At 57.2% G+C, this 64467-nt stretch overlaps 6 protein-coding genes and 2 non-coding genes across 21 annotated transcripts in view; 6 read left to right on the forward strand and 2 right to left on the reverse strand.

The window, feature by feature from the left end:
- Positions 1-6102: 6102 nt before the first annotated feature.
- Positions 6103-18256, forward strand: HOOK2 (hook microtubule tethering protein 2). Of its 6 annotated transcripts, none has more exons than XM_044917879.1 (22): positions 6103-6243; positions 6761-6846; positions 6916-6988; positions 7957-8007; positions 8113-8245; positions 8339-8406; positions 8756-8818; positions 9115-9195; positions 9284-9444; positions 9539-9679; positions 10241-10442; positions 10688-10798; positions 10907-10994; positions 11365-11434; positions 12126-12263; positions 12374-12467; positions 12660-12694; positions 16983-17065; positions 17146-17249; positions 17463-17573; positions 17642-17713; positions 17797-18256. In XM_044917879.1, exons 1-22 carry the CDS (start codon positions 6199-6201, stop codon positions 17944-17946), a joined length of 2160 nt encoding a protein of 719 aa, XP_044773814.1. In that variant the 5' UTR covers positions 6103-6198; the 3' UTR covers positions 17947-18256. The 6 variants fall into 6 exon arrangements, with proteins under 6 accessions (XP_044773814.1, XP_021560668.1, XP_021560669.1 ...); XM_021704993.1 differs by having other exon boundaries at positions 12374-12461; XM_021704994.1 differs by having other exon boundaries at positions 12374-12461; positions 17149-17249.
- On the forward strand, positions 12975-13047 carry TRNAR-CCU. The gene has a single exon. It is a non-coding gene; the product is annotated as a tRNA-Arg (tRNA).
- A 1775-nt stretch (positions 18257-20031) lies between the features above and the next one.
- BEST2 (bestrophin 2) lies at positions 20032-23741 on the reverse strand. Its single transcript, XM_021705386.1, has 9 exons — positions 23590-23741; positions 23384-23478; positions 22462-22695; positions 22216-22370; positions 21728-21805; positions 21398-21550; positions 21231-21311; positions 20920-21074; positions 20032-20455 (listed from the first exon to the last, which is right to left on the reverse strand). Exons 1-9 carry the CDS (start codon positions 23739-23741, stop codon positions 20032-20034), a joined length of 1527 nt encoding a protein of 508 aa, XP_021561061.1.
- Positions 23742-27461: 3720 nt separating this feature from the next.
- Positions 27462-33907, reverse strand: GET3 (guided entry of tail-anchored proteins factor 3, ATPase). 2 transcript variants are annotated; one of them, XM_021705074.1, is made up of 7 exons: positions 33079-33907; positions 32090-32172; positions 29503-29651; positions 29268-29418; positions 28503-28610; positions 28216-28413; positions 27462-27807 (listed from the first exon to the last, which is right to left on the reverse strand). In XM_021705074.1, exons 1-7 carry the CDS (start codon positions 33188-33190, stop codon positions 27676-27678), a joined length of 933 nt encoding a protein of 310 aa, XP_021560749.1. In that variant the 5' UTR covers positions 33191-33907; the 3' UTR covers positions 27462-27675. The 2 variants fall into 2 exon arrangements, with proteins under 2 accessions (XP_021560749.1, XP_021560748.1); XM_021705073.1 differs by having other exon boundaries at positions 32090-32237; positions 33079-33871.
- An 812-nt stretch (positions 33908-34719) lies between these two features.
- TRIR (telomerase RNA component interacting RNase) lies at positions 34720-38373 on the forward strand. Of its 3 annotated transcripts, XM_021705156.1 has the most exons (3): positions 34739-35146; positions 37555-37632; positions 37945-38373. In XM_021705156.1, the coding sequence occupies exons 1-3, from the start codon at positions 34787-34789 to the stop codon at positions 38050-38052; spliced, it is 546 nt and encodes a 181-aa protein (XP_021560831.1). In that variant the 5' UTR covers positions 34739-34786; the 3' UTR covers positions 38053-38373. The 3 variants fall into 3 exon arrangements, with proteins under 3 accessions (XP_021560833.1, XP_044773844.1, XP_021560831.1); XM_021705158.1 differs by lacking the exon at positions 37945-38373 and having other exon boundaries at positions 34720-35123; positions 37555-37631; XM_044917909.1 differs by lacking the exon at positions 37555-37632 and having other exon boundaries at positions 34729-35146.
- Positions 38374-43170: 4797 nt separating this feature from the next.
- TNPO2 (transportin 2) lies at positions 43171-57291 on the forward strand. 3 transcript variants are annotated; one of them, XM_044913269.1, is made up of 25 exons: positions 43171-43261; positions 44741-44852; positions 45515-45590; positions 45673-45822; positions 47825-47931; positions 48016-48149; positions 48226-48307; positions 48382-48504; positions 48611-48729; positions 49562-49622; positions 49723-49888; positions 50103-50255; positions 52595-52820; positions 53016-53187; positions 53653-53739; positions 53819-53926; positions 54027-54185; positions 54836-54923; positions 55110-55208; positions 55785-55880; positions 56171-56246; positions 56529-56628; positions 56709-56783; positions 56893-56994; positions 57102-57291. In XM_044913269.1, exons 2-25 carry the CDS (start codon positions 44754-44756, stop codon positions 57180-57182), a joined length of 2739 nt encoding a protein of 912 aa, XP_044769204.1. In that variant the 5' UTR covers positions 43171-43261; positions 44741-44753; the 3' UTR covers positions 57183-57291. The 3 variants fall into 3 exon arrangements, with proteins under 3 accessions (XP_044769204.1, XP_044769227.1, XP_044769254.1); XM_044913292.1 differs by having other exon boundaries at positions 43212-43261; positions 56893-57020; positions 57102-57189; XM_044913319.1 differs by lacking the exons at positions 56709-56783; positions 56893-56994; positions 57102-57291 and having other exon boundaries at positions 43212-43261; positions 56472-56542.
- LOC123323224 lies at positions 52875-52944 on the forward strand. The gene has a single exon (XR_006539290.1). It is a non-coding gene; the product is annotated as a small nucleolar RNA SNORD41 (small nucleolar RNA).
- Positions 57292-60462: 3171 nt separating the features above from the next.
- Positions 60463-64467, forward strand: part of FBXW9 (F-box and WD repeat domain containing 9) — a 6181-nt gene continuing 2176 nt past the window's right edge. For 3 of the 4 annotated variants that reach the window (XM_021705016.2, XM_044913341.1, XR_002481172.2), the window contains exons 1-5: positions 60463-60953; positions 62056-62195; positions 62269-62397; positions 63358-63470; positions 63556-63647. In XM_021705016.2, the coding sequence (XP_021560691.1) occupies positions 60545-60953; positions 62056-62195; positions 62269-62397; positions 63358-63470; positions 63556-63647 (883 nt within the window). In that variant the 5' untranslated portion in view covers positions 60463-60544. The remainder of the gene's footprint in view (positions 60954-62055; positions 62196-62268; positions 62398-63357; positions 63471-63555; positions 63648-64467) is intronic. The other variant, XM_044913389.1, reaches the window with a different exon arrangement.

The following is a 64467-nucleotide window of genomic DNA, read 5'->3' on the forward strand; positions in this document are numbered from 1 at the left end:
TGTGTGTGTGTGTGCGTGCACGTGCGCTAGCCAACAGGTTCTGTCAGGGTGTCTCTGTGCCAGTGTGTTTACAAATGTCCGACTATGGCTTGTTCATGCCTCTCTGTGCTGGGTGTGACTGTCTGGCCAGACCATGTCTGTAAATATGTCCGTTTGTCTGCTTGCATCTGTCTAGTCTGTAGGTGGGTCTGAGTTGTGTGTGGTACTGCTGAGGTATTGTGTATGTGTAAGGCCGTGTCTCTGGGTCCCTTGGAGCCTTGGGAGTGTGTGTGTGCGCAGTATGTGTGGGAGGCTGGGGTTCTCTGTCATGGTGTATCTGTGTCCTCTTCATCCACCTCTCTATAGGTTTAGGTTTGTCTCTCTTGCCTCTGAGTACCTTGCTGAGCTGGTGATCTTGTTGGTGTGTGTGTGCACGCATGTGTGTTGCTTTCTCTTGTGTCAGGATCTGACAGTGTGTGCGTGTGTGTGTCTGAACATCTCCCGAGAAGTAGTAGATGTCCCTGTCCTGAAAGCAACTGTCCCTTCTGAGTCTATCAACACGTGTGTGTCGCCTGCCTGTGTCTGCACCCAGTTCTCTATGTTTCTCTCCTGCCTGTGTGTCTCTGGCCTATTACATTTGTCTCAGTGCGAGTGAGTGTGGCTGTGTCTGCTGGGCTGTGTGCTTCTCACCCGAATGTCTGTCTGTGCCTGTGTTTGTCAGTGTGTCCATCTTGCCTGTGTGCCCAGTTGATTTATCTGTATCACACACACCCCACCTGCATGCCTCTGACCTGCTGATGTCTTCATGTGTTTGGCAGAGTTTCCATCTTGCTCCTGAGCCTGCCCTGTCTCTGCCCTATATGTGACGGCCGCTGCTGGGTCGGCTTGCCCAGATGTGTGTCTGACCCTGTCTGTGTGTCCCTGCTTGACAGTCTCTCTGTGGCCAAGGTGAGAGGAGTTTGTGTGTCTGGACTGGGTCTCTTTTGGGGTGACTGTATGTGTGTACTCCTTGCCACCCCCTCCCCCAAGTCTGGCCACCCTGGGCCATGTTTACTCTGCCCCCAGCCGATTTCTGCCCTGCCCGGGGAGGGGCTGACCCTCCAGTCTGTCCAGCCGGCAGTCCACAGGATGTTCCCCAGACGCTGTCTCCGCCGACATCCCCTCCCTTTGGCCACCCCTGGGTCAGGACCCAGGCGTCCAGGGCAGCGGGGGTGGGGCTGCAGCGTGGGGGGGGGTGGCCTGTCAGGGCCCCGGAATGAGGGTGGGAGGTGGGGAGGCAACGGGCCCAACAGGTTCCGCCTCATTCCTGCCCCGCCTCTCACTTCCTGGGTGCCTGCCTGGGGCAGGGGGTGGACGGGATGAACCCCATGGCCTCAGAGTGCCTGGGTGGGGCACGGCCCGCCCCGCAAGACCTGGCTTCTGCTGGGCACCTTGACACCCAGGCCTGGGAGACAGAAGGAACCTGGGTCCTTCTGCCTGCTAGGCCTCCTCCTATTGCTGTGCCCAGCTCTCAGGATGCAAAGCGTCCCCTCTATTATTCACCTAATTCCCACAACAACACAATGGGCCAGGTAAAATTATCCACCATTTTCATACGGGGAAACTGAGACAGAGACTGCAATGACGGCGGAGGCAGGATTTGAACCCAGCTCTGAATGCTGCCCAAGACCCCCAGCCAGCTCACCAACTGCCTTCCTTCCCTTCTCTAAAAATGATACATGTAGGGTGGAGTGTAAACCCAGGCCCCCATGAGGCCTGGCTCAAGGGGGCGCCCGGCTTGCTCTGAGTCCAAAGGGGCCCCTGTTTGAAATGAATAAGAAAACGGCTTTAACCGTTTCATCGCCACGATGGGCTCTAACAAAACTTCCTGTGGGCTGGGGGGGAGGGGTGGGAGCTGGGTTCCCGGAGGCCTTGGCTGTGGGGGAAGGCCCTGCCAATTCTGGGGTGGGGGGAAACACCTCCAGCGACTTTGGCGAGGGATGGCTAAGGGAAGACACCGTCAGCCCGCGGAAGGGACGCCCTTCCCCCCTGGACTGGGAGGTCCCTAGAACTTAGTTCTCAGCCCCCACTGCCTGGAGGGGGTCTCAGAGTCCGCAGCCCCCTCCCCAGGGGCCTGACTCACACTCGGGGAAAGCCGCGAAGGGTGAGTCACGGGGGTGGAGAAGGGGGAGCAAGGTCGGCTGCGGCCAAGGGACCCCCGCGCTGGCCTGAGTCACGCATGCTCCAGCCTCGCTGACCCCCAACCTCCTTCCCCAGAGACCCGAAGCGGGAAGCGCACTGCCGGTGGACCACGGAGCCGAAGGAAGAGCGGGGCTGGGGGAGGGGGGAAGCACGCGTCAGGCCGCGCGGGAGGCTCCGGTTCCCATGGTAACTGGGGGGGTCTCTCAGCTCCACGGGGGGGGGCGTTCCTCTCAGCAGGGACGGCCCCCGCGCGCCGGGGAAGCCCCCGCGCGCTCCGTCGAGGGGCCACAAGTTTCGGGTCGGGCAGGAAGGGGTTAACGGCGGCCCCCCTCCCGGGTTTCACCCGCGCCCAAAGCCTGGGGAGGGGGCGGGGCTCTGCCCCGCGCGCCCCACCCCCGCGGCCGCCCACGCACACGCGCACGCAGCCAGCCCATCCCCCCATGCTCGCACGCACGACCGCGTCGGGCTGCACGCATGCAGCGACCCCTGTCGTGTCTCACGTCACGCACGACGCACGCGCCTCCGCAGCGCGGGGAGGGGCCCCTCCCGGCGTAGAGCAGTGGGACGTGGGGCGTTTGGTGCCCACTGCGCACATCTCCGCTTCCGCTGAGCGCGGTGTCCCGTGTGACTTTGACTCCCCCCCCCACAAGGTCACAAACTCTCCAATGACCCCCAGTGTCACACGGACACAGGATACACCTGCCATACACTGGCTCAAACCTTCACTAGTCCAGCCAGCCCCGCAGCGGACACGGTCAGGGTCACACGGACACACAGACACACGTGGAGACCCAGATGGTTACACAGGCACACCTGTTATTCCTTGTGTATGGAGGCAGGGCTATCTCCATTCACAGACCGGTGGTATATATAGGTACTCTGATAAGGCCACACCATCACCATCAAGACAAACTAAGACACAGATACAAAGTCCTGGATGCCAGGACTCCAGTTGCAACACAGCCATACCTCTCACACAGAGATTGTAAAGGCACAGAGACACATGGTGGGGACAGAAACGACAACCATTTAGTCACATGGTCATCATAAATAGGGTGCACAAGTTAGAGTCACAGACAAACCCACAAGGGCACACACAGGGACACTCTGATTGTCATGGGGATGTGGACGAATCAAGGACACACATGTCAGGGTCATGCTATTACAGAAAGCCACATGGCGAGAAAAGACGTCGCACAAAAACAGAACCTAAAGCCACATAGAGGTACTGATTGTCACACACTCACTTCTCATACAAAAAGATGACACAGGGATGTAGACACACAAGGTTGCATATAGAGAAGCATTGTGCCCCAGTCCCCATCAGCACCCCCACCACCAAATCACAGTCTGTTGCATAAATTCCCAGGGCCCCAAAACACAGGTAGATGCAGACACAATGCCCGTGCACACACAATCACAGACCCACCATCTCACACCTACATAAATGAGCACACTTTACACGGACTCAAGACACACACACACACGGAGGAGGACAGGATGGGAGTTCTCGGTGGGATGTCAGTGTCTTTACTGCAAAAGGCCTGCCAGAGTCCCTCCTGGTATGGAGTGTGGTGTCCACCCTGTAGCTGTGGTCAGCCCTGGGGAAAGGGCATCATCCTCCAGTTGTGTGCACCCAGGATCCCCATCCTAGCCCTCATGACTGGGTCTCTGCCCAGATGTGAAGGCCGGAGGGGATGGGCCAGGGTCCAGCTGTGGCCGCAGGGAGGGGCTGAGTCACCAGCTTCCCAGCAGTACAACCCAGGCTGGGCCCAGCTGTTCCTGGAAACAGGCAGGAGGGGGTGGGGTCTCCAAACCAGCTAGGGGCTGCTGGCCCCCACCCACACTCTTTATCCCTACTAATGGAGGCCTCTGGGGCATCCCCCAAACTTTGGGACTCCCTCCACCAAAAATGGAGGTTTGCATCTTTCCCCGAAATATAGGGTTCCTGCCCCCAAATGAGGGCTTGTGACCCCTTTCATTGAATTGAGGGTACCCAGATCGCCCCCAACAGTGGAGCTCCCTGCATCCCATAATAGAGATTGCTGCTCTTCCCTGCCAACATGGAAGCTTCCTTTCCCCACAAACATGAGAATCCATGCCGCCCCAAATGGAGGGTTATGGCTCCTCTCCCAATTTGAGGGCACCCAGACCTTTCCTTAAATCTGGGGACTCAGGTCACTGAACATCTAATCTAAAAAGCCCATAATGTCACATTAGAACAATTTAAGTCCATGCCCCAAATATCTGGATTCCCAGATTCTTCCTACACATCAAGATCCCTGCAGTTTTTGCAAATACTGGGGATCCCACCCCAAATACGTGGCGGTCACAACATGTCCCCCAACATTGGGCTAAGAGGCCCTCCCACAAATATTCCAGGCACCCCCCTGCTTGTAACTACCGTGGTTCCCGGCCCATCTTCCACTTTAACCTGGGCGTAGGGTGGCCCCATTTCCCCCTATTGGCAGCACCCTGTCCTCCGGTGGGTGCGGGAAGGGGGAGCCAGCGGCAGCTGTTCCCACGCCCGCCGGAAGGCAGCCCAGTCAGGAAGCCGGCACTGCCGGCCCTTGTCCCCTTCCCTCCTCCTCCCTCTCACCCTGCTCCCAGGGGTTGGAGGCCGAAAACAACGCGGGAAGGGGGTGTGGGGGTGTAGACGAGCCTTGGGGGCCCCCGCGTGCATGCGGCTGCGCGTCTGAGTGGGCTGTAACTGGGTTTCTGATGGTAGAGTGACTGTGCTCATGCGATGCGGAGTGGGGGCTGCTCTCATCTTGCTCAACCCGCTCCAAGGCAGGGTCGTCGGAACCAGACTCAGGGTTGGAGACAGCAGCGCCCCTCCCCTCAGACCTAGACCCACCCCCAAAGCAGAGCCCGCCCCTCCCTCCAGGTACAGCTAATAACCTCTAATTACTGCTCATTACCTTGCCCGCCCCGTGGGAGAGGAGCTGCTGGGGTATTCTGGCGCCAAAGGGTGCGGGCCGGGGCTTTACCCCTTCCCCTAAAGCCAACTAGAGCCTCTGTTTCCTCTCCTGCGACCGGGAATTAAAACAGCACCTGCCACCTAGACTCATGGGAAGATTTCAACCGCCTATATAATTTAAGTCGCTTAGCGCAGGAACTGCATACTGTAGACACTCAATAAATGGTGACTGCAATTTTATTAACTACTATTGTTACCACTTTCCTTTGAGCCCCCTCCACCGCCCGGGCGGGGTCTCTGAAAGGGCACAGTGCTTCCCCGCAGGCCGCGCTCCTGCAGTCTGCGCGCCCCCTGGTGGGCCTTGGGGACCTGGGCGGCCTGGTCCTGGGATCTGAGGCTGGAGGACCTCAGGGGCTCGGGGCTGGGGGTTGGGTGGGGTGGAGTGGGCATGGTGCAGGAGCAGCTCAGTGGAACTCGATCCATACTGGACAAGTGTGTCTGTCCATCACCCGAGACCTGAGTCTGGCTGATTCATCCTGTCCCCTCCTCCTAGGACCACGCTCGTGTCCCCTTGTTTACCCCTGAGTCAAGACTCTCAAGTCACCTCCACCAGGAAGACCCCTTTAAGATCTCTCCTCGAAGTCCACAGAACGTGTTATGGCCTGCCCTTTCCCCGCGTAGATAAAGGCTCCGATAAGGTGGTTAGGCAGCAGAATTTCTCCCAGCTGAAGGGAAAGGACGTGAATAAGCCTGTATAACAGGGTGGGATAGCTCCGCCTCACATGATGAGGAGTTATCGTGACGTCTCCGCTACCCCCAAAAGAACCAAGGAGGAGGGGTAGCGGGTCCACATTTGGGATGTGCAAGCTTGGTCCAGGCTGACCCCTAGCGGCAGGGCGGGCGCCCGAACGCTGCCCGGATCCAAGATGGGGGAACTGGAAGTCTGATCTGGCGTCGGGAGATCACGTGTCCGGGGCGGGGCCTGCGCCTAGGGGGCGGGGCGGGGCGGCGCTCTAGGCCGAGCGGGAGGTCGGGGCTGCGGGCGCTCGCTGGTGGCGGATCAGGAGGTGGCTGCGGTGGCGGGGCTCCGCGGCCGGGGTCGAATCCGATCGGGAGCCATGAGCGTGGACAAGGCCGAGCTATGCGGGTCTCTGCTCACCTGGGTAGGTCGGGGGCGGGGCCAGGGACAGGTGTGCGCCCGTTCATCTTGCCCGGAAGCCCTGGCCTTGGCTCAGTCTATCTCTCTGTTCTGGGGCTGGGAGGGGTAAAGGGTGGTGGGCTTGCCCGGCGGTTGGACTCTGGCCTGAGCACCCGCCCCGGTCACGTGGCAGGTCTGCGTGGAAAGAACAGGTGAGGCTCCGCCCCTCCGCGGCTGGGTCACGTAGGGCGAGGGCACAGGTGAGCTGGCCTGGTCACGTGGGGCCCGTGGGGACCAGGTGACTCGTGGTTCCGCCCTGGCCTCGTCGCGCGGGGTCTGTGGAACAGAAGTGAAGTGAGGCCACGCCCCCTCCAGGCCCAGGTGTGCAGAGGCCACACCCCCGCGGAGCTGGTATGAGAAAACTATAGGCCAGTCCCCGCCAACCGTATGAGGTTCTTGCTGACCGGGAAAATCTGCAAATGGGGAATGGTTCTGTTCTCCCAGGCCCTGACTGCCCCTTGCCCTTTCCTCTCCCTCCCCAGTTGCAGACGTTCCACGTCCCGTCCCCCTGTACCAGGCCCCAGGACCTGAGTAGTGGCCTCGCCATAGCCTATGTGCTGAACCAGATGTGAGTGGGGCTGAGGGGGAGGGTCCCGAAAAGGTCCTCCAGCAGCTCATCCCACCTTCTCGCCCCCAGAGATCCTTCCTGGTTCAACGAGGCGTGGCTCCAGGGCATCTCAGATGACCCAGGTCCCAACTGGAGGCTGAAGGTGACAGGTGGACTCATGACTGGGGGACAGACTGGCGAAGAGATAATCAGGGAAGGCTAAGCTAGACATATCCTGGGTGATGGGTCAGCTAGCCACATGTCCTGGGTGATGCACAGACTTGGCTAGGAAGAGGGACAGATGTCTGGTGACGAGCCAACTCTGTTCTTTCATTCTCCTATGGAGCAGGCCTGGGTGTGCAGCAAGGAAAAACAAAGACAAAAACTTGCGTGCGCACACACATGTAAACATTAACTTCCAATGGCAGTAAGTTCTACAAAGACAATAAAAGCTGAGCCATGAGAGAGGGCAACTAGGTGGGTGGTTACTCCAGATGGGTTGATCTCCATGTGAAATTTGGAGAAATGGGATTCCAGGCACAGGGAACAGCAAATGTAAAGTGGGGAATAAGCTTGATGTATCGAGGAAAGGCAGGGAGGTCAGAACAGAAAACAAGGGGCCAGGAATGGTGGATGAGGTCATCAGGAGGAGGGCAGGCTGGGGCAGGGAGATGGATTCTATTTTAAGTGTTGTGCAAAGTCAAGGGAGGTTTTAGCAGAGAGGAAAGACACAACCTGGCTTGGACTTTAAAAAGCTCCCCCTGGCTGCTTGGAGAGGAATGGGGGGTAGGCAGCAAGAGTGGAAATTGACACCAAGTTGGTGCAATAATCCAGGTGAGAGATGAAGGTGGCTAGAGCCAAAGGGTGGCAGGGCAGGTGATGAGAAGTGATTGGATTCTGGGGACATGTGAACAAGATGGACAGGTGGACAAGAAGGGCAGGTGACTAGATAGGTCATCCCTAGGAGAGAAGACATTCAGACAGAGAATGGTGCCAAACAGGATGAGATGACCAGTGATTGGGAAATGCGGCAGAGAGAAAAGGTTGGGGTAGGCAGCTTCACAGTGGGGGCTGCCTGGCTCCTTCTGGGGGCCTCTGGGACCCTGGACACAACTCCTTACCTCTCCCTAGGTCAGCAACCTGAAGACCATCTTACAGAGCTTGGTGGAGTATTCCCAGGATGTGCGTAACCATGGCAGGGCTTAGGGGGTGGGGTTGGGTTGGAAGGAGGTGAGTGTCTGTGAGCCCTCATATCCCCTATTCCCACCCCCACCCCCCTATCCTCAGGTCCTGGGGCATCCTGTTTTGGAGCAGCACCTTCCGGACGTGAGCCTCATTGGCGAGTTTTCAGACCCAGAAGAGCTTGGCAAGCTGCTTCAGCTGGTGCTTGGCTGTGCCATCAGTTGCGAGAAGAAGCAGGGTATAGGGGTTTGGGGGCCCCCAGGGGACGACCCAGGGAACTCTTTCTCACCCTCTACCCCCATGTTTCAGTGTTCTCCACCTTGATCCCTAGAGCATATCCAGAGAATCATGACGCTGGAGGAATCAGTTCAACATGTGGTAATGGAAGCCATCCAGGAGGTAGGTGGGGGTGCCCAGTGTGGCAAGGAGCTTCAGGGGAGGGGACATCAGAGCAGAGGCAGCTGGGCACAGGCTCTGCCCTGGTAAGGTCTGGGCTCTTCCTGGAACCCAGCTGGCCAGATTTCCCCGTCTCATGTGTCTGCCAGCACTAAGTCACCATTTAGCACCCTCAGAGGACCCAGCCTCCCTGCTGGACCCATGGCAGGAAGGCAGCCTTTAGACTGGGGTTCTTGGGGAGAACTGGCTTTGGGACAGGAGAATGGAGAGGCCCTTAGGCTGGGTCATGGAAGCTTTAACGGCCACCCTCAGAGGGCCCAGCTCATCTCGATGTCCTCCCGCCCTGCTTCAGCTCATGACCAAAGACACCCCTGACTCTCTGTCACCCGAAACATATGGGAACTTTGATAACCAGGTAAGAGGTGGGGGACCTTGTTAAAGGACCAAGCCCATTGCTGATTCTCAGGGCTGCCTAAGGAGGAGGAACTTGTCCTTAAGTGTGTAAACTTCCTCCATCCCTCAGGGTCCTAGCCTCTTCCCTCATTCCCACATCACCTTTCCCCCAGTCCCTTGGGGTCCCAGCCCTCTGTTAGATCTTGAGGGTTTCTGGGCTCCTCCTCTCTGCCACTAGAGATGCCAGCCTCCCCCCCACTCTCTTCCCGTGGATCCCTGACTTCCTCGCCCCTCCCCACCCTCCACTACCCTCCTCAGTCCCGAAGGTACTACTTCCTGAGCGAGGAGGCTGACGAGGGGGATGAGTTGCGGCAGCGCTGTCTGGACCTGGAGCGGCAGGTGAGGTTGAGGGTGGTGGGAGGGAGCACAGGTGCTCGCCTCCGTTCTCCCCTCCAAGCTCCAGCTCATCTGCACCCCCTGCTGGCAGCTGGTGCTCCTGTCCGAGGAGAAGCAGAGCCTGGCCCAGGAGAATGCGGCGCTGCGGGGGCGGGTGGGCCGGCCGGAGGGTGAGGGCGCCCCTGGCCTCACTGCCAAGAAGCTGTTGCTGCTGCAGTCCCAGCTGGAGCAGCTGCAGGAGGAGAACTTCAGGTGCAGTCAGCTGGGGATGGGGCCAGCAGGCCAGGGGATTGGCCCAGCTGCAGTCCCCTCAAGCGTCCCTTTCTTCCCCACCCCACCCCGCCAGGCTGGAGAACGGCAGGGAAGATGAGCGCCTGCACTGTGCCGAGCTGGAGCGGGAGGTCTCTGAGCTGCAGCAGCGGAACCAGGCGCTGACCAGTCTGGCCCAGGAGGCGCAGGCACTGAAGGATGAGATGGACGAGCTGCGGTGAGTGGTCGGTCCCTGGGTCCCCACTGCACACTCTCGTTGCCACCATGTCCCTCTGATGCCATCGTCCCTCAAGAACCCCCAAATGCCCAGTGGACCCGCACAGTGTCTTCTGGACGCCACCAAGATTCCTGGATTCCTGAGGCACCTTAGAGGACCACATAGTGCTCTGCCCTGAAGCTCCCCCATGACCCCACCATGCCCTTGTTGATCCCACAGCCACCTTATAACCTCAAAGTGTCCTTGAGGCTCTTCAGAGCCTCTGGGCACCATCATTCCCCCTGGAACCCCTCAGTCATTCTATATCCCCACAATTCTCCCCCCCGCCATCCCTGATTATGACCCTGGGCTAACCATTGGTGCTTAGGGCTCCCTCTATGCCCCTTAATGATTTCCCAACAACACCGGGCCCTGGCTGACTCCTGACCCTCACGATCTACCACCTTGAACCCACACATCCCCAGGTGATATGACCTGTTCCCCTGCCCGGAGGGCCTCAGATCCAAGCTGAACCCTGACCCCAGACCCAGGCCTCCTCTCCCGACTTTCCTCCTCCCCCAGGCAGTCCTCTGAGCGTGCTGGGCAGCTGGAAGCCACGCTGAGCAGCTGTCGGCGCCGGCTGGGGGAGCTGCGGGAGCTGAGGCGGCAGGTGCGGCAGCTGGAGGAGCGCAACGCCGGCCATGCCGAGCGCACCCGCCAGCTGGAGGATGAGCTCCGCCGGGCCGGCTCGCTCCGTGCTCAGCTCGAGGCACAGCGACGACAGGTGCGGCAGGGATCAGGGCAGAGCCTGGAGGGCAGCGTGCTCTGGGCCGCTGGGCCCCTGGCCCCTCTCACTTTGGCCCATCCTCAGCATGGCGCTGAGCCCCTGCACCCCGAGCCCTCGCTCCCTCATTTGCATAGCTCCTCCCTAGGCTTGTAAGCCCCGCCCCTCCGAGTTTCCGCGCCTGGCCTCTCTGGCCCCATGCCTTCACGTTCAACCCTGCCTCCTCACCCCTCCTCTCTGTTCAGGTTCAGGAACTGCAGGGCCAGAGGCAGGAAGAGGCCATGAAGGCCGAGAAATGGCTATTCGAGTGTCGAAATCTGGAGGAGAAGTATGAGTTGGTGACAAAGGAGAAGGAGGTGAGGCTGAAGTCTGGCATCCAAGCCCCACCCTGTCCATCCTGGCATAACCCAGTCCCCAGGAGGCCAACCCTCCCTCAAATGGCATCTTGCATCCTGTCCCTCCAGCGGCTGCTGGCAGAGAGGGACTCCTTGCGGGAGGCCAATGAGGAACTGCGCTGCGCCCAGCTGCAGCCTCGGGGGCTGACCCAGGCTGGTGAGTCGAGGCCTAACAGCCCTAGGGCCTGGGGCAGGGGTGGCCTAAGGTTCTGTTAGGGCAGACAGAAAAGCAGTGTCCCAGGGCTTGTAGAGGCTAGGGGCAGAGCTAGGCCACTTTGAAGACAGGCTAGAGCGGGAAGAGGTGACAAGGGCTGACAGAAGGCAGGGGCTGACCTTCCAGGATCAGGGTGGGGCGAAGGCAAACTCAGGCCGTGCATCACTGCTCCCTGTCAAGCTGGGAGTGAGGCTTGTATTAAGCCAGGCTTTGGGCCAAACTTGAGTCCCCAAAGATGATTCTTGGAAAGAGAACCCTAGGGCTGGGGGCAGCAGCTGTGCACTAACCTGAAGACATTTCTCACATTCTCCAGACCCCTCGCTGGACCCCACCTCACCAGCTGTGGAAAACTTAGCAGCAGAGATCCTACCTGCAGAGCTGAGGTACCCTGGGGTCGCTCAGAGCTCTGGCCGCACCCAGAGCCCACCCTCTGCCCTGCTCCCAGTGCAGGCACCTACTGCTAGCCTGACCTGCTATGTTGGGATGCCAAGTCCTAGCCTGGCTCTTGGGCCCACTCACTCCTAATTCGGCCCTTACCTGGTCGGCGCTCTAGCCCTTGTTGGTTGCTTGCCTCTCCAGGATCCATCCTCAGTGCACAAATTAGGCCCAACCCATCTGGCTCCACTTACGCAGCAAGATTCCTACCCCCAGCCCCGCTCACCTAGGACTCTGCCCCCAGGGCGTAGCCCTGTCCTCAGTGCAGCCCTTGCTAGGTTCAGTGACCCGTGTCTTGCCCAGATGAACTCCCCCACCCCAGTTCTTCCTATTTCTGCGTCTGTCTTTCCCGCAGTCTTGCTTTCTCGCAGCCCTAGCGGGGATCGTGAATGTTCTAACCCGTTCCCGTAGCCCCGCCCTTGCCTGCCTCCACCCTTAGGCCCAGCTCAAAACCCCGCCCATTTTTGGTCCCCCAGCGCTGGGTCCCCATTACTCTAATCCGGCCCCGGGGTCTGGTCGGGCTCTTCCCCAGGGCTCTGTCCCTCTGCCAGCCCTGTCCGCCCAGTCTCCCTGCCAGAGCCCCGGCAGGCCTGCGGGGTGACCCGTCTCCAGCCCTGCTCACTCCCTGGCGGTCGGCAGGGAGACGCTCCTGCGGCTTCAGCTGGAGAACAAGCAGCTGTGCCAGCAGGAGGCGGCCTACCGGGAGCGGCAGGAGGAGCTGCAGCGCCACCTGGAGGACGCCAACCGCGCGCGCCACGGGCTGGAGACGCAGCTGCGGTGAGGACCCACCGGGCGGAGGCCCCCCCCCCCCCGCGCGCGCATGGAGGGGGCGTGTGAGGCGGGGCAGAGGGCGGGGGCAGGCACTCAGCAACCCCGCACTCCTGCAGGCTGAACCAGCAGCAGCTGTTGGAGCTGCGGGCCCAGGTGGAGGACCTGCAGAAGGCCTTGCAAGAGCAGGGGGGCAAGACTGAGGATGTGAGTGCCCTCCTCCTCCCTGCCTGGCCCTCCCTCGTGCCCTCCCCGTAACCCTTCTCTCTCTCCTCCCTGCTGCTCGATGTCCCCTGCAGTCCATTGTAAGTACCGTGGGCCCAGGGTGGCACCCCCTACCCTCACCCCGGGAAGGAGTTGGGACCTCTGGACCCACATTCACCCAGTGCCTGTTCTCTCCCCCAGTCCGCCCTGCTGAAGAGGAAGCTGGAGGAACATCTGTGAGTCCCAGAGGGAGGGCATTCCTGGTGGTGGGCGGAAAGGCTGGGGTACAGATGTGGGGGTCATTTGCTGTCTATGGGGACTTATTTATGAGGAGAGCTAATTAGCCAAAACGGAGAAGCCTCAGATCAGGTAGGGTCTTGGGGGCCAAGGGAAGGAGTATGAACTGTTTGGGGGGAACAATGGGGAGCCATGGAGGGAATTGCAGTAAGGTAGTATGACAAAGTGACACTCACCTTTTACTTTTTACATTGTTAAAAAAGAAACTATTTTGGGGGCACCTGGCTGGCTCAGTCGGTAGAGCGTGTGACTCCTGATCTCAGAGTCATGGGTTTGAGCCCCGCGTTAGGTGTGGAAATTCTAAAAAAAAAAATTTTAACCAAAAAAAAGAAACGATTTTATTTTGTTTATTTTTTAAAATTTTATTTATTTATTCATTTGAGAGAGAGAGAGCATGAGCAGGGGGAGGAGCAGGGGGAGAGGGACAAGCAAGACTCTGCTGAGCACGGAGCCTGACCCGGGGCTCAATCCCATGACCCCAACATCATGCCCTGAGCGGAAATCAAGAGTGGGATGCTTAACAGACTGAACCACCCAGGCGCCCCTATTTTATTTTATTTTTTTAAAAAGATTTTATTTATTTATTTGAGAGAGAGAGCAAGAGAGCACGACCCAGGGGAGGGGTAGAGGTAGAGGGAGAAACAGGCTCCCTGCTGAGCAGGGAGCCCGATGTGGGACTCGATCCCGGGACCCTGAGACCATGACCTGAGCTGAAGGCAGACGCTGAACCGACTGAGCCACCCGGGCACCCTTATTTTATTATTTATTTATTTATTTTTAAAAGATTTTATTTATTTATTTGACAGCACAAGTAGGCAGAGTGGCAGTCAGAGGGAGAGGGAGAAGCAGGCTCTCTGCTGAGCAGGGAGCCAGACGTGGGGTTTGATCCCAGGACCCCAGGATCATGACCTGAGCCGAAGGCAGACGCTTAATGACTGAGCCACCCAGGCACCCCCCTAATTTATTTTTTAAAAAGATTTTATTTATTTGAGAGAGAGAGCGAGCACAAGTGGGGGGAAGGGCAGAAGAAGGAGAGGGAGAAGCAGGCTCCCCACTGAGCAAGGAGCCTGATGCGGGACTCGGTCCCAGGACCCTGGGATCATGACCTGAGCCACCCAGGCATCCCCCCTATTTTATTTTTTTAAGAATCTATCTTAAGTAGCTATTATATTTATAGTTTAAAGAACAAAATATATACCGAGCAATACAGAGAGGTGTATACCTCTTAGTCCCCACATTGATTGTTTCTACCCCACCCCCATTCATATTAGTTCATTATAAAAATTCTTGCAGGGCGCCTGGGTGGCTCAGTTGGTTGGGTGACTGCCTTAGGCTTGGGTTATGATCCTGGGGTCCCAGGATCGAGTCCCGCATCGGGCTCCCTGCTCAGCAGGGAGTCTGCTTCTCCCTCTGACCCTAACGCCTTTCATGTGCTCTCTCTCCATCTCTCATTCTCTCTCTCAAATAAATAAATAAATAAATAAAAATCTTTAAAAAATAGGGGCGCTTGGGTGGCTCAGTCGTTAAGCGTCTGCCTTCGGCTCAGGTCATGATCCCAGGGTCCTGGGATCGAGCCCCACATCGGGCTCCCTGCACCGCGGGGAAGCCTGCTTCTCCCTCTCCTACTCCCCCTGCTTGTGTTCCCTCTCTATGTCTCTCTCTGTCAAATAATAAATAAAAAAAAATCTTTAAAAAAAAAAAAAATCTTTAAAAAATAAAAAATAAAAATCCTTGCAGGGGTGCCTGGGTGGCTGAGTCAGTTGGGCAGCTGCCTTCAGCTCAGGTCATGATCTCAGGGTCCTGGGATCGAGCCCCGCATGGGGCTCCCTGCTCAGCGGGGAGTCTGCTTCTCCCTCTCCCTCTGCCCCCCGACGTGCTCTCTCTCTCTTGTGCTCTCTCTCTCACGCTTTCTCAGATAAGTAAATAAAAATTTTATTTATTTATTTATTTATTTATAAAGATTTTATTTATTTGACACAGAGACATAGCGAGAGAGGGAACACAAGCAGGGGGAGTGGGAGAGGGAGAAGCAGGCTTCCCGCGGAGCAGGGAGCCCCATGTGGGGCTCGATCCCAGGACCCTGGGATCATGACTTGAGCCGAAGGCAGACGCTTAACGACTGAGCCACCCAGGCACCCCTAAAATCTTTATTTTTTTTTAAGATTTTTTATTTACTTATTTGAGAGGGAGAGAGCCCGCACAAGCAGGGGGAGGGGCAGAGGGAGATGCAGACTCCCCGCTGAACAAGGAACCTGATGTGGGCCTCGATTCCAGGACCCCGGGATCATGACCTGAGCTGAAGAAAGCCGCCCAACCAACTGAGTGAGCCACCCAGGTGCCCCAAATAAAAAAAAATATTTTTTTTTAAAGATTTTATTTTACTTGACAGAGAGACACAGCCAGAGAGGGAACACAAGCAGGGGGAGTGGGAGAGGGAGAAGTAGGCTTCCCACGGAGCAGGGAGCCCGATGCGGGGCTCGATCCCAGGACCCTGGGATCATGATCTGAGCCGAAGGCAGACGCTTAACGACTGAGCCACCCAGGTGCCCTAAAATCTTTTTTTTTTTTTTTAAGATTTTATTTATTCATTTGAGAGAGAGAGGGAGAGAACGCACAAGCAGGGGGAGAGGCAGAGGGAGAAGGAGAAGCAGACTCCCTGCTGAGCAGGGAGCCCGACCTGGGGCTCGATCCCAGGACCTGGAGATCATGACCTGAGTCGAAGGCAGACGCTTAACCATCTGAGCCACCCAGGTGCCCCAAATAAAATCTTTAAAAAAATAAAAAATAGGGGCGCCTGGGTGGCTCAGATGATCAAGCATCTGCCTTCGGCTCAGGTCATGATCCCAGGGTCCAGGGATCAAGTTCCGCATTGGGCTCCCTACTAAGCAGGGAGCCTGCTTCTCCCTCTGCCTCTGCCTCTCTCTCTCTCTCTGACTCTCGTGAATAAATAAATAAAACATTTAAAAAAAAATAAAAATCCTTATGAAATTTTTTAAGCAAATGCAAATGAATATTATATAAATTTTTATTCTGATTCCTCATTTACATGAAAGGTAGTGTGATATCTGCTAGTTTGCACTTCGCTTCTCCTACTTAAGAAGATGGCTGGGAAATTTTGCCATATGAATAGTTTTTTTTTTTAATAAATACAGTAGCTTTTGTCGACTGGGGTTCCATGGAGAAATTAGGCCTTACAGAAAATGATTTGTTTGACTCTTCTCACTTCTGCCAAGGATGGAGTGTAGCTAGTACCAACCCAGAGTGCAGAAAAAGTTATTTCCTTACAGAGGATGGATATATGGAAACATGAGGGCTTAATTCTCCTGTAAAATTCCAGTCCGGAAGGGCTGGCCTATAACATTTTATTGTGAAAGTCATAATGTATTTAAGTCATTCTTTCTGGTGCCTGGATGGCTCAGTCAGTTAAGCATTTGCCTTCAGCTCCTGGGATCAAGCCCAGGCTCGCTGCTCACTGGGGAGTCTGCTCCTCCCTCTCCCTTTGCCCCTCCCCCGGCTTGTGCTCTCCCTCGCTCACTGTCTCTCTCAAATAAATAAATAAAATCTTTAAAAAAAAAAAGTCATTCTTTCTAGGTATTTGCAATTTCAAGCAGTGCAACAAAGTAAAACCTTGTATGTGCATCATTCTGCTTGTGTGCAGATATGTCGAAAAAGTGGAATTGGTGGCTTAGAGGGCACATGCCTTTGTAACCTTAGTAGACGTAGCGCAAGTTTCGTGATTAGGTGTTAGACCATGTTCCATATCCGGTGCACGAAAATAATCTCACCTACAAGGAGTGTTCTTAGATCTTTGGGGTTTTGCCTCAGGTGGCAGAACTGTAAGGTTTTATACTTTTGTTAGAAGAGATCTGCATGCTAGAAAGATCCCTGGCTGCTGGGTGGAGAAAGGAATGAGATCGAGTGTAGAAGAGACTGGCAAGGGGGTCATGGCTGTACCAGTGTGTGGGCTGTGGCACGGAGCGAAGTGGACACACAGGGGGCTGGTCCAGGGCCCACCCGACGAGGGGTGTGGAAGGTTGTGGCTCCCGTGGCTAAAAAGATGGTGGGACCAAGGCATATGGCTTCCGTCTCGGGGGGCTGGCACACAGGTCTCTGCAGCCGGGCAGGTGCACGTTGGCCAGCTGGGAAGGCTGTGGCCACCAGTGGGAGGAAGGGGGAAGGGAAGGAGTCTCAGTGGTCAGCCCGCTGCTGCCCATCCTCTGTCCACAGGCAGAAGCTGCATGAAGCAGATCTGGAGCTGCAGCGGAAGCGGGAGTACATTGAGGAGCTGGAACCACCCGCTGACAGTGGCAGTGAGTGGGATGCAGCGGCTGGGTGGGGCGGGAGAGCCCCGAGCTTGGCGGGGAGCTGAGGGGTCCCCTTGTTCCCCCAGCAGCTCGGCGTATCGAGGAGCTGCAGCACAGCCTGCAGAAGAAGGATGCGGACTTGCGGGCCATGGAGGAGCGCTACCGTCGCTACGTGGACAAGGCGCGCACGGTGAGGACACTGGGGGCTGCACGGGCCTCCTGCCAAGGCTGCTGCCTCCCACTGACTCATGCCTCCCACCAGCGCGCACCTCTCTGCCCCCACTCCTGCACCTGCCGTACCCCTATCATATCCCAGATGTCTGCACCACACTTCATGCGGCCCAACACGTCCGACGGCCTGCAAGGCCAAGGTCACCCTGCCTGGGTCTTTCCCAAACCCTAGGTCATACAGACCCTGGAACCCAAACAACGGCCATCCGGGGGGGCACCCCCAGAACTTCACACCCTGAGGACGCAGCTCCGGGAGCGGGACGTCCGCATCCGGCACCTGGAGGTGGGTGTCCTCATTACTTCTCACTGTCCCCAGCATGTCCAGGCCCCTGACTGTTCCCTCCTTGGCAGATGGACTTTGAGAAGAGTCGAAGTCAGAGGGAGCAGGAAGAAAAGCTGCTCATCAGTGCCTGGTATAATATGGTGAGTGCATGTCACCGTAGTGAGGGTACCGGGATGTGCCATGGGCTCACTGGACGCCAGCCATGACTCCTTCCTCCGTCCAGGGCATGGCTCTGCAGCAGCGAGTTGGGGAGGAGCGGGCACCTGCCCATGCCCAGTCATTCCTGGCACAGCAGCGGCTGGCCACCAACACTCGCCGCGGGCCTTTGGGACGCCTAGCATCTCTGAACATGCGCCCCACTGACAAGCACTGATGGGCCTCAGGATCCTGCGCCCTGCCCAGCCAGTTGGGGCTCAGTCTGCCCTGGATTCCCCCAACTCACCTGGGGCCCAGCATCAGGAAGGCCTAGGGTCAGCTGCCTGAGAGCCTTAAGGTCATGACTTCTGCCCTTTGTTCTCTCAGATGGGACAAGAGTGCAGGATAGGGCAGGAGGCAGGAGTGGGTCTGTTCTTTTTAGCAATGTGATTCTTATCCTTGATTTTCAGCCTGGGGTTAATGAGATGCCAGGGGAGAGAGTGATTTTTATATTTGAGAAGAAAAATAATAAAGATTTTCAATCTGTCCTGGCTGGACTCTAGGCACTGAGGGGAGGGAGAGAAGATGGGCCAGATCATTGCTTTTAGAAAGGCCTGGCTTGTGTTCTTACTAAAGCGTGAATGACTGACGGCACCCACTGGGAGGTGAGAACCATGTTTGTGTCTTTGTAACAGTATGTGCGTGAGGTCGTTTTTTGAAGAGGCTTCAGACAAAAATTCCTGCCTTATGAAGTTGTCGTTTCTCATGAAGAGAGACAGACAATAAACAAAATAGATAAAGTGAAAGTTTGATGTGAGAAGTGCTACAGAGAAAAAGAAAGCAGGCAGAGTGATGGGGATGTGGTGGTTTTAAATAAAAGGCCAGCAGAAGAGGCCTCGCCAAGGAAGTGACATAATTTAAGCAGAGACCTGAAGGAGGTGAGGGAGGGACCATGTAGGTATCTGGGAAAGAGTGATCCAGGCAGAGGGAACAGCATATGTGTGAGGCCCTGAGATGAGGCTTTGCTTGGTGGTTAGAGGGACAGTGAGGAGGCCAGTGTGGAGTGAGTGAGGGGAGGAGGGGAAAGAGATGAGGGCAGGGAGATTGTGAACTGTAGGGAGTACTTTTATTCTAAGGAACATGGGAGTCATGTAGGGTTCTAAGGAAAGGAGGGACATTACCTGACTCAGGTATTCGTAGGCTCTCCTTGGCTACTGTGGAAGGAACAGACTGGGGGCGGTTAGGGCCAGAGCTGGGAGACAAGGGCAGTGGTCCATGGTCTAGGTGGGTGGGTGGGTGACATCGGTGGCTCTAAGATGTGGGCCCTAGAGGAATGGGAAATGGTTGGATTCTGGATATAATTTGAAGACTGAGCTGATAGGATTTGCTGCTAGGTTGACATGGAGGGGGTAAGAGAAAGAGTTGGAGAGGACTCCCAGATTTGGGCCTATCACCCGGAAGGACAAAGCCAACAGATAGGTTGGGGCAGGTTGGGGAGCCAATAGGGAGCTGGTTTGGGGGGAATGCTCTGTTCAAGGTGCCACATGAAGAGCTCGAGGAGGCAGGTGGCTCTCCCAGTCTAGAATCTGGAGAGGGATCCTGGCTGGACTTCTAAATTCACCATATGATTGAATTATGACTGGGAGCTCCGAGGGAGTATTGGAGAAGGCAGTGAATTGGGGCAGAGAAGTCGCTGGCAGAATCATAAAACAAGACTGACAGGAGGAGGCTGTGGTCTGGGGACTGGCTGGTACACTAATGAATGAGTAAAGCCATGGACACATGGGGTCATTTCAGAGGGCAGAGTTTGGGAAGAAGGAGGCAAGGTGCGATCAAAGAATCTGGAGGAATTCTCAAATCTTATTTAGCGTAATTCCTGGCAGGAAGAGTCGGGCTAATAATGTTTGAGTAAAAACCACTAACATTTTATTGAGCACCTATTATGTAATCAACATTCTAAAACCGTTATTTCATCCCCATAACTCAATGAGGTAGGCACTCACGTCTCCACTTTAAGGAAAGAATGAAGGCAGGGCACACTAATGGGGGCCTTTCAGACAGTGGAGGGAGGGAAGTAGAGCTGGTGGGAAGGACCGCCTGTTCAAAGAAGCTGGAAGAATCCTTCACCCTTAGCCCAGTGCCTGGCCCACAGGAGGCGCTCCAAGCCCCAGTGCCAGACGTGAAGGCCGGCGCGCAGGAGGCGGGAACGGGTCAAAATCGGACAGGTGGAGTCCACACGCGGCTTATGCAGACCCGGACTGCTGCCTGCGTGCCCTGTCGGGGTTTGTGTCCCTGTCCTTGGGGGATCCTGGGCCTGAGGGCCTCAGGCTAGACTCTCCTCCTCCTCGCCAATGGGGCTGGGCAGCCAGGGTGGAGCCGGGCCCCGGGGCGCGGGCATAGGCACAGTGGTGAAGGGCTCAGCGGCGGGCCCCGGGACGGGCAGCTCGGGGCCGGCGGGGAGCTCCGGCTCTGGCTCCCGCAGGCCGGAGTCGAGCAGCGGGTCCCCGCAACCGCACTCCGGGGCCGCGCCGTCGGGGGCGCCTGCGCACGTGCAGCTGGCGGCTGTGGACGTCTCAGACACGCAGCTGTTCTTGCGGCGCATTAAGGACAGGCGCCGGCCCAGCAGGCCTCCCGCGCCCATGCCTGCGCCTACCGGCAGGAGGCGCTGCAAAAAGTCGCCGTGCGCCTCGCCCAGCGGCCCGTCCACGCCGTCCAGCCGCTGGAACTGCATGTCCTCTTTGGCCAGCCTGTCGGACGCACAGTGGGTCAGCGTTGCGACCTCGCTCCTCTCCTTGACTGACAGAGCGGGGACCGAGACACGCTGCTTCTCCTGGTTCCATCCATCCCTTTGTCTCACTTATCCCCAAAGACCTCGGTCCTTCTCCTGAGAGCCTGCTTTTATCCTCTGGCTTCGGCTAAGCTCAAATTTAGCTCTTCAAGCCTCAGTCGGGACTGCAGCATCTCTGGCGCTGCCTCTGGCCGCGCGTCCAATCCTCATCGGCCTTAGCCCTTGGGTCGGCCCCCAGTTAGTGGCCGGGTCCCAGACCTTGACCCGGATCCCTGCCCCCTACCCCCATTCTAGTCCTCACAGACTTTAGGTCTTAGCCCTGAGTCTCCAAATTGGCCCTGTCCTGGTAGCCCAGAGCCCCTCCAATCGGATCATCCCCCGCAGGGCCAGAAGCGGGAGGCCCCACCCATCCCGCTGGCTCACGTGATATCGAAGGTGGAGCCCTGGAAGGAGGGCTGCTGCCGCAGGAACGCGGTGGCTGCGGTGTAGGGGGCGCGAGCCTCGGTTGCGTCCCAGTACAGATCCTTCTCCAGCATGGCCAGGTCGTCATACATCTCGTCCACGGCCAGCATTGACACCTGCGGGCGTGCACGGGGTGGACCCCTCAGGATGGGCTAGGCGTATGGTGACCAAAGAAAGAAGGATGATGGTTCAGGGTCCAGGCCCAGGCAAGTCTTCGAGGGGTGGGGCCAAGGCTGGTTTGGGAGCCCGGGATGGTCTCACCCGAGTCTCACCTGGAAGTTGCGGTCGATCAGAAAGTTGGTTTCAAAGTCATCGTCGTCCTCTCCGAAGGGATTAATGAGCTGCTCGGCTACCTGAAGGGGGAGGGGATAGTTAGGTAGAGCCCTGAGAACCCGTGCCTATCCGACCCCGAGAGTCCCTACCGCTGAGCCCCACCCACCTTGAGCCAGCCCGCATAGAAGAAGAACTGCAGCAGGGTGAAGATGGGCACGCACAGGTCCAGGTTGTGGCCTTCGTAGCCCTGAGCTGGGTCCAGGAACTGGCGACCGATGAGGCAGGCCAGGAAGTAGCTGTACACAGCGATGGTGACCACCTGGGGGCAGGGTGGGTCACCAGGTCAGGGTTCTCCCGGCCTCAGGAGGTCTTGGAGAGACCACGACTAGGATGGGGCATCACGGATATGGGGTCTCAGCTGGCCCTCAGTCTTCCCTTGAGACCAGTGCGTCAGAGCGTCCGATGCCGGATTTAAACAGAGGCACGGCAGGGTTACCTGGGTATAGACAAGGGGTACGCTGATCCAGTCGTAGTGAAAGAGCATTCCGCACTTGCCCCGAAACACGGTCAGCTCCTGGGTGCAGATACACGTCATGAGAAGGCCTGAATTGCCATTTGCAAATATCTTCTCCCATTCTGTCGGTTGTCTTTTGGTTTTGTTAAGAGAAGGCCTGAATTGCGAGTGCACACATGGGGATTAGGTGTGGGTACTTGGGATGGAGGTGAGTGGTTACCTGGTGGGATGTGGGCGTGTGCTTCTGGGTCTCCAGGGAGAGTATTTAGTGGTGAGTGTACATCTGGGGTAGGGGGCACTATGCGCCGGGGAGTCGGCCCCCTAGAGATAAGTGTGCACCTGGGGGCTGCTTGGTAAGGGTGTTGGGAATCTGCCTCGGGGGAGGCGCGTGGCAGGCCGCCATCTGACACAATTCCGGGGAGGTGTCATTTCTCTGGAATTTTGTATGAATGACCTCCTGGCCGGCCCACCTCGAGCAGCAGTTTAAGGGCGCTGTTGTCGCGGATGCGGCCCTCACGCCGGGCCTGCGCAGCCAGGTTGGAGAACCAGACGCAGGGCACCCAGTACTTGTTGTAGGACGAGTTCAGGTTCTCAAACTTCTTACGCTCCTCGCGGGTCATAAATCCTGGAGGGGCGAGGTGTGGGGGAGGGGGTTACTCGCCCCGCCCCCCCGTTCTCAGCCCCGCCCCCCGCCCCGCTTCAGGCAGGAGCCTCACCCGCCTCCACTACGTGGTCTATGGTGGGGAAGCGCTTGAAGACCGCGGTGCTGACTGAGCGCAGGATAAGCACAGCCGAGAGCCCGGCGTAGCGCATGAGCGTACGCCGGTAGAGGCGGCCCCGCTCGTCGCGTCCGTGCACCGTGCCTGCCACCACGCACATGAGCGCGTCCGGCAGCGGCATGCATAGGTACTGGTTCCACCAGCGGTGCACCACCAGCGTCACATAGAAACCTGCGGGACAGCCGGGAATAGGGGGGCTAAGTGGGGATACTAGGGCCAGGTCGTGGCAAGAGGGATGATACAGGCTCTGCATCAGAGACACCAGGGGAGGCTTATCACCCACCCACCTCGCGGGGCCACCTGGGCTGAGAATTTGGGGGTCACCCTGGCTATCTGATTGTCACCTGGGATGTGGGATTGGGATGTCAGTATGGAGGTGGAGACACAGGGCCTATGTTCGGGGCACATAGGCAGGTTGTCACCCTGGCCACAAGGAATCACTCGGTTGGGAGCGTGGGGACCTGAAACAGGAGGCTGGGGTCACATGAAGTCACTGACTTGTCAGAGAAATGTCCTCCGGGCGGGACTTGAGAGGATGGAGTCTTAGGGGGTCACTGGAGGGGTCCCTGGGACCCAGGACATGTGGGGAGCCACTAGTAGTCTCATGCAGACACAGGTGGGAGACCCTGAGATGACCAGGGATTAAGCCTATGGGTGACATGGAGCTCTCATGGCTTACTGTAACCAGGTGACATCCAAGGTCTCTGGAAATTGGGGCCACACCTGGCATGAAGGATGTAGAAATAAGGGTCTCTTGGGGTTGGATTTGAGGGGGGTCTTCTGAGGAATGGGGTCTCCAAAAGGCCTGGAAATGGGTTTCTTAGTATTAGGGGAATGGAGAACTAAGGAGCGAACGCACCCAGCACGAAAGAGACCGGGATGAGACTGGCATACTGGTCACAGTAAATGACGAGCTTCTCGAAGTAGCGCTTCTGCCCTTCGGTCAGCACGAAGCTGCGAGGGAGGGGGCAGGGGGTCACAGGAGAGCCTCCCTCCTGGACACACCCAAGGTCCCTTCCCTAGTCCCCCCCCCCCCCCGCGTCCCCCACCCCAGGGCCGCCTCACCGATAGGCGGCACTCAGAGCCATGTAGAGCCCCAGGAAACAGACCAACTCGCGCCACAGAAGTTTGTAGATGCTCCCGCGCCACAGCAACAGCAGCTGCGAGAAGCCGCCGAAGCGCGCATTGGCCACGCGGGCTGTGTAGGTGACGGTCATCGCAGCGCCGGGCTGGCTGAGCCGAAGGAGAAGGGGCTGAACCGGACCCCAGCCTGTGGGCGGAGGAAAGGGTCCCCCGGGCTGCGGGCAGGGGCGGAGAGGTGCGGGCCGACTCAGCTTGGCGTCCCCAGCCCAGGTTCCGGTCTCCTCCCAGGCCCGCTCAGTCCCGCCCTAGCCCCCAGTCCTTCCCAAGCCCCCTCTCGCAGGCCTCCCTCTTCCCAGGACTCCTGGTCCCAGCTCCATAAGTCTACCTTCCCTGGCCCTCTCCCTCCATCCTCCATCCCCAAGACCCTTGGGTCCACCAATCAGCCCCAGTAGCCCTCCTTACCTGGGCTCCCATCTACAGCCTTCCCCACTCCCTGAGTCCCCAGCGCCTCAGTTTCTAGTCTTAGGACTCCAGCTCTTCCCCAGCCTCGATCCCCTTCTTCAGGTCCCATCTCTGCCCGTCCTCCACCCCACTCCTACAGCTCCCATTCTCAGCCCATCCTCCACCCCTGCACTCCCTTCTTTGAAGCCCTTGGAAGCCCAATCCCCAAGCTTCCAGTTCCCCCAGGCCCTCTCCCCTGGCTGGTCTCTCCCCTACACAGTTCCCCAAGCCTACCCACCTCCCCACTTAATGGCCCTAGCTCTGCCCCTTCCCCCTTCTCCTGGACCCACCTTGACCTTTCATCTGTCCAATCCCCTCCAGCCTTCAGAGCCCTCAGCTACCCACCCTGAGGAGTTTGATGGATTCCTGCCTGAGGACCCATCTGTCCTCAGGATCCTCTGTTCCCCCAGGCCTGGGCCCTTCTCACCTGGTGGAGGGTGCAGAGACAAACGGGGCCAGGGACAGAATGGGCGGGTGAATTCAGCTTTAGGTGGGGCTGAGGCCAGACCCCGGGGGGAGGGGGCTGGGGAGTGGGCGTGGGCAGCCCCTCCCTGGCCCGCCCCCACCTTGGCTGCAGCCTCAGAAGTTTGTTTGGAGAAGTCTTGCCAGTTTGTTACCTGGGGCAGGGGGAGCAATCCACCCTGTCCTCCCTTGCTCCTCCCTGTCTCTCTCCCAGTTAGTCACTGGCAGGTCCAAGGGATCTTGGACCTAAGCTGGGGGAGGGGGCAGTGACTGTCTCCGTCCCAGTTCCAGAGACACACACACACTGTTCAGTGAGGCTGTGTCACTCCACACCGTCACAAGGATGCACAAAGAAACACACACCATAGACCCAGACACAAATTTAACTTCTTTTAACACAGCCTCCCACAACCACGGTAACCCAGAGCGCAGTATACACTGTCACAGACTTAAAAAGTCACAGAAGACACGTGTAGCTCTACCCACCCCCAACATTCAATATAGGCAGATGGACCCTAACCCACCAGGCTCTCAGCTCTCAGGTATCCATCCATATGGTACTCCAGCCACTCAGGAGCACATGGGCAGGGACCTGGGACCCTGCCTTCCCTCAAGATGGCACCATGTAACAAAGACACATGCAACATCACACAACCGCTAAGCACAGACCCCAGAATGCCTTCACACAGACAACCGCACACTGTCACACACGAGGGACCATGCATTTATTCCTGATTTCTCCTGCACAAAGGCTGACCTGTGGTCACACACCAGATGCATGCACACCTGCCCTCAAAACAGTGGCACATGGTCCTGGGGTCAGAGCAGGGCCCTAAACACACTCATACAAAAGAGACCCCTCCCCTACAGTCCCATAGAGCCTTCTAACTAGATGGGCTCATGTCCATACCCCCCCATAAAATTCACCCGCATTTACACATCAATACATAAGACACTCTCTCCCCAGTGCTCCCTCAACCATACACACATCTCAGGTCTCACTCTCAGTATTGCCATGAACACACAAGCTTGGGGACACACCTTGTCCCCAAATTTGGCATGGATGTAGACAGATGCTCCCCCTTCACAGACACACCTACAAAGGGGGCACCCCCAGCCTGACACAAATAGCCCCCTCATCCCCAACATCAGACTCATAACCCAGTGTGGAAGGTGCAGAGGCTCAGAGTTCCAACCCTAAGAGGGGCACCCTTGTGTTCACCGTTCGCACTAGGAGGCCCATTGCAGCCCCGCCTTGCAGCCCTGCCAGCCAGGACACTGTGTTCCCGGCCTGGCAGATGTCTGCCCTGCCCCGGGTAATTAGGAACTGGCCTGGGCTGGCCACCCTCAGACCCAAATCTCCGCTGTCCAGCTGCCGGACAGCCCATAAAAGGGGGAGAGGGAGTGGCGCGGCTAGCTTCAGGGCCTGGGGGAGGGCACGGGCTTCAAGGGGATGCTCTCGGTTCCTGAGCAGAGGCCCCCACTTCCTAGGACACGTCCGTACATGCACTACAGCTCGCCCCTACCCTGTGCTCAGCCACCCGCCCCCAACTCACATGTGTCCCCACACACCTCTGAGTGCTGGCCCCCCGCCGGCCCCGGGGCAGGTTGCCCGAGCTAGTTCACATGCTTAATAATTGTTACAGTGAAGAGTAACAAACCCTCCTTGGCGGCTACGTGACTGGGGCTGTTGTAAAGGCTCTGCTTATTTCATCTCATTGAGTCCTTACAAGCAGACCTAAGAAATGGGTGCTTCTGTTATTCCTGCTATCCAGGTAGGGAAACTGAGGCTCGGATGACACACGGCTTGTGGCACAGCTGGTTTGTGAACCCAGGCAGTTTGGCTCGGAACCTGGGGTCTGTCACAGGTTGCACCACTGTGTTTGTTTACAAGGGCCACCCCAACCTGTCCACATCCAGTGGAATAGTGGGGGGTGGCACGTCTAGGCTTGGGGCTGGGTTCCCCTTACACGCACACCCTGTCACACCCGTGTGCAGCCTGAACACCACTTCTTGACTCATGCATGTCCTCAGGCATCCTCATTCTGTCCCCTCGAGCCAGCACTGGCTTGGAAATCGCAAATGCTCAACGTCACTGCCCCGGTCTTGGGTCTCTCAAGTGGGGATGACACTGGCTGTCCAGGCAGTGGCAGAGGGAGGAGTGAAGGGATATGGGAGGCCACTAAGTGCCTTCCAAGCTGGTGTGCTAAACCCGTCCAGGGTCCGGTGAATTTTCCCATGATTCTGAACGACCACACTTTATGTTTCCATTTTAGGGATAAAGGGAGTGGAGCTCAAACTGCAGGAAGCATGCTGCCTATCACTCAGTGAGGCCGCTCTGGAGGCAGACAGGACTTCAGGGGCCCACCTGACCTGAGTCCTCTGCCATCCTGCCTCCTAATTAGCCCCCCTGTTGCAGCCCTATGCTGGGAAGGGCTGATGCCATCCCATGGGAACAGGAATTGGGGGGTGGAGACTGTTAATCCTCAGTCTGGCAGGCCCAACCTCTGCCCAGGGCGCCCACTAATTCCCAAACCAAACAGCAGGCAGCGCTGGGCCCGCTGCCGGCCTAATCCGTTCCCCACCAGCCTAGGGATGGCCAAGGGGCCTCCCAGTTCCCACGCTCTGAACCTCAAAGGAAGTGGGCAGATGCTCCCCTTCTACTACAGGTTTTATAGCCCCAGCAGGGACACCGCTACCAGAGTTAGAAAAGCACACCCCCTTACTGAAGATACCCTCCTTCCAAAATTACCATAATAAACATACATCTCTATTAGATCTCTGGTGTGACTTGGTCCCTCTAGATGTGCCATCTTTGTGCAGTGTACAACCTGTGCAACTGTACATAAAGGTGCTGACCCCTAACTCCTCTACATCAACATCCATGGTGGTTTAAGATCATTTTATTGAGGGGCGAGAGGCAGGGAGAGGTGGGGGGCAGCTACAGCCCCCTCAGCCCCACCAGGGGGAACAGACCTCCTCCCCGCCCCCTGCCCCCCAAGTGGCTCCCCCTATACTATGGGGGGGGGACTTTGTGCAAACTCTGCCCCCCCGGGGGGGTGGAGGGGGGGTGTGAAATGGTAGCAACTGGGGCTGGCAGCAGTGCTACTGGGCACTGGGGGGCTTGTAGGGCTCCAAGAGGAGGGCAGAGAAGGTGTTGACCTTGTCCGCCCCCCGCACCTCGTGGGGCAGCAGCGGCAGCTTCACAATGTGGAAGTCTTCGTACAGGTCCTCCATCTGTGGCCAGGGCACAGGGCAGATGGTGGCAGTCAGGGGGTTGCAGGGCAGGGACAGAATGTGGGTCAATGGGAAGGGTCAGGTTGGGGATCTCCCAGGATCAGGGGAGAATGTGGGGCAGGGGCTTCATATGCTGATAGGTGGGAGTGAGACCAGTGAGGTCAGAGATCACTGGGCTGGACCTCCCCCTCCCTGGGGTCAGAGGTACCCAGGCCAGGCCAGCTACTGTCTTCAAGACCCAGAATTAGGGTTAGGAGCAGGAGGTTGGGGCAGAGGATTAGAAGATAGGATGGAGTAAAAGGTCAGAGAATACAGTAACTGATCCGTGGGGCCTTGGTTGGGCTGGGCCAGGCCCCAACTTCCAGGATCAAAGGTGTGAGGGCTGGGCAGGCAGTTGGGCATGCACACCTGGTCCAGGTACTTGGCCTGAATCTTGTGGCGGGCCTCACACATCTTGCAGGGCTTCTCAGGGTCAGGGAAGACGAGCTGGTTGACGATGATGTTGTGGGTATCAATCTTGCATTTGGCTAGCTCTTGAATCAGCCGCTCCGTCTCATACAGGGACAGGAACTCAGCAATGCACACGCAGATGAACGTTGTCTGCTCCTGCAAGGCGTGAGAGAGGACAGCGAGGGGCAAGTTCTGGCCCTGTCCCCATCCCAAGCCTCTCACCACCCACCCGTACCATGACTCACAGGGTCCTTGAACTGTTCGCTGACGGAGCGGATGACAGGCAGCGTCTCCTCCAACTTGGACGCCAGTTGGTCTGCGTTCATGTCCCCTAGGCCCAGCATGTTGCACATCTGTGGGGAGGACGTGGGAGGCTCACAGCTTACCTGGGGTGCCTTACAGCACCCGGGCTGGGGACTGACACCTCCTGGGGTTAAAGGTCCTCAAGCAGACCACAGGGGTCAAGCCAGCTCGGCCATTTCTGGGGGATTGTGGCCAGGGGGCTTGACTTCCTGGAGCCTCAGTTTCCCCACATGTAGACCTTACCTCCAACAGCTGTTGTACTGACCACACACCACCAGGGAGAGGGTGGCGGTGGTGGTGTGCCTAAATGTGGGGGCAGTGGGCTTGTCATGTTGTCATGCTAAGAACCACCCATGGGACACCCGTATGGCCTCCATCTGACAGACAAGGAAGGTGAGACCCCGAGAAGTGAAGTGACTTGCTTGAGGTCCCAGAGTCGTGTCACACCAGACTGTAAAGCATTTGAGCCCAGGCCGCCTGGCTCCGGAATACGTGTTTTCAAGCTCTGTCTGGAGCACTCCGTGGGTGGGGGCAAGACACGAGTCCTATGGAGTAGGCGGACAGCACCCCCCACCCCCATGGTGGAGATCCATCCCATCCGGTGGGGAACCACGGACTGAGAGGGCGTGTGTGAGGAAGGCCTTTGTCAGTGCGTGTCTGCACACTCTGACACAGGGGGTGCCCGGACGCCCTGGGGCCCTGCCTGCCTGGGAGATGAAGGGGCTGATCTGGTTCTTGATCTGCATGAGGCGGCCTAGGCCCCGCTCCACGATGGTGGGGAAGTTGAGCAGCCTCAGTGTGTGGCCTGTGGGCGCCGTGTCAAACACCACCACCGAGAAGTTCATGCCCTTCACCAGCCTGCGGGGGAGAGGAGGATCAGGCCTGTTTGCCCCCTTCCACCCCAGCCTTACAAAGCACCCTCCCCTGCTGGCAGGGCCTGACCTCATGACCTCTGCATAGCTCATGGCCTCGTCAATGCCGGGGAAGGCACTCATGGCCTCCTGCATCATCTTCTTGCCCATGCTGAGCATGTTGTCCTCCTCGAAGAACTCGTCAGGCAATTCGGCCACGCCAAGGCTGGGGTCAATTTCCTGAGGGCCAAGGGGTCAAGACTCAGGTGCTGCTGCCGCCGGACCTTCCCACCCAGGCACCAGGCGAAAGAGCGCATGAAGGGCCCCGAATACCAACTTCATCAGTTCATGGCTGGGGATACCCCTGAGGCACTTCAGGTCTCATGTGGTCACACAAGTGGTCAAACCATTTCACAAGCAGATGGAAAATTGTAAACTGTGATCAGTGCCCCAGAGGGAAGTCAGAGCCCATGGCTGGGCCCTTGCATTGGCCGTTTCCCAAATGGGGCCCCAACCTCGTCCAGATCATTTCTCTAACAGGAGCCCTCCCTGACCATCCCATCTAACAATGTCGCCCCAGCTCCCCCTGCCCTGCCTTCATTTCTCCTTAACCCCGAGCCCCAGCTCACATGGTTTACTCAGCACGTTCATCACCTTTATCAGCTGTCAGCACTGCGAAGCCCACAGTGGGTCCTCAACATGTATGTAGAATCCACGAAGGGATGATTGTCCCCGGGCTGTCTGGTCTGCTCTGGACTCAGTGCCTCTCTCTCCATCCTCCTCCCATGTCACCTCTTGGTGACTTCACAGGTCCCATGGTGAAGCCCCCAACTCGCTGGCCTCAGAGGTCATTTCCCTGCAGGGAGCATGCCCACCCATCACCCCTGACAGTCACACCCTTGATGGGTTATTGCCAGTAACTGGGCCACCTCTAAGCTCCCACACCTCACTCTCTGACCTGGGCCTCCTTGCCTCCTACCTCTTTGGGCCATCTTGTCCCCATACCCCTGCCCCATTGTTCACTGTCAGTGTCCCTCGTGGCTGGCACCCTTATCCAGCCTGGGCTCCATAGGGTGCCTCTGCAGACACTCCCTTTTCCCAGTGGCTGGCAACATCCCCACTCTGGTTATTCCCAGCTCTCTGGTATGGCTGCACCGAGGTGAACAGTTGGGGAACGCACTTGATGAATAATTCCCACGTTGCTCCCCATTCCTGAACACAACTCTCCAACAGGCACTCAAGCCAGACACACCCTCGGGAGTTTCTTCTTTCTCCTCAAACCCCATCCATCCCATTCACCCCTTGTTCTCTGCTGAGACCAGTGCTGTGCCCGATTAGAAAAAGAAGCCACTGGCTGCCAACACCCTCATCTCCTCCCAGGAAATGTCCCCATGCCCACCCCACCCCCCTGCCCCTCCCTGCCCTGCTTCCATGTCCTGGGTCTGTGAGCTGAATGGAACTCGCACCCACCTACCTGCCTGAGGACCGTCCTCTGCCAGCATCCTTGCTCCCTCCCACAGCATCACTTGTCCCTCCCTGTTGGAGCGTTTACATCAGCAAACAAACATACTCTGGCATCTCCTTTCTCCCCCCGCCCCCCCCCCAAAAAGCCTCCTTAACACCACCCACCCTCAGCTCCCTCCAGCAATGGCCCTATTTCTCAGCCACCATGATGGCGATCACTGTCCCCACTCCTCAGCTCACCCACTCTGTGCAGGCTTTTGCCCCCATCCCCCATTCCCAGAGTGGTCTCTCTAGATCTGATGTGCCTGCTGAAGCCCACTATTTCTTCCCACTGAGTCCCTCTGTCCTGGGGCTCAGGAGCGCACGATGCCTGGCTTCCTCCCACTTCACCCGTGGCTCCTTCTTGGCCTCCTTCACTGGTCCCCGTACCCCTCCCCCAGCTGGACCCTAAATGTTGATGTGACCTCAGTTTGTTTCTGGGCTTCTCCGTTCTCTCATTCTCCTCCACTTGCGCAGCTTTAAATACCATCCTTGAGACAATGACTCCCAAACCAACCCCAACCTCTTCCAAGCTCACATATCTCACATAACTAAGCCACTGTCCTGGCATCTCCACTTGGATGCCCAGTGGGCACCCTGGATTCACCGGGACCAAAATGGAATTCCTTGTTTGTCCCTTCGAAACCTGCTTCTCTCCTAGTCGCCCCCATCCCGGCTGTCGAGGGAGCCAACTAAGAGACGTACTTAGTTCACTTCTTCCCCTTGCCCATTACAACCAAACATTTGTGTTGCTTTAATTCCAAAACACATTCCAAATGTGACCACTTCTCCCAACATTCTGCCCCCACCCGAGTTTCTCCGCATGGCAGTCATAGGGAACTTTTTGAAAAATGAATTTGGCCATGACACTGCCCTGCTTAAAATGAACAGCTTCCTATTAAACTTGGAATCAAACATAACTGCTCCCAGGGGCCTGTAAGATCCTATACCACGTAGCTGTGATTGACCTATGACATCTCCTTCCTCCCCTTGTTTGCTAAACTCTGGTCACTCTGGCCTCCTTTCTGCTCCACAAACATTCCTCATTCGTTCTCCTGTGGGTACGCTGAGGGATGATGCAGAATAGGCAGGGCATGGTAGCTGATGGTGGGTGTTCACAGAGAGGGCCTGAACGGCCTTTGCCAGAGTGGGGAGCTGAGCCCACCTCCACTCACCATGGCGAAGAGGTTGTCATAGCCTTTGACCTTGGTGGGCACCTTGGAGAACTTCTGGTCAAATGCATCGGAGATGTTGTGGGCTGGGTCGGTGGAGATGATCAGAACACTCTCCCGCCCCTTGGACAGCTGGACCGCTAGGCTGCAGCTGGGCAAGGGAAAGGTCAAAAGGCAGGGAGTGAGGGGTCAGGCTCTGCTACCTAGGTCTGCAAGGGGTTATATAGGGCCCAGGAGCAGGGGACCTGGATTAACAGGGGCCTTGAGACAGAATATGGGTAACTGTGGAATCAAGACTTAATCCCTGTATAGGGACCTTCTCAGACTTCACCTACTGACCCCTCTGGGTGACTACAGTGGTAAGGTTCAGCTGTCCGGGCCGGTCTGGCCTGATGCCTGCTGCTTCTTTGTTGGCACAGAGTGGCACGGTCCAGCTGTCCAGCCAGCCTAGCTTGACCCTGTGCCCCCTCCCTAAACGCTAAGCTAAGGGGTCCCTTGCATCGCCCGCTAAATTCAGGATGGTTCAGTCCACTTGTTCAGGGTAATTTGCCCCAGGGACCCCTCCCCCTCCTCCCAGCCGACTGGTATGGTCTAATCACGTGCCTCCCCTCCCGCCTACCACCTCTACCCCCATGTGGCCAGAGAATGGCAAGGTTCACCAGACTAGGATAGCTTGCCCCTCCCACTACTCCGAGCTCACTCTGGTACCGTCCAGTAGATTGGGACACCTAAGTGCTCTCCTGCGTCCCGTGCGCTGGGTTCAATGTGGTTCTACCCTTGAACCCCAACGGGGGCGGTCCAAAACAGAGGGTTCCAGGCCTGCATTCAGGCAATATCTTCCATTTGCCCCAGGTCACTTCTGGGAGTACGATCCGGAAGACCCCGGCCCAGCCCCCTTTCTCGGCTTGGGGTGGAAGAGCCAGTCCCGAACCTCCCCTTCGCTGAGTGGTACATCCCACCCGTCTTCCCGGCCCCCGCCGCAGCTTCCTTACCTGCAGGTGGTCTTGCCAACGCCACCCTTGCCCCCGACGAAGATCCACTTAAGGCTGCGCTGCTCGATGATGTTGCTAAGCGTGGGCTCCAGCGGCTCCACATCAGGCGCATCCTCGAACTCCTCTGCCTCAACCCCCCACCCGGCCACCCCTGCCGCCATCTTGGAACCGGCTCACGTGATCAAGCGGAGCGCACCACGAAAAGAACCTACAGGGGAAATTGCCTAGCACATACCCATCAAGTCTAGGAGCCTGAATTAATTTCCTCATGGCCTGATTTTTAGGAGATAATAGAAACTATATTTCCAATGTCTTTCGCTTCCAGGGTTCACTTAGTCGCCCTCTTGTCCAAGTTTTTTCAAAGACTCCCCCTGCCGAATTAACATATTGGTACTTTTGACTACTCCCCTTCTCTGATTGGTTCCCAAGTCTCTCAGCTCTCCTTTCATTGGCTACATTTTTTCTCACTTTCACCAATCATTCTCACCTCCCCGTAGCCGCCAACCTCTCCTTAGCAACCAGCCAAACACCAAGTCCATGCCCTTTCCATGAAGTTAGATCCGAGGTCCGCCCTGGCCTGACTCCATAGGTTCAACTTCTTGTCGATCATTTGTCCTTATTCTCCAAAATGGGTCCCAACATCGCCTCAGGTCCGTCTCCTCTGCTATCCAATTGGCTGTGAGCCACCTGGCTCTTGACGCAAACCAATCAGAGACGAACCGATTAGTTGGCTGAAGACAGGTCCCTGGACTGCAAGTGGATTAGAGGGAGAACAAGTCCGGTAGTGGGCAAGGTCCGCCGATCTTCGTCCAGTGCGCCCTGAGCCCCATGCTGGGCAGGCCAGGGCAGGGACCACACCTACAACTGTGCTCCTCGTCATAGAAGGGACTCTATTCCCGGAAACCTTCTTGCAATTTGCTCCCTGTTCGAGGGGAGACTCTAGCGAATTCCCTGTTTGAATCTCTGTCCTGGGCAGGAATACAAGATGAGTGCCAGGCCTTTGGCGAACACTCTTAACCTTAGATAGACTATAGCCTAAAAATACCCGCGACTTCATTTGAGTACTCCAGCCCATAACACCCTTATTCTCAGTGGGGACCCCAACTCCACGGAGCGAGCTGTATTCCCATTCCCAAATGAGAGCTCCATCCCAGAGACAGTACCCAACCAAACCAGAGATATCCCCATTTCTAGTCGGGAGGGTGTGTGTGTGTGTGTGTGTGTGTTTAGGCTAGATATCTGCCCTCTGGACCGAGTTCGGGACCTCGGTTTCTTTTTTGGGGGGGGACCTCGGTTTCGAGGTGTCAGTTGAACACACACAGTCTCAGACGGGGTCCTTTCCCTCAGAGATTATCCCTGGTGCCAGAAGGGGATCCTAGCCCCGGAAAGGTAATATGCCCCCAGTTTCAAGTGGGAACCTCACTCCGGAGAGCCAGCTACAGCCGCAGTCCCAGACAATGGTTCCAGTCCCGGGGAAACCGCCCAAATCTAGAGGGATTATAAAAATCCGCGTGGCTGGCTGGGCGGGCCCGTGGCGTCAGGTCTTACCCCTTATTCGCCCCGCCCCTTATACTCCGCCCCTACTGCGGACGCTTGAGGGCCAGACCGCTCTTCCCGGCATGCATTGCCCGGGACGGGGCAAGTCGGGCGCCAAGCGCCGGGCCGGAGCCGCCTTCCCGGAGTCCTTTGCGCGGCACCTGGCGACAAAATGGCTGCCCGAGGGAGACGGGCGGAGCCTCCGGGCCGGGAGGCGCCGGGCCCCGCGGGCGGCGGCAGTGTCGGGAGCCGATGGGCTGAGTCGGGGCCCGGGACGTCGCCCGAGAGCGGGGACGAGGAAGCGTCGGGCGCGGGTTCTAGCCCGGTGTCGGGCGGTGTGAACTTGTTCGCCAACGACGGCAGCTTCCTGGAGCTGTTCAAGCGGAAGATGGAGGAGGAGCAGCGGCAGCGGCAGGAGGAGCCGCCCCCGGGCCCGCCGCGACCCGACCAGCCTGCCGCCGCCGCCGCCGCCGCCGCCGCGGGCCCTGGGGATCTGAAGAGGAAGGGCGGCCCGGGCCCCACGCTCAGCTTCGTAAGGAGCCGCGGGGGTGGGGGCGGGCGCCGGGGCCTGCCTTGGCAGAGGGAATCGGGGCCCGAGAAAGGGAATCGGGATCCAGGGCCACCCTCCGGCCCCGATGAGGGGGCCGTCCGGTCGCCCGCTGAGGATCCGGAACCTGGATTCTCGACGAGAGGTTTGGGGGCGGGGGTGGGGACCCCCGGAGACCGCCCGCGGGGACCGGTAGCCAGGCAATTGCATTCGAAACAGCGCTCCGGGGATGGGGACATCAGGATACCGGGATTCCTATTTGAGTGGTACTTAAACTTGGATACTGGGACCATCTCCCACTATGGGGAAGAGGGGCAAATTCAAATCTAGAATCTGAGCTGTGTGGATTAGAGACTCAGTGCTTAACTGTGTGACCTTAGGAAATTTGTTCTGTTTTCCCTGAGTCTCGTTTGTCCGGTGTCCATTTATTGAGCACCATACCTTATGCTGAGCATTGTGCTGGGTGCTGGATGTGCCGTGTTGAACATGACAAGATCGTTTTCCTGGAGTGTCTGGGCTGGCCTACCCTCAATTTTCCCATTTGCAAAAATGGTTACCATCGCATCGTGTGATGTGATGAGGGTTCTGTGAGGCCATCCCGGAGGTTAGTACAGGGTTTGTCTTAAACGAAGGGCTAAACCACCAGTGGTTTTTAGTTGGGAATGAACAATCTCCCCACCCCCTCCCCGCAAGCCCCCTCAGTTTGGCAGTCTGAAGAAATTTTTGTTTGTCAGAATTGGGGGAGGGGTGCTGCTGACATCTCTTGAGTAAAGACCAGAGATGCTGCTCAACGTCCTACAATGCACAGGATAGCTCCCCCCACCCCGCAAAAATGATCCAGCTCAAAATGTCACTAGTGGGGCGCCTGGGTGGCTCAGTTGGTTGGGCGGCTGCCTTCGGCTCAGGTCATGATCCTGGAGTCCCGGGATCGAGTCCCGCATCGGGCTCCTTGCTCGGCGGGGAGTCTGCTTCTCCCTCTGACCCTCCCCCCTCTCATGTGCTGTTTCTCTCTCATTCTCTCTGTCTCAAATAAATAAATAAAATCTTTAAAAAAAAAAAAAAAAAAAGTCACTAGTGTGAGGTCAAGAAACTCTAGGCTAAATAAATGGCAACTATATTGATGGTCAACTCTGAGCTTGCTTTGTTTCTGGTATTGAGATCAAGTCCCTGGAGGCCCCTGGCTGGCTCAGTCGGTAGAACACGCAACTCTTGATCTCAGGGTCTAGAGTTCAAGACCCACGTTGGGTGTACAGCCTATTTAAAAAAAAAAAAAAAAAAAAAGACATACTTAAAAGTTTCTTTAATAACCAAGAAAGAAAGAAAGAAGAAAAAAAAGAAAAAGAAAAAGAAGTAGCTAATTCACAGTCCAGGTATTAATTTGTTCAGAGATCAAGTCCCTGTGCTGTGGAGGAAAGTGTTGACTTGAGAGTAACAGACTGGAGGTCAAGTCTTAACTCCAACAGTGTGATTTCGGGCAAGTGATTTAACCTCTCCAAGCCTCATTTTCTTCATTTGTTAAAAGTGAGTGGGGGTAGTCCCAGCAGCACGGGTTACTTAATGCTGGCTGAGGGATAGAGATGGGAGGATGTCTGTAAAGCCTGTTGCTGCCCGTGGACACAGAAAGTCCTCAGTGGGAGAAGGTGGAGGACCAGGATGAGGTCTAGAGTGAGACTTCTTTTGGAGGAAGGGAGAGTGTCAGGATTCTAGGTTCCTGGCTTGGTGTAAGAACCAGAGGTGGAGGCCGAGTGACCCTTTGTGAGCAGGAGTAGCAGTAGTTGTCACTGCCTTTTTCATTTCTTCATCGAGGGGCACCTTAAAGAGGCCAGGTTAGGTGCAGGGGACACAGTGTCCTTTGTCGGGTGAGGATGCTGCTCTGTGACGTGGACCCATCTGACCCTGAATCCAGTTCCATTGCTTGCTGCCAACCAAGGGTAGGCCCTCTTCTTTCTCAAAGGTGTACCCTCATCTATAAAATGGGGATGGTTGTAACCTTCCTCTTGGAGCAGCCGTGAAAGTGAAGGATGATACATCCAAAGTACTTGGCACAGAGCTTAGCATACAGTGAGTGCTCAGTAAAGGGAGCTGTTGCTGCCGGTGTGGTCCCTGCTAGGGGAGGGTGAGGACAGCCGGTCCCCACTGATGTGGGGGTTCTTCTTGCTTTTGGGGAGGGCAGCCCAGGGGCCCACGACTGCCAGGGCATCATGGGCCCAGGGCAGACGCTAAGAGTCGCGTGTGCTCCTCTCTGATTGCTGCGCAGGTCGGCCGGCTGGTGGAGCTGGGCGCGGCGTCGGGACGGGCCACCGGGCCGGGCTAGGAAGGTGTAGTGGGCCTCAGCGCCACCAAGGCCGGGCCCGGCTCCTGTAACCGTTGCAGTCTTCTGTCCCTTCACCCAGGTGGGCAAGCGCAGAGGCGGAAACAAACTAGCCCTCAAGACGGGAATAGTAGCCAAGAAGCAGAAGACGGAGGATGAGGTGAGCAGGCTGGGTGAGGGGGCCCACCCGCGGTGCCTTTCCTTTCCAGCCTCAGTGCCTGGCTGCTGAGCCCTTTCCCTTCTGTCCAGCCCCTGGGGCCTTGGATGCGGGGGCTGGGTGGGGGAGGAGGGCTTTCAACAGTTTCCCCAGATAAATTGAGTCTGCACATCTTTACTTCAAACCCACGACCCTAAGGGTGACACGGGGTGGGTGTGTGTGGGGGGGAGGTGTCAGCTGTCTCAGGACAGTCCTGACCCCAGTTCCTGGCCTCCTTGGTATCCCCTTGCAACCCCTGTGTGCCCCCCCCAACAGGTATTAACAAGTAAAGGTGACGCATGGGCCAAGTACATGGCAGAGGTGAAAAAGTACAAAGCCCATCAGTGTGGTGATGATGATAAAACTCGGCCCCTGGTGAAATGACCCCCTTCCCCCGCCTGCCTACGGCCTGGGACTCTCTGCGATGTACATAACTATTTAATGCAGCGGCAGCGGCGGCAGCCTTTACCCCCCCAAGGACTTCTACACAGAAGGAAATCGAGATGCTTCCCGCAGCCGCGGACGATTCTCCAGGACTCTTTTTTACCTTGAGCACTTGCCTTCTGAGACTTATAGAACAGTGGTTTACTGTCCCCTCTCCTCCCACCTCCTTGCTCTCTCTGGCTCCTTCTGTCTTCCTCCCCCCACCCCCACCCCCTCTTAGCCATCACTTCTGGGAAGTAAAGAACTTGACTTAGTGCCGGAGCGGTGTGCTTGGTTTGCCTTCTTTGTTCTCCACCCTGAGCACTCCCCTCCCCCCATTGCCTGGTCCTACACCTGGTCCTGGGTCTGGCATGGTGAGGGAGTTATTTGGGGGTGTGGGGAGGACAGGGGTGCATCCCCTCCTGTTGGCCTGGACTCTCCTCAGGACCCACTTCCCCCTGCCCCTGACAGAGCCCCAGTGTTGCTGCTCATGTTCAGTGTCCCATCACAGCCCCATTAGGCTGGGCCGGAGCTGTCAGTTTGTTCATTCAGCTGACACTTGATGAGAGCCTGCTGTGTGCCTCTGCTGTCCTGGGCCTCGGGGCCCTAACAGTGAGCAGAACAGACCATGGACACTCCCTGCCCTTCTGGAAAGAAACAGACAAAAAGGGGAAGCCATTTTGGGAGGTGATTGGGAAAAAGTACAGGGGGAAGGTGTCTATTTCTCTTGACATCTGGTCTGTGTCCTTAGGGAGGTGAGGAAGCAGGTGGAGGGAACAGCCAGTGTAAAAACAGGTGGGAGAACATGGGGCCTTTGTGGGGAGCTTCGAGGTGGCCCACATGACTGGACCTGAAGAGTGGGGACGGTGTGTGGATTAAATACACAGCTTTGTATGCTAGGGTCAGGATTTGGGACCTCATTCTTGGTGAGAGGAAGCCTTGGTCCTGGGGTGGGGGGGGCAGTATGAGTTAAGGAGCAATAGGTTATGTGTTAACTATCTTAACAGGTCCCCTCTGGCTCCTGGGGCAGAACCTGGAGATGAGGCTGGGCCATGATTGGGGGAGGGGGGGTGGTGGAGTGTTGGCAGTCGAGGTGAGGAGGGCCGGGATCTGGATTCCTGTGGGGCTGCTTTGTCCTGCCAGCTACTTGCAGCCCCTCCAGTGAGGCTGGGTTGACCCCACCCTTATGTATATATGATCAGAAGGAGCACAATTAGCACAAACACCACCTTGCAGAACATGATTATTGACATGTTGGGACAGGGTGTCCTAAAGGAAGCCTGACTTCCCTAGTGCCCCTTTAGTGCTCCTTGTACTTCTGGGCCTTCTGGAAACTGCCTGGCTGCCTGTTCCGCACTGAGCCCACAAATGTCTTAAGAGGCCCTTGCCTCCCAAACCTCCCTTCTCAAACCTGCTAGACCTGGAGCAGCATCTGGGTCCCCCAGGCATGGGCCCACCTCCCAGGCCTTCCCATGCAGGAATGCCAAGCAGCTCGGCACCCCTGCCTGTCCCAGATTCAGACTCCCATCCCCCTCCATCGGGAGGATCATGGTGGTCACCTGGTGCCTGGGACCTGTGTAGGAAGAGGGAGGAGGGCTGAGGTAGTATAGTATCCAACTGGCCTCAGACTGCCAGATCCAGCCTGTGGGGAATTGGGTGGGCATTCCAAATACTGAGCACCAAAACAGGCAAAACTTGTTCTGGTGGGACTAACATTCTAGTTGAGGAAACAAACAGGAAACGAAATAGAATACAGAACACATCAGACGGTTATACATTCTATGGGGGGAAAAATATGAAAGGGGAACCAAGATCAGTGGGAGAGATGGCAATTTTAAGTTTGTCAGAGATGGCCTCCCTGAGAAGGTAACGTTTGTCCAAAGTTCTGAAAGCAGTAAAGATGATCCTTGGAGGTGTTTAAGGCCAAAGAAACGGGAAGTACAAAGACCCTGAGCTGAAAGCTGGCTTGGCTTTTCAAAAGAGAAAAGCACAAGCAGGCTTTGGAACCCAACTGCCCCTCTCATTTCTGGCTAACACACTGAGGCTTGTCTGACTTATTTTCCACATTGGCTCAAAGGTCTCTCCCTCCCACTTTGGGGATGGTGAGCTGGCCCAGGTGTAACTTTAGCCTTGGGGATGTAGTGTTGGGGGAGGGGACATAAGCAGCCAATGATGCCACCCTTACCTCCTTCCTCAAAGGCACCAGGAGCCGCTGGATCTTTAAAAAGAAACACAAGTGGGAGAAGTAGGTCGCCCCTGCAGCAGCTCAGCCTCTTTTCTGGAGTGTCAGGAGGCAGGAGGAGTTGATGGAGTCCCAGCATCCCCCTTCACTGCATTCGCCAGTCTTGACCTGGGGAAAGTCTGAAAGGGGAGGAGAATCAAATTCAGGGTTTGGTGAGTCACACAGCCATGGCTTCGAACCATTCTGGTGCCTGTTAGTTGTGTGATCTTGGGTAAGTCACTTAGCCTTTCTGTGTTTCAAGTTCTTCGTGTCTAAAACGGGTAAGGACGGCTGGGTGGCTCATTTGGTTGTGTCTGTCTTCAGCTCAGGTCATGATCCCAGGGTCCTGGGATGGAGCCCCGCATTGGGCTCTCTGCTCAGTAGAGAGTCTGCTTCTGCTTCTCCCTCTCCCTCGTCCTCTGTGTGCGCGTGCGCGCGCTCTCTCTCCCTCCTTCTCAAATAAATAATAGGGGTAGAATACGGAGGCATCTCCACAGTCAAGTTCTAAAGTAAGGGCAATATTTAAGTCAGTGTTAACCCTGACATTATTTAAAACAGCTGTCATTGTTTCTCTGGGTGAAGCAATTGGCTTGGGTTGGGGGACGTGTTTGAGAAATGGTGACCTTTAATTAAACACAGGTGCCCTGTGAAGAGATGCTCAGATAGGGAGACTGTTGTAAACGGAGAGGACTTTGTCTTCCATCTCAGATTCACGGTTGGGCACCAGCTCCTTGAATTTCTTTTTTGCACTGAGTGCTTCTAGTTGGGAGTAAGTTTGCTGTGTACAGGGCTGTTGTGAAAACTACATTTGGAAAATGCCTGACAGGGAGTAAAGTAGGTGCTTAAGAAATAGGGATATGAAGTGCCTGGCTGTCTCAGTCGGTTGATCTTAGGACCCTGAGTTCAAGCCTCACACTGGGCATGGAGCCTACTTTAAAAAAAAAAGAAAAAGTGAAAGAAATGGGGGAAAAGCCTGGATTCAGAACTCAAATCCACTAGCTGGGGGTAGGAAGAAAGACTTCCGTGATCGATCACACGAGGGCCAATACCGTGGACCACAAAAACAGCAGGGGTCACTTTATTCTGCCTGACTCTCCTCTCCCCTGAGGCTTGCTTGGGATCACTGGAAACTTGACATATTAATAGGAGAGAGTGAGCATTAAATTCTCTCGCGCATCTCCAGCTCTCTTCCCATCTGATCCTTATCTGGGGCAACTCCCAACCCTGAGCAGAAAACTCCTACTGTTAGCACACCTCCCGAAACTTCCAGTCCCAGTCCCTCAATATCACTCTTCCTTCCGCTCAACGCCCACCTCCGGGGTGGGGGTGGGGGTCTCCTGACCACCGGGTTTTGAGTCACAGCCAGAATCCTTAAGCGCGGCTACGCGGGCGCGCGGTGAGACGGGATTTGTAGTTCTCGCGCCTCAGTGTATGCGAGGGAAGGCCATTGCGCATGCGCAGACGGCAGCTTTCTGCACGTGTCACTGCAGCCGGGTTTCGGTCCCGCAAAGGAGGAAAACCCGATTGCTCCTTTAGGGAGTCTCGGAGTGGCGTTAAGCACTAGCCGACCCTTTTCAAGTCTGGAAGGCCCCAGTGCTGGCTGTCAGGAGAGGTCTTAGGTACCTGTTTTTCATGAATGAACGGTGGGGGACTGACTTTGCTAACGGGAAGTCGGCTGAGAAACCTGTCCCCTTCCTCCAGGCTGGAGCAAAAATTAACCTACCACTCCTGGAGCCAAAAAGTCCCTCAAGACAGGGCTGGGTTGTCCTTGGGGATTAGAGGCCTAGTTGATTAAATTCAGTAAATATTGGCTTAGGGCGTGGCTGAATACAGTGGCAGGACGGCCTTGAGCCTCTCCCGGTAAAAAACAAGTTTTTTAAAGAACGATTTGCCGTCGGCCTGGTAATGCTTAACTTGATGATCTCTAACCCAGCAAACTATTTTTATACGCATTTGACTAGTGAGGAAACTTAAGACTCCTAAGTGGCAGGAGGTTGCCCATCTGTTTATCAGCCTGGCCAAGAGGGGGGAAACCGAGGCCCCAGGGTCTCCAGCTTCTCCCTCGTCTGCTGCTCCACTCTTAAAAGAGGTGCCCTACTTTATCCAAAGATGGCGCAAGGATTATGAAGATGTCTTTCATCATGACCCTGCCCTTGCCTAAATTTCCTGGGTTGTTTCACCTCATTCAGCTCCAGGTAGGGAAAGAGATTAGGCCATTCGCTTCAGCGTTTATTCATTTCGTTTAGAATTTTATATCCTTGTGGGTTTTTCTCATATCCTTGTAAAAAGTATCAAACAGTACTGGAAAATAACACAAAATGTGGCAGAGGCTTCTGCAGGAACGCAGCCTATCTTAGGCACCCCCTTTGTCTGGCTTAGTCCTTCCTTTGTCTCTGGGGTCTAAAATTCACGCCAGGCTCAGTTCCCTCCGATCTTTCCTTGAGGACACCTATTGTGCTCTTCTCAGGCACCTTCTGGATGCGTGTGGCGGGGGGAGGCCCAGTTTTATTCATAGAGAAGGGGGTGAAAGGCACAACTGGCTGGGGCCGAGAGGTTCACGGGTCCACCACATACCAAAAGTCCCCACGCGCCACCAAACTCAGCTCCCAGCAAAGAGCTGCTGTCAGGCCTGCGTGACAGACGCTGAGAAAACGAGACGCTGGGAAGACCGAACGGCCAGAGAGGCCAGGCGAGCCACCTACACTTCGGTCACGTGACCCGGCCTCGGCGGGGCCTCGGTCTCCCCGGTGCCGTTCCACGTGTTACAGCTGTGCCTTCCGATTGGCTCGGCTGGGCCAATTTGAACGGCGTACGGAAGCCGCCGCGGTTCATCCACGGCCGCGTTTTTTTTTTTTTTTTTTTTTCATTCCCTCTCTTTGGCTCCCTCCTTCCGCGCGAGTCTCAGGAGAAGCCGCAGCGCAAGGCGCCGCTGCTGCCACCCGGGGCCGGGTAAGTGGGCCTTACCCGAAGCCCGACCGGCTGGGCCCGGGCTTGCGTTGACCCCCGCGGGGCTCCGGGTCTGCGCCGCGCGCGGCCCGACCGTCGGGGCCGCGCCTGACCGGGAAAGGCCGAGAACCCGGTTTGGGCCCCATTCGCGAGGCAGCGAGAGCGGGCCGGGGCGGGGGAGGGGGAAACCGAGCCGGGGTTAGGGGGTGGGGCCTCGGAGCCGGGCGAGACCCCGGTGCCTCGAGAATCGGGCCAGTGGGGCGGCTGGTGTCGGGCTGGAGGGGATCTGGGGGAAGCGTCTGGGGACTGCTCAGGGCCTGATTGGGGAATGTCGTGAGGATCGGGTGTGTATGTGGGGGGATATTTAGGCGGGGCTTTGGTTGGATCTGGTTGGGGAAGGCCTCATTGAAAAGTTGGGGGTCTTCTTGGACCCTGACAGGGAGGGTCGTCAGACTTCGTTCTAGAGGGCTTTGCTGGGTCTGACTTCGAGGCGTCGCTAGGATCCGTTGGGGGGAATGCTCCGGGAGGTGTTCAGCCAGGCCTAACTGGGGGAAGCTGCAGAGATCGGACCAAGTGGGTTTCCACCTCGAGGTGGTGGGGGGCTTGGTCGAACTTGATTACGGGAAACAACAGAGATCCGCCAGCAGGAGTTAATGCTGACTGGGGCAGGAGGTGGGGGGGTGGGGGGGTGGGGGGGGAAAGACTTGGCCAGACCTGATTGGGGAAAGCGACAGGGACCTGTCCAGGGGTCATCTTTCACGGGGTGGGCGGGATTGGCTGGCTCTCATTCCGAGAGGCAACTCGGACCTGTCCGGGTATTGCTCCGGACCGGATTAAGGGGAATCTCTGGATGGAGACAGGCTAGGCCAAAAAGAGGAGCGTCTGGCAAACGGTTCAGTTTGGAGGGACGGATTAGGGGAGGTGGCAGGGATCGGGACGATTGGAGCACCTTGGGACCGTGCATCTGGGAGGCTCAGTGACCAGACCGAGGCGGAGGAGGCGGCTGGGATCTGGCGGAGCTTGAGGGCTAGGTTTCGGAAAAAGAGGGTTCTTTGGGGGCCTTGTTTGGACCGGGGAGACCACGGGGACCGGGGCGCTATCGCGGTCTGGAGCAGGGCCCCTGGATGGACAGGTGGCTGGGGCCTTGCCTGGCGGCTGTGAGGCTGGCGGAAGCCGTAACGCCCGCAGCCGGGGGAGGCGGCATGGGCCGCCCTGGAACGAAAGCTTTGTGCTGGGCTCGCTGAGGGCCGCGGCCCGCTTCCATAGCCCCTCACCTGCGCTCCCGAGCCCCAGACTGCGCGGACGTGGATGGCGCAGCTGGCGGGGACCCCGCACTTGGGCTGGTGTGGATCGGCGGCCTCCGCCTGTCCGCCGAGGGCGCTCCCGTCGCGCTGCCGCTACAGTCACTTCCACGGGGGCTCAGCCCGGGTCTCACACGGGGCCCCCGGGACCCAGCTCTGACCCCAGCCCCTACCCCCGCAGCTCACCTTGCGCCATGGACTGGCAGCCAGATGAGCAGGGCCTGCAGCAGGTCCTGCAGCTGCTCAAAGACTCGCAGTCGCCCAACACAGCCACGCAGCGCATCGTGCAGGACGTATCCTTCCTTCCTTCCTTCCTTCCTTCCAGGCCTAGGGGGAACAGGGCAGACATCTGCAGCCCCTGAAGGCCAGAGGAAGGGGCTGACTCCCTAATTCCCAGACTCTCTTATGGCAGGAGCTAGCTTTGGCAGAATTGGGGATTAGAATTCTTGGGTCCCATTTCCAGAGGAAATGTGGCCCTGTGGGGGAGGGAAGGAACACGTTTGGCTGGCACGTAGTTTTTGTTTAGGTTTATGGTTAACATTTTCTTTTCCCGGTTGATGCTTAAAATAAGTTAAAGTTTAAGGTATTTAAACTATCAGCAAGTTTTACTTGAAAATCTGGATTCCCTTCTTTTTTAAAAAAGCAGGCAACATGGGACTGTTCATGAGCAGGACCGAGGAGCAGCTGCCTTGGTCCAACAGCGCGGCTCTGCCAACCCTCTCCTGCTCCGGCCAGGTCTCCGAGAGTGGATGGGAAGCTCAGGTGTGCTCTTCCACCCGCTGGATGACTTTGGTGTGCCTGCAATGCTGTGTTGTTCTGGCACGGGGGTTGACAGGTGGGGTCTCAGGAGCTGTCCGCCTGGTCCCAGTGGTCAGAAGGGCTTTTAGCTACGTGACAGTAAGGGGACCCACCTGGGGAAGGCCCTTGTCTCCCAAGTCCCTTAACAACCTGGCAGAAACTCAAACAACTGAACCAGTTTCCCGACTTCAACAACTACCTGATCTTTGTCCTGACCAGACTCAAGTCGGAAGGTATGCTCCCAGTGCCCCTCCACTCAGGCGGGACCCCGCTTTCTCCTCTGTGCTCCCCTGACCCTCCACCCTCCACCCCCAGATGAGCCAACTCGTTCCCTCAGTGGTCTCATCCTCAAGAACAACGTGAAGGCACATTACCAGAGCTTTCCGCCACCTGTGGCCGACTTCATCAAACAGGAGTGTCTCAACAACATTGGCGATGCCTCCTCACTCATCCGAGCTACCATAGGTGAGAGTGAGTGGCTCCCCAAGGCCTTACTCTCAGCGAAGGAGCTTTTCAGCGTGTTAAGGGTATCGATTCACTGACTACTCCAGTATCGTGGATGGTAGTACTGTTACTATTGCCATTTTACAGATGAGGACACTGAGGCACAGAGATGTTAAGGGACTTACCTGGTAAGTAGCAGAGCTCAAAAGCGACCAGTGCAGGCCTAGTGCTTTGAACCACTCCCTCCTGAAGCAGCCATTCCCACTTTGAAGGCAGTCACTCCATGTCCAGAATTCTGTTTAGGTCCTGAGGGTGTAGCACATTAGAAGATGAGGGCCCCCCCAATCTTGTGGAGCTTGGTGTCTTCAGCTAATTCTCACCAATAATGATGAGGTGAAATGGGAGTTTGGTTTGCGTTTGGACCCTTCCTGACTCCCAGAGGGCTGCCTGAGCGAGTTAACAGAAGGATAACTGAGAATTCTCCAGCTATTTCACCTCATGCGTCTTCGCTACTGAGAAACACCAACCCAGTTCTTTGTCATTGACTTGCTTTTTTTTCCCACCTTTACTGAGATGTGGTTGATATCAAACCGACTTATGTTTTTATTCTTTAACGTCAACTTTTAAAAGTTGCTTTTCGGAGAAAGTTGTATGTGACTTTTAAATGAAAAGATATTTGCATGGGGTAAAGGGAAGATAACCTTAAAAATGTGCACTAAAGACAGAAAAATAGTATTAAATTTGAGCCAGATATGGGCTTGCTAGAAGTCCTGATCTTGGGGCCCTGACAACACCCCCTGTGAGGCCAGCAGAAGGATCGGATTTACCAAGTTCACTAGATAGCCGGGTTCTGCTCTGAGTGTTTGAATTAAGGTATTGAAACTTCCAATAGTCCTAGGGGCCCGTGCTTTTATCCCCCATTGGGCCACAGAGAGGTCAGGCCATGTGGCCAAGGTCGCACAGACAGGGATGGGACTGGGACTGGGACTGGGACTGGGACTGCACTCCCAGTCCTCACGGTCTCCCTACCGCAGGTAACGCCTTCCCCAGCAGAAGCAGGAGGCAGGGTCATGTGGAGAGATGGCAGGGCCAGTGTTACCCCTGCTGGGGAAACACTGCCACCTCCTGGCTTCCAGTACACTCTCTGCACCGCCCTCACCTGAATTCAGCTCAGCTACCAGACCGCCTCTCGGCCCTCGCGCTGCCCATGCCTATTGCAGGCCGCTCTTGGGCTTCTACTCAGCAGTACAAGTCTCCCCAGGGCTTTATGGGCTGTCACAACCTGCGCCTGTCACCTCTCAGCCCTCACCGCCTCCCACTTGCCACCCCCCCTCCCCCCCCCGCAGCCCGCTCTGCTCAGCCCCTCTGGCTCCTCACCCATCTTGGAGCACACTGGGCCTGCCCTTGCCCCAGGCCTTTGCACCTGCCATTCCCTCTGCCTGGGATGCTCTTGCCCCCGGGAGTTGGATAGCTTGTCCCTCATCTCCTTCAGGTCTTTGCTCACATAGCAAGGTATCACCTGGGTGAGGCCTCCTCTGGCCACCCATCTTAAAATGGGGTGACTGGCTGACTTGGTCAGAAGAGCATGAGACTCTTGATCTCAGGGTCGTGAGTTCAAGCCCCACGTTGGGTGTAGAGATTGCTAAAAAAAAATTAATAAACTTAAATAAAATTGCTGCCCTCAACCTCCGCCCTTGCCAGCCGTCTTTTCTGCTTTAACGCCCCCCCCCCCCCTAGCTTTCAGCACCCTGCCTCCCAGGTCTTTTGCTCATTTATTTTTACCTGGAAGCCTCTCTCATTAGACAAGCAGCCCCCAAGGGCAGGGATTTTGTGTTTAGTTCTGTGCTGCATCCCAGGGCCTGCAACGGAGCTGGATTACAGTAAGGCTCAGAGGATCTCGAAAGGAGTGTGTAGGGCTTCTGGGGGACTGCACCCGGACGGCCTGCGAGCCAGCGGAGCGCGTGCGCGGCAGGCCCGCACCTAGCACGCAGCCTGAGGCAGCGTCCTTTCCCGGCTGCCCCAGGCATTCTCATCACCACCATCGCTTCCAAGGGCGAGCTGCAGATGTGGCCCGAGCTGCTGCCCCAGCTGTGCAGCCTGCTCAACTCGGAGGATTACAACACCTGTGAGGTAGGTGACCAGCTGTGGCCCACCTGGGTGGGAGCTGGGGTGGGACTGGGGTTCACGGCTGCCTGCCCACTCCTCTCCACTCAGGGAGCCTTCGGAGCCCTGCAGAAGATCTGCGAAGACTCGTCTGAGCTCCTGGACAGTGATGCCCTCAACAGGCCGCTCAACATCATGATCCCCAAGTTCTTACAGTTCTTCAAGCACTGCAGCCCAAAGATCCGGTGGGTGTGGCTCCCCGGGGAGGGGAGCCTGGAGGGGGCGGGGTCAGGGTTGACCCAGGTGCCCACTCGCTGCCAGGTCCCATGCCATCGCCTGCGTGAACCAGTTCATCATGGACCGGGCCCAGGCGCTGATGGACAACATTGACACCTTCATCGAGGTGGGCTGCCGGGCCGGGGTTGAGCAGGGCAAGGGCTGAGGGCCGTGCTGCAGCTGATCCCACCTTCCCTGCAGCACCTGTTCGCCCTGGCCGTGGACGATGACCCTGAGGTGCGGAAGAACGTGTGCCGTGCCCTGGTGATGCTGCTGGAAGTGCGGATCGACAGGCTCATCCCCCACATGCACAGCATTATCCAGGTGTGCACCACCAAGGCAGGCCCAGGTGTTCTCTGGGGCGGGCGACAGGTGGGGAGGGCACCCCTAGCCAGGCCGGGCCTTAGCCTTTTCTCCCACCCTGCCCTAGTACATGCTGCAGAGGACCCAGGACCACGATGAGAACGTGGCCCTGGAGGCCTGTGAGTTCTGGCTGACGCTGGCCGAGCAGCCCATCTGCAAGGAAGTCCTGGCCTCCCACCTGGTCCAGTGAGTGCCACCCCTGCCCTCTGCCCCGCCTCGGCCTCCATCCCTCTCTGTGCTCTGCCTTCCCTCTGATTATCTCCTGTGTTACCCTCAGTCTGTGTTCTCTATCTCCGTTTACTTTCTATCCCTGTGTATGTTGATGTGGCAAGTGATAAGATAGTTTTTAATGACTTGAAAATTAGGTAAGTTGTAGATGAAAAAAATGAAAAGTTGACAAGGGCTTTGGGCACAGCTGGATCCAGGTGCTCAAAAGGATGTAAAAGACGTCTGTGTGATCTCAGATCTACGCCCTCGGTGTTGCCTTTGTCGTCAGGCACGACCTTCCCCCTTGGTAGTGCTGGGGCCTTCTGCTACCTTCAAGCTTAGGAACCTCAGAGGAAAGAAATTCTCTCTCAACCAGTATCTCCAGCACAAGTCCTAGGGCTGACCCTCCTTGACCCACTTGGATCACTTGCCCATCCCTGAGTCATGAATCAGTTTCTACCTCCCAAGTGCATGGGCTCCAGCTGGGGAGATGAGCTGCCCTGCCTATTTGCTCGTCTGACCTGGCCCATCCCAGGGAAGGGCCGTAAGTCCTCCTTGCCTTACAGTATGCTAGGGATCAGACACTGTTCTAAGCTTCTTGGTGTATTCAGAGTTCTGGAATTCCCTGAGTGGCCAGGTCTGGGTCAAGAACCCTCTTGTGGAGCCAGGAGTGGTGTCTGCTTTGTCCCAGTCCCAGTGGCTAAAACTAGATCAGGATAATACTCCTAAGTTCCATACATTGCTCCTTGGCTCCTTGATGCTTCCCGCTCGGGGGCCCCTGCATCCCGGTGAGCAGCCTCTCTCCCAACAGGTTAATCCCCATCCTGGTAAATGGAATGAAGTACTCAGAAATCGACATCATTCTGCTCAAGGTCAGTCAGGGTCCACTGCCGGGCATAAACGGGCAGTTGAGGGCTGGGGCATTGAGGCTGGGTTTCCCAGTGGTGCTTAGTGATCTGCCCGGCCCCATAGGGGGACGTGGAGGAGGACGAGGCAGTCCCCGACAGTGAGCAGGACATCAAACCACGTTTCCATAAGTCCCGCACAGTGACGCTGCCCCATGAGGCTGAGCGGCCTGATGGCTCAGAGGACGCAGAGGATGATGATGATGACGATGCTTTGTCCGACTGGAATCTGAGTGCGTGGCCTGGCCTGTGGGGGCTGGGTGGTGGTGGGGGAAGGCAGCAAGCCCAGGGGCTGCCTCTCGGGAGGTGATGAGAGACCTACTCAGAGCAGATCGTGAAGATTCTAATCATGATCTCTGATCCTGGGGAGGTGCAGTCTAGGAGGCTGGCAGCCTGTGCAAAGGGCCTCCCTGAGCCTGCTCCCACATTTCCCCTCCCCCGTCCCAGGGAAGTGCTCGGCAGCTGCGCTGGACGTCCTGGCCAACGTCTTCCGGGAGGAACTGCTGCCCCACCTACTCCCCCTGCTCAAGGGCCTCCTCTTCCACCCTGAGTGGGTGGTCAAAGAGTCGGGCATCCTGGTGCTGGGCGCCATCGCTGAGGGTGAGTGCCCCACTGGCGTGGTCGGGCCTGACCTCGGAGCCCCGTGCTGGCGGGAGACCGCGGAGCTGCTCTGGGCCGGGCTGTGTCGTGTAGCCGTGTGGCCCGGCGGACCCCAGCCGCAGCTTCTCTCTCAGAGGCCTGCTCAGCCCCCACCAAACAGCTCATGGATTTGAATCTCCTCCTCAGCCTCTGGGCCTGAATGGAACCCCCAGGCCCCACGATGCAGGCCCTCCCTTTAATTCTCACAGACAGCAGTTCTGTGGGTTGTCGGCACAGTTACGGCTTCGGCGATAACCACGGGCAGCCCGCCTGATGAGGTGGGGGTGCATAGATGGGGAGACTGGGGGGCCGAGAGATTTATACCACTTCCCCGGCCACCCATGGTGCAGCTGGGTGAACGGGAATATGAACGTGTTGCCCGCGTCACTCGTGACCACCTCAGCATCCAGGCCTGTCATAGAAGGTTCAGACCCGGCAGCAGGAGTCTCCACCCTGGAGAGCTTTTAAAATTTATTCAAGGTTGGGCGCCTGGGTGGCTCAGTTGGTTAAGCAACTGCCTTCGGCTCAGGTCATGATCCTGGAGTCCCGGGATCGAGTCCCGCATCGGGCTCCCTGCTCGGCGGGGAGTCTGCTTCTCCCTGACCCTCCTCCCTCTCATGCTCTCTGTCTCCCATTCTCTCTCAGATAAATAAGTAAAATCTTAAAAAAAATAATAATAAAATAAATAAATAAATAAAAATAAAATTTATTCAAGGAAAGGTTTCCTTATATAATAAGCACAGTGTGTGTTACGGTAACATGTGTGCGTATGTTAATGGGCTTCACGAGGTGTTCTGGGAAAAGATTTTTTTTTGTAAAGACTTTATTTATTTATTTGACAGAGAGAGACATAGCGAGAGAGGGAACACAAGCAGGGGGAGTGGGAGAGGGAGAAGCAGGCTTCCCGCAGAGCAGGGAGTCCGATGTGGGGCACGATCCCAGGACCCTGGGCTGATGACCTGAGCTGAAGGCAGATGCTTAACGACTGAGCCACCCAGGCGCCCCTAAAGATTTTATTTATTTGAGGGAGATCAAGATCGAGAGATCAGAGGGAGAGGGAGAAGCAGACCCACCGTGGAGCAGAGAGCCCGATGCAGGCTCGATCCCAGGACCCTGAGACCACAACCTGAGCTGAAGGCAGACACTCAACCAACTGAGCCACCCAGGCGCCCCTGTTCACAGTTGTTTTTTTTTTTTTAAAGATTTTATTTATTTATTTGACAGAAAGAGAGAGACAGTGAGAGAGAGAACATAAGCAGGGGGAGTGGGAGAGGGAGAAGCAGGCTTCCCACGGAGCAGGGAACCCGATGCGGGGCTCGATCCCAGGACTCTGGGATCATGACCTGAGCCAAAGGCAGACGCTTAACGACTGAGCCACCCAGGCGCCCCTGTTCAGTTTTTTTTTTTTTTAAAAGATGAAAAATAGAAAACTCTCAAACATCCAAGAAATGTTTCAAAAGAAAAGTATTTGGAGTGCCTGGCTGGTTCAGTCAGTGGAACGTGCAACTCTTGGTCTAGGGGTTGTGAGTTCGAGCCCCACATTGGGTGTAGAGCTTAAGTTTGTTTATTTATCTATTTTTTAAAGATCTTATTTATTTACTTTTCAGAGAGAGAGAGAGTAGGCGCGAGAGAGTGAGAGAGAGTACAGGCAGGGGGAGCTGCAGGCAGAGGGAGAAGCAGGCTCCCTGCCGAGCAAGGAGCCCGATGCGGGACTCGATCCCAGGATCGCGGCCTGAGCCGAAGGCAGCCGCCTAACCGACTGAGCCATCCAGGCGTCCCTAGAGCTTAAGTTTAAAAAAAAAAAAAGGAAAGAGGGGTGCCTGCGTGGCTCAGTTGGTCGAGTGTCCAACTCTTGATCTCAGCTCAGGCCTTCATCTCAGGGTCCTGAGTTCAAGCCCCGTGCTGGGCTCCATGCTGGGCATGCAGCCTACTTAAGAAAATAAAGGAATACAATAAAGAAATAAAAAATAAATAAAATTTTAAAAATTAAAAGAAAAGTACTTTCTGTCCATTTTGGTCACTGTGCTGCCTGGCCCTATGAATTCATGAGTGACCGTGGCAGGTGGCGCCGATGGAGGGGAAAGGCTGGTTCTGATGCTGCCTCCCATCCTGGCCCTGATGCTGCCTCCCATCCTGGCCCTGCCTTCTGCCATTTCTGTGACTGAGCCATTGTTTCTGTGGTTTTACCTCCCAGCCTTAGTGTCCCCGTCCCGTCCCCCCCCGCCCTTAGATGCCGCTGAGCTCTTCCAGGAGGGTGGCTGTGGCCGGGCTCAGGCTTGCCCTTGTGCTGGTCCTTGCAGGCTGCATGCAGGGCATGGTGCCCTACCTGCCGGAGCTGATCCCACACCTCATCCAGTGCCTGTCGGACAAGAAGGCCCTGGTCCGCTCCATCGCCTGCTGGACGCTGAGCCGCTATGCCCACTGGGTGGTCAGCCAGCCGCCCGACATGCACCTCAAGCCTCTGATGACAGAGCTGCTCAAGCGCATCCTAGATGGCAACAAGAGGGTGCAGGAGGCGGCCTGCAGGTGACCTTCGACACCTGGCCCCACAGCCCCCACCCCTGCCCCACGGCTGCCTTCTGGGAAGTGATGACACTCATGTCCCTTGACATCACGCTGATTTCTCACGTATTCGTACTGGCTGATCCCAAGGGCGTGCCTCCCCCACCCCCAGGCCCAGCTCCCCCTGTGGCCACCCACTGAACCCCTTCCCCACTCCAGTGCCTTCGCCACCCTGGAGGAGGAGGCCTGTACAGAGCTGGTGCCCTACCTCAGCTATATCCTGGACACCCTCGTCTTCGCCTTCGGCAAGTACCAGCACAAGAACCTGCTCATCCTCTATGACGCCATCGGCACCCTGGCCGACTCTGTGGGCCACCACCTCAACCAGCCGGTGAGACCCCACAGCGTCTCCCTCTCTTGAGCCTTATGCCTCTCTGCATCCAGTGACCTGGCGGCCACCCCGTGTTGCACGCCAGGGACCTGGGCATGACCTCAACGGGCAGGGAGACAGACCCAGCCTCTGCCCTTGCCCTGCTCCCAGTCTAGTGGGGGAGACAGACAGTTTTGAGACAGCGTGGTAAGTGCTGTGCTGGGGAAGCTCAGGGGTCTGCAGGAGTGGGGAGCTGCTGACCCTGGCCGAGCGGGGTGGGCGGGGCTCGGGACGGAGAGAAGGGAATGGACAAGATGGGCCTGGAGGTCTGGCTGGATGCCAAGGCCTCGGAGGGCCCCATGAGCCCCAGCAAGGAGCTCAGACTTCATCACTGAGGCAGTAGGTGCCTCTGAGTCACAGGGAGCCCCACTGGTGCCAGGCTGCTCCCCCACCCCTGGGAGCCCCAACTTCACGCTCCCTCTCCAGGAATACATCCAGAAGCTGATGCCTCCGCTGATCCAGAAGTGGAACGAGCTCAAGGATGAAGACAAGGACCTCTTCCCTCTGCTGGAGGTGGGTGGGCTCCCGGACCTCTCCCAAAGCCTTGCTCCACCCTTCCCGAATTCACCTCTCCTGCCCTCCTCCCGACCAGTGCCTGTCATCGGTGGCCACTGCCCTGCAGAGTGGCTTCCTGCCCTACTGCGAGCCTGTCTACCAGCGCTGTGTCACCCTGGTGCAGAAGACTCTGGCCCAGGCCATGGTGAGCATCTCACCACCCGTGCCCCACCGCCCACTCCTCTGCAGCTGACCTCGCCCCGGCCCACTGCCCTTACCTGCCCGCCCACCCCATATGTGCCCAGATGTACACCCAGCACCCTGAGCAGTACGAGGCCCCTGACAAGGACTTCATGATTGTGGCGCTGGACCTGCTCAGTGGCCTGGCCGAGGGCCTGGGTGGCCACGTGGAACAGCTGGTGGCCCGCAGCAACATCATGACGCTGCTCTTCCAGTGTATGCAGGTGGGTGGGCCCCTTGCAAACCCTCTGACTGCAGGGAAGCCCTCCGGCAGCCCGTGCGGGCCACCCTGGGGTGACTCGGGGCCCTGGTGGTGCCCAGAGGACATCTGGAGAAAGGGACCCACCGGGGGCGAGGGTGGGGGAAGCTTGTACTTCTTTTAAAAAGTGATTTAAGTAAGACGTGAGTCAAATCTCATTGAATAAGCTAACAATGTAGAAAATTTAAAAGAGGAACGAGGGGCCCCTGGCCGGCTCAGTCGGTGAAGATTGTGACTCTTGATCTGGGGTGCTGAGTTGTAGCCCCATGTTGGGCATGGGAATTACTTAAAAAAAAAATTAGAAGAAGGATATATGAAAGCAGAAGCCCTTCCAGCTTTACACACATGCAAGCCCAGTGTGTTAGGATGGTTAGGCCTGCTCCCTGCCGTAGCAGTACCCTGAGCAGGGCAGGGGTACACTATGGCTCAGTGTGCCCCGAGTCCCAGATTTACAGATGGGGCCTGTGATGGGAAGTGACAGGGTCAGGCCGTGCCCCAGGGACTGCTCCCCCAGCTACCCAGCCCTGAGGGATTAGTTGGGACCCCAGCTGGTTGGGGGGCAGGGAGCCTTGCCACACTGACCCTGCTCTGACACCCCCCCCCACACACACCCAGGACTCAATGCCTGAGGTCCGGCAGAGCTCCTTCGCACTCCTGGGAGATCTCACCAAAGCCTGCTTCATCCATGTCAAGCCCTGTATCGGTAGGACGCCCATCTTGTCGTGACCCCATAACCCTAGCTCTGGCCTCAAATGATGGAGAAATGACTTTGGGAGGACAGTGACCAAACTGGGTTGTATTCGTACTGTCTGATGGGGTCTGCCCAGCCAGGTCCAGGAGCTCACCCTGGCTGGCCCTCCTGCTCAGCACTCCTCCTTCTCCCCACCAGCTGAGTTCATGCCCATCCTGGGCACCAACCTGAACCCTGAGTTCATCTCTGTCTGCAACAATGCCACCTGGGCCATTGGCGAGATCTGCATGCAGATGGGTGAGTGCCCTGCATCTCCCCCCTCGCTGGCCTGTTCCCCGCTGGGGGCAGGACCTGGGCTCTGCCTGACAGGTCCCCCGTAAGAGAGCCCTGGGCCTTCTTGAGGATTGCTGCAGTTGGGTGTGCAAGAAGACATCTCTGAGTCGTTTTCTCAGGGATCCTGCCAAATGGCTGAAAGGGCACCTGTGGTTGGTTTTTCTAAAGAGGCCGAACAGGAGGCCTATTCTGATTGGATTGTTTGTGACCTCCCACCCCGTGCAGTTGGTTGAAAGGCCCACTGGGATTGGTGGGGAGATTTTGGCCGCTTCCTCCCTTCTCTCCACGCCCCCCCCCGCCCCGCCCCGGGGAATCTGGGTAATGTGGTCTAACCCTGGTGTTGAGCAATGGCTTCAGGGAAGCTTCTGGTATTTGGAAGGTGTGGGTCTGACCCTGGTTGGCCACGGGTCCTGAGCCGGGCACCAGCTGGAGAATGTTCTTTGTTCCCTCACTGGTTGCAGTTGGCCAGTATCTGGATGCAGCTGGGGGTCAGCATGGGTGGTATGGGCTATGCGGGGCTCTGACTAACTGGTTCCCCAGGGGCGGAGATGCAGCCCTACGTGCAGATGGTCCTCAACAACCTGGTGGAGATCATCAACCGGCCCAACACACCCAAGACGCTGCTGGAAAACACAGGTGGGCACCAGGCCTGAGCAGTTGCTGTCCCCTTACCTGGGATTGGGCTTCCCAGCTGGGAGGGTACTGGTGAAGAGACCTCAGGAAAGAACCAAAGAAGGTGTCTGGAAAGACCCGGAAGGGGTTCTGGGAAGAGCCCCAGGGAAGATGCCTCTGAGAGACCCTGGTTGGGCCTATTCCCTTGGGGCCCACGGGGCGGGGCTGGTGCCTCGTGCCAGAGGCCCCGCCACGTACCGTCCCGGGGCCACTCGGGGTTGCAGGTCGCCTGACGAGTCCCTCTGCCATTCCAGCCATCACCATCGGCCGCCTGGGCTACGTGTGCCCACAGGAGGTGGCACCCATGCTGCAGCAGTTCATCCGGCCCTGGTGTGTGCCCCCCCCCCCCCCCCCCCCACCGTGTGGGGCCTGCGTCTGGTGGGCTGGACAGCAGGCCGGGGGTGGGGGAGGGCGGGCCGGACCTGCTCCCTTGCCTGTGTCCACCCCCAGATGCCCGTCCTAGCCCATCACCTGCTGAAACCCCCCCCCACCCCACGTAGATAACGTGTCCCACCCCAGCCCCTCTGACCTGCTGCTCCCCACTGCCCCCCACAGATGCCCATCCTGCCCCAGCCCCACCAGCTGACTGCCTGCCGCTCACCTCCCCCACAGGTGCACGTCCCTCAGGAATATCAGGGACAACGAGGAGAAGGATTCAGCCTTCCGAGGCATCTGCATGATGATAGGCGTCAACCCCGGGGGCGTCGTGCAGGTTGGGGCAGCTGGGGCTCGGAGGGAAGGTGCTGGGGCAGGGCTCAGGCGGCCCCTCACACAGGACCTGTCACGTTTCAGGACTTTATTTTCTTCTGCGACGCTGTAGCCTCCTGGGTGAGCCCGAAGGATGACCTTCGGGACATGTTTTATAAGGTGAGCTCCTGCGAGGCAGTGGCGGGGGGCGAGGGGGCGCCTCTGGGGAGAGAAGCTGCCTTCAGACGGCTCCGCGCTGGGGCGCGCCTCACCCCCCGCCTCCCCGCAGATTCTCCACGGCTTCAAAGACCAAGTTGGGGAGGAGAACTGGCAGCAGTTCTCAGAGCAGTTCCCGCCTCTGCTCAAGGAGAGGTTGGCTGCCTTCTACGGGGTCTAGACGAGCGTCACGACTGCCAGGTGAGGAGGCTGCGCGCCGGCGGGCCGTTGCTATTGGGGGGAGTGGGGGGTGCAGGCCCTGACCCCCGCCTCTCTCCACAGGTTTCTGTCTGCGTCGTTGGAGGGGTTGCTGGGGAGCGCGCTGCGTCCAGAAGTCGCCGTGCCCTGGTCGAGGGGGGTTAGGGAGGAGTGAGCGGGACCCAAATCCAGACGCCTTCCCCGTCCACCTACCTGCCATGAGTGTGTGTGGCCTGGCGGCCAGTGGGCAGGTGGGTGGGGTCTCCACACTCATCCTACAAACAGGGGAGGGGGGGTGGGACTTCTTGACAGCAAGGGCCCTTTGCTCTCAGTCGGGGTCACCTCTGGCAGCCCACTTGGGCCAGCCTCGCGGGAGGGAAGATTCAACACGGCCGAGCGATTCCGGCTTAGGCTGAGGCAAGGGGAAAGCAGGCGGGGAGGGGGGGTCCTTGTAGAGACACGTACGCTCACACGTACACCCGCGGACACACGCATGTACGGCGCTGCAGCCAGCCAGGCTGGGCCGGTCGCCCCACCATTTCCCCGACTGCATGGAGACAGTAGAATTAGTGAACCCCTGAGTTAACCCGTGAGGCCTTCCGTGTAACCTGCATCTAGAGTTTAAGAAGCTTCTGCTGTTTTGCCGGCATTGGTGACTGGGGAGGGCTGGGTGGGATGGGGGCCTCCGCCGGGCCCCTGGGGCGGGGGAAGAGGACGGCCGTCTCCGGGCCGCCAAGTCAGCACGCACACGCTTCGGGATCTGCTCCGCACACTTCCTGCCAGCTCGGTGGCAGCCACAGCCTGCGTGGCCCCGTTCCTTGCTCGGTCCCAGCCAGAAGAGCGGGGACGGCCAGAGGGGCTGGGTCTGGCCAGAGGTTGCCCTTTCTTCTCCCCGCCCCCCCCCCCCCCCCCCAGCAGCTGTGCTCCAGTGACTTTTGAAGACGCTGGGCCAGGGCCTTTTTCCTGAAGAGAGCTGGGGGCAGCCAGAGCTGCTGACCCCTACTCCCTGTGTCTCTCCATAAGCAAGTCTGTTTCAAGGGCGGCCTGTTTCTCTGTGCTTCTGAGAGCCCTCCTCTCAGGTTCCAGCCTGAGTTTTAACTTGAGGGCTGCGGCCAGGGCCTTTAATCGATGGGGGACAGAGGATGAAAGCTTATGCTCTGCCAGCAAGAAGGAAATGAAGCGCTTTGGAGGAGGAGAACGTGGTACACCCCCTGACCCCACTCTCTGTCCCTGGGGCTTCCTGTTCATCACAACTCCCAGTGGGCTACAAGACCCCACCAGACGGGGCAGTGATTCTAGGGGACCTTCTGGGATTGGTTGGGGATGCAGTCACGGTGTGGGAGGCACCCCTAGAGGGGGTGTGTGGTTACTTCCCAGTTGGCCTCAAAACTGAACCGGGCCCTGCAGCCCCCTTAGTGTTTTCCTTTTTCTCCTCCCCTACTTTTACTTTTCTGGGGGCCCCTTTGGGAGTTCTGTGGGGCTTTGACTGGATTCCTACAGCCTGGGGCTTGTTCTGTTCATCCCTGCAGGGCCCTAGACCCAATCCCATCATAGCCCTGTGTCTTCCCCAGACAGGGTCAGGCCCTGCCTCTATTCCGAGGGTCACTTGGTGCACATTCCATAAGCTCCACTGGCTTCCCTACCCTGTGAAACTCCAGCAGGTCTCTGGAAGCCATTTGTTTAAAAAAAAAAAAAAAAGGAAAAAAAAAAAGAAAAAAAAATTAGGTACCATTTAATTTTCTGGTAATCCAGTTCTTTGGAGCATCCTCTGCTGGGTCTTGGGGTTTGTGGATGGATTGGGTGTCTGATGGGATTGGTAACCCCTTCTCCACCCAGGATGGGGGTGCTCCAGCCACCTTCAGGGAAGGGGAGCCTGGTTCTAGTTTTCTTTCTTTTCTTCTTTTTTTTTTTTTTGAAGAAAACTATTTAATTTTTTAATTTATTTTTGGTTGATTTTTGCACAACGAAGTTTCAGCTTCTCAACCCTCTCCCCTGCCCAGGGCTGCGGACCCTGACTGGCCTCGATCTGCAGTCCCTCTTTGTCCCACATCCCTCCTTCCCCCTCACCCTCTTCCTCCTACGGGCTCCAGGGTCTGTCCATTTGTTACTGTGCTGTGCTGGGGACTGGCGCCGAGGTGGCGTGAGATTCCACTTGTGTAGAACTTTGTTGAGTAAAGATCAGTTTCTTGTGAAACCGTTGGTCTCCATCTGGCCTCCTGTATCCTTGGCTTTGGCACAGAGAAGAGATCTGGAGGGGGGGCTTGGGACGCCTTAGAAATGGGGATGCCCAGGACTCTATGAAATAATTCAGGAGTAGGGAAATAAGTAAGCAATTAACCAGGCACATTTCTTGGGACCCCAAGCCTCTCACTTTTCTTCCCAGTAAAATGGGAAGCTGCATGTGAACGACAAAGATTAAATGTAACATACACGTATCGTGTGTCCCATGGAATGTAATTACAGCTCACTGAACGTCTTGAGCTCAATTTAAAAGGGAGCCATTAGTGTTACAGCCCAGGTTCAAGATTCCCATCTGCCTTAGACTAAACTAAGGGGCAGAGTCTTGCACCACTCTCATCTTTGGCTAACCTCACAACTCTGGGTCACTGGGCAGGTTAGACATTTTTGTAGGAAGCTTAGCACTTGGCCTGTGGGAGGTGTAGTAAGTATGAGACAGTTACTGAGGCAAATGAGAAATTGCGAAGTTCTTGGGACACACAGCCTCAGAATAAAATCTTGTTGCAACCTCAACAGGGCCAAACGTCCCCTGCATCGACTTGGGAAAACAAACAAAAAGCTGACATTGCCATATATCCAGCATTCATTCGACAAATGTGTACGTTTTAGTGAGGGGATAGGAAATAAACAGCGGAACAGTGATAATGTCCCACAGAGAAAAGGTGGGGAGGGAAGAGGGAACGTTGGTAAAATGGTCGTCTTTACAGTAGAGTACTGTGAGAAGGCCTCGCTGCTTAGGTGATAACTGAGCATATCTGGGTATCTGAAGAGGCAGAACGGCAAGTGCTCTGAGACATTTATATGGATCGGTTAATGCCTTGCTCAAAAGACAGTTTCAGTAAATAAGAAATAAGGACGATTTTTAGGTAATTTAGGAGAATCCGAGGCTCTGCGGTACAACCGCACATTTCTGCCCCCGGAAGGAAAGACAGGAGCTGGAATCCCCATATGGCCCAGACTGCGAACTCCGAGGGACTGCATTTCTAAGCTCAGTGTCACCTGTGAGAGGTGCCTTTGACAGAGCCGCGTCAAACCTGAGTCAGCTGCCTGTTTAACAAACGCTGTTAGAAGGAATCTGCATTTTCTAGCACAAGGCCAACGAAGCTGCACCACGGGAGCACTCAAAACAGCGGGATTCCGGGATCCAGCCTGTTTCCCCACGTGCCGCTCGCTTCCGGCCAGCGCTCAACGTCATCAAGCAGCGCCGGAAGTGCCTTCGCGCTGCCTAGGAGACGGGACGCGAGGCCCTCGGCTGACAGGGCCCGGCTGGCCGCGCCCACCCGGTCGCCATGGAGCTGCCCCCAGGGCCGCGCGACGATCCCCGCGCCTGGGAAGATGACTCGGACCCGGAGTCGGAGCCCGACCCGGACGCGCAGGCCGAGGCTTACGTGGCCCGCGTACTCAGTCCGCCGAAAGTCGGGCAGCCGCCCCCACGCGCCCCTTTGCTGTCCGCGCCCGTCGCATCCCCTGGCGCCCTGGAGCCGCGGGCGGCGTCCAAGGGTGCGCCCGTGGGGGTCCCGGGACTGCTGAGCCTTCCTCCGGAGCTGCTGCTCGAGATCTGCGCCTACCTAGACGCGCGCCTGGTGCTCCACGTCCTGCCGCGCGTGTGCCACACGCTGCGCGACCTCGTGCGTGACCATGTCACCTGGAGGCTACGCGCGCAGCGCCGCGTACGCGCGCCCTACCCAGTGGTGGAAGGTGCGCGCGCCTGGGGGCTGGGGTCAGCTGCCCAGGTTAGGCTGGGGTGCTGTGAGCACAGCCCTGGAGCAGGCTTCCTGGTTGTCCTGGCTTGGGTGGAGGCTGAGGTAGTTACCGGTGGTGCCAAAGCCCCTGACCTCTGGGTGCACCATGAGCCAGACGCTGGGGGTCCTGGGGCTGTGGAAATCTGCCTTGGGGGGCTGGGGTCCCTGAACTCAGGATCCAACAAGCCTCAGGCTTGGGGTCTGGTGGTACCACGGCCCCGACCCCTGGCTGGGGGTTGACACAGGGACTTGAAGTCTTAGCTGTTGGAATCTCTTGGGGTTCAGGGTAGGCCAAGAATCCAACTGGTGATGCCAAAGCCCCTCACCCTTACAGTCTTGACCTAGGTAGTGGTGGGGCAGGGACTAAAGGCCCAGAGCCTGGAACCTTTGATCCCAAGCTACATTTTAGAGGTTAGGATCCCTGATACCAGCAATCACAGATCGATCCTCAAGCCCAGGGTCTAGCCTAGTCTGGGGCTGGTGGTAATTCCTCCTGCCCCTGAGGTCATTGATCCCTGGGGGATAAGACAGCTTGGTGACCTTGAATTGATGGGGCTTTCCTGAACAGCTTGATAAACAGTTGCTTGAGCTCCATTATACCACTGAATCTCTGCAAGCATTTGAGTTCTGCATCTCGACAAAGTTCCCAAGTTTACAGACACTAATTTGAGAACACTTCCCTGGGTTTGGTTAAGATCGTGGAGGCAAAACGTCCTAGTTCTGATGCATAGGGGGGGCTGAGGCAGGACCTTAACATCCTGAGGCTACTATCCTCCACACTTGGGTTGGGGGTTGAGGCCTGCGAAGGTGGTCCCGAGGTTCCAGTTACCCACTTTTTGGAAACTGGGGTGAGTAGTCCTAGACCTGCTTGGAAGGTGGGTGGCTGGTGGTCCCAAAGCTAGATCCTGGGCCTTCTTGGGTGGGGTGAGGGATCCAGGTGGGGTTTTCCCCAAGTCTGGTGAAGGCTGGGCTTCCTGGAAGCCAGGGGTGGGCTTGGACAGCTGGTGTGGACGTCAGGATTCCTGCCCACTGGGGACCCTGCTCACAATGCCCCACAGAGGAGGACTTTGACTGGCCGACAGCCTGCATCGAGCTGGAGCAACACCTGTCACGCTGGGCGGAGGATGGGCGCTGGGCTGAGTACTTCTGCTTGGCTGATGGGCACTTTGCTTCCATTGACTCGGTGCTGCTGCTCCAGGTGAGGTGGGGCTCGGTGGGGGGCAGGGGTGGACCAGGGTGACTCCGACACCACCACCTCACTCTCTTCTCAGGGTGGAGCGCTTTGTCTGTCAGGCTCCCGAGATCGCAACGTCAACCTGTGGGATCTGCGGCAGCTGGGGGTGGAGTCCAGCCAGGTTCTAGTCAAGGCCCTGGGCACCGAGAAGAACAGCACCCACAAGGTGAGGGGTTAGGAGGCCAGACGGGCACAAGGCGGGGGGCCTGGGTAGGGTGCCATGGTTAAGGGCATGAGTTTCGGCACCAGACATCATAGATTTAAATCTTACCCTGCCATTGTTAGTGCGATGCTGGGGTGAGATGTAGGACTTCTCTGGGCCTCCGTTTCTACTTGTGTCTAGGGCTCGGTTAGGATGAGGATGAATGAGATGAATATGCCGTAGAGCTTCACCTAGGCTGGGATACACAGGAGGCACTTGGGAGACATCAGGTATACCTTGAGAGGTGTAGGGCAGGGCAGTTACGAGGCCGCCCGTGGGGATCACAAAGCTCTGAGCATGGCTGTCAGCTCATGAGAGGCGGACATGCAGGGGCACCACCACCAGTCATTGAGGTGGGCCAGGCAGGTGGCCAAGAGCCTGGTCTCGGAGCTAGGCCACCGGGCTCAAATCCCCACTCTGCTACTCCCTGGCTGTGTGACCTTGGGCAAGGGACTCAACTTCTCTGTGCTCCAGTGCCCTCATCTGTAGCACCGACCAGTTACGCAGCACTCTCCTCGGAGAGTCTGGTGAGGAATGAGTTAGTCACCAGCCAGTGCTTTGTGCCTACTGGCTCCTGAGGCGGGGGTTGTTTTTTTGTGCCCATTTTCCCAGTGAAGAAACTGAGGGAGAGCACTTCATTTGCTCAGGTCATGGAGCGGAGGCCCCACTTTTAGTCACATTGTTAGATGGCCTCGAAGCACCACGGGTGTGGACTCCGGCAGGGACTTGACTTAGGAATATCATTCTGTGTGGGCGTGCACGTCCTCGGCTCCTCGGCTCTGAAGTCAGACAGACCCACCGACCTAAGTCCCGACCTCTACTTGGAGCGGACTTGCTCTGGGTTCTTGGGTCAGTCGTCTCCCTCCTCCGACCCTCACTTTTGTTAGCTCTGAAATGGGGATGACCACTGGGTCTGGTCTGCAGGGCTGGGTGTGGTCGCTGGCAGCGCTGGACCACCGCGTGTGCTCTGGTTCCTGGGACAGCACGGTGAAGCTCTGGGACATGGCGGCCGATGGACAGCAGTTCGGCGAGATAAAGTGTGTGGGGTCCTGGGCGGGGAGCTGGGGCCGGGCGGGGTCCCACCTAGTCACAGCCCGAGCCTTGGGGTCCGTGTGTTCCCAGGGGCAAGGCAGCTGTGCTGTGCTTGTCCTACCGGCCTGACATCCTGGTGACTGGCACCTATGACAAGAAGGTGACCGTCTACGACCCCAGAGGTGGGCCGGGGGCCCTGGGAACCAGGTGGGGAGAGGAGAGCCGCCTGGGGTCTCCAGGGTCATGCTGGGGAAGGAGACCCTTGGCCCTCACAGCCTGGCTGGGATGACAGTCACAACCAGATGCTGACCACTCCAAGTGGCCCGTGCTGTGCTGGGACAAGGAAGGCAGCTCGGGGGGGATGGGGGTTGGGGGCAGAGGCAGCCCCCTCTATCTGGGGTGTCGGGGAGGATGGGAAGCCTTCTGAGCCTCAATACTGTGGGAGGTGGAGCAGCCCCTAGGACCCTGGCTCCCCCACTTCCTAGCTGTCAAGCTTGAACGTCAGTCTCCCCCTCTGTGAAATCTGGATTAATAACTCCAGCGCCATAGGGTTAGTAGGAGGAGAGGACAGTAAGAACCTTGGTGGATTAAATGTTAGTTGACATAAAAAGCCTAGGAAAACACTGCCCAGCACATAAGCCTTTTCCATTGTTTTTCTTTATTCATTCTTATTTTAATTGAAGGGCTAGGGGCCTTTGCCCAGGTGGGGCCAGAGGCGGGTGGGGGTGTCGTGAGGGGGCGGCTTGGCTCCGACCTGCCTGCAGGTGGAAGCCTTTTCTGCTGGGACTTGCTGAGGTCTGCGCTGTACTGAGAGTGGATGGGATTGGGACGGCGGGATGGGAGGGCTGAGATCTGGGGGCGCTGGATGGCCCAGGCCCAGCTGGGACAGGAGGGGAGAGGGACGGGATGGGGGCGTGCAGAGCAGAGCAAGGGTGGTGCCAAGTGGGATAGGTGCCAGCGTCCTCGTGTAGGCCGGCCCCCCCCCCCCCCCCCCCCCCCCCC

Source organism: Neomonachus schauinslandi, chromosome 1 (assembly GCF_002201575.2).
Source record: "Neomonachus schauinslandi chromosome 1, ASM220157v2, whole genome shotgun sequence".
Lineage (NCBI taxonomy): Eukaryota > Metazoa > Chordata > Mammalia > Carnivora > Phocidae > Neomonachus > Neomonachus schauinslandi.

Bases quoted from the DNA above. Each gene is read 5' to 3' on its own strand.
- HOOK2 (XM_044917879.1), top strand. From the start codon at position 6,199: ATGAGCGTGGACAAGGCCGAGCTATGCGGGTCTCTGCTCACCTGG. The intron at 9,445-9,538 runs GTGCAGTCAGCT...CCACCCCGCCAG, and splicing joins CTGCAGGAGGAGAACTTCAG to GCTGGAGAACGGCAGGGAAG. The intron at 17,250-17,462 runs GTGAGGACACTG...CCCAAACCCTAG, and splicing joins ACGTGGACAAGGCGCGCACG to GTCATACAGACCCTGGAACC.
- BEST2 (XM_021705386.1), bottom strand. From the start codon at position 23,741: ATGACCGTCACCTACACAGCCCGCGTGGCCAATGCGCGCTTCGGCGGC. The intron at 21,806-22,215 runs GTGGGCCGGCCA...ATCTGCACCCAG, and splicing joins CCCTTAAACTGCTGCTCGAG to GAGCTGACCGTGTTTCGGGG. The intron at 21,551-21,727 runs GTAACCCTGCCG...CCCTGCCCCCAG, and splicing joins TACCCCTTGTCTATACCCAG to GTGGTCACCATCGCTGTGTA.
- GET3 (XM_021705073.1), bottom strand. From the start codon at position 33,239: ATGGCGGCAGGGGTGGCCGGGTGGGGGGTTGAGGCAGAGGAGTTCGAG. The intron at 29,652-32,089 runs GTGAGTGGAGGT...CTTGGCCCTCAG, and splicing joins ATGACAACCTCTTCGCCATG to GAAATTGACCCCAGCCTTGG. The intron at 28,414-28,502 runs GTGAGTCATGGT...CACGCCTTGCAG, and splicing joins GCGAACAGTTCAAGGACCCT to GAGCAGACAACGTTCATCTG.
- TRIR (XM_021705156.1), top strand. From the start codon at position 34,787: ATGGCTGCCCGAGGGAGACGGGCGGAGCCTCCGGGCCGGGAGGCGCCG. The intron at 35,147-37,554 runs GTAAGGAGCCGC...CCCTTCACCCAG, and splicing joins CGGGCCCCACGCTCAGCTTC to GTGGGCAAGCGCAGAGGCGG. The intron at 37,633-37,944 runs GTGAGCAGGCTG...CCCCCCCAACAG, and splicing joins AGCAGAAGACGGAGGATGAG to GTATTAACAAGTAAAGGTGA.
- TNPO2 (XM_044913269.1), top strand. From the start codon at position 44,754: ATGGACTGGCAGCCAGATGAGCAGGGCCTGCAGCAGGTCCTGCAGCTG. The intron at 47,932-48,015 runs GTAGGTGACCAG...CTCTCCACTCAG, and splicing joins AGGATTACAACACCTGTGAG to GGAGCCTTCGGAGCCCTGCA. The intron at 53,188-53,652 runs GTGAGACCCCAC...CTCCCTCTCCAG, and splicing joins GCCACCACCTCAACCAGCCG to GAATACATCCAGAAGCTGAT.